Raw genomic sequence first — 65294 nt, 5'->3', positions numbered from 1 at the left:
TTGTCCGTAATCACGTCAGTATTGCACGTACCCCCCAGATTACCCGTAACGACCGCACGTTGCCTGTAACCCCCTCCAGATTGTCCATAATCCCCCAGATTGCCTGTAACCACCCCAAATTACATGTACCCACCCCAGATTACCTATAGCACTTCAGTCTATCCGTAACAATTCTAGATTGCCTGTAACCTCCCCCCCCCCAGTTTGCCCGTAACCACCGCAGGTTGCGCATAACCACCCCAGGTTGCCCGTATCATGCCAGATTACATATAACCCCTCAGATTGCACACAACCACCGCAGTTGCCTCTGACCACCGCACGTCGCCTCTGACCACCGCACCTTGGCTCTGACCACCGCACCTTGGCTCTGACCACCGCACCTTGCATCTGACCACCGCACCTTGCCTCTGACCACTGCACCTTGCCTCTAACCACCCCAAATTGCCAGTGACCCCCTCCAGATTGCCCGTAACCACGCCAGATTACAGGTACCCACCTCAGATTACCTATTAGCACTTCAGTTTATCCGTAACCACAGCAGGTTGCCTGTAACAACCCCAGATTGTCCGTACCACCCCCCAGATTGTCCGTAACCACCCCAGATTGTCCGTAACCACTAAGATTGTCCATAACCACCCCACGTTGCCCGTAACCACAGCAGGTTGCCTGTAACGACCCTAGATTGTCTGTAACCACAGCCGGATGTCCGTATTCAGCCCACGTTGCCCGTAAACCCCAGGTTGCCTGTAACCACCCCAGGTTGCCTTTAACCACCCCAGATTGTCTGTAACCACCCCAGATTGTCCGTAACCACCCCAGATTGTCCGTACCACCCCACGTTGCCTCTAACCACAGCAGGTTGCCTGTACCACACCAGATTGTCTGTAACCACAGCAGGTTGTCCGTATCCACCCCACGTTGCCCGTAACCACCCCAGGTTGCCTCTAACCACCCCAGGTTGCCGTAACCACAGCAGGTTGCCCGTGACCACCCCATGTTGACTGTATCACCCCAGATTACCCATAACCACCCCAGATTACCCGTAACCACCTCAGACTGCCCGTAACCACCTCTAGATTACCCGGAACCACCCCAGACTGTCCGTAACCACCCCACATTACCTGTAATCTAATTTTTTTATTTTATTTTAGTAACTGCACTATTCTAATAACTATTACTAGCTGCGGTTTGCTCATGGGTTCTTAAGAGGTTAATGTGGGCTCTGTAGGTTTCCTCCTACAGCGGATCAGAGGAGTGCTGCTGCTGCTGCTGAGTGGAGACTTGTGGCTGGCGGGAGCTGTGCTGTGGAGAAGGGCCGGCGTGGAGAAGGGCCTCGTGCGGGCCTCGTACTGCCTACTGCTTTCCTGCCAGGCCTAACATGGGCCTGCTCTGATATCGCCTCCGACACAGCTATGCCCTGCACTTGATTGTCACTGTCTCTTCCCCCACGTGCTCATTATATCATCAAAAAGCAGTTCGCTGCTCATAGACGCCAACAGTTCCCTTGCAGGCGGCGGGTCAAAAGTTAGCGGGATGTTGCTAAGGATGTCAGATGGAGGACGTGGGGGAATTGCTGCGTGCCCATGAAATGAAGCCAGAATAAGAGGACATATCAGTAATGCAACAGCTCACCGCAACAGCAAGATACAGACCCACCACAGACATGAAAATAGTTAAAAGCAGCCCCCCCAACTGCCAAAAAAAATTACCCACAAAATAATGAGTCTCTTGGTTACCATTGCAAACAGCGTAAACTGCCTCACCACGATAAGGTGACTCATATCGAGTCTGTGGTGGTTTGTATCTTGCTGTTGCGGTGAGCTTTTGCATTTTTTTGTGTGTTTGCAATTTCAGCCATGGCAACGTGCTCCTGCCTAGTGTGAACGGTGTTCTAGGAGAGCTGACCAATTTTTTCTTTTTTTCTGTGTTCCAGTTGGGGAGTGGCTGCCTCTATTTGGTCGTGCACTCCACCTGTCTCACCCAGGTGGTGCAAATATTTTTTCAGGTATTAGACGGATCTTGCATGCCCAGAGCATAGGCGTATAACACGCCATGGAGAGGCCATTACAGTGTAGGGTCTGCCTCGCATGAGTCCACCTTATTTTGGTGAGGCAGTTTACGCTGTTGCAAATAGTAACCAAGAGACTCATTATTTTTTGTGGGAATTTTTTTTGGCAGTTGGGGTGCTGCTTTTAACTATTTTCATGTCTGTGGTGGGTCTGTATCTTGCTGTTGCGGTGAGCTGTTGCATTTATATATATATATAGCACTTTTTTAAGATATAATGCTTACACCTGCACTAGGTATTTTATTCTCTCAGGATAAGACGGATGTGATATACACATCAGAAGTATAGGACTTGTATATCTGTATTGCACGTTTTGGTTCCGTGCACCCTTTGTTGTCCTATGCCTAATCTATCTATCTTTCACCCTCTATATTTCTCTCTCAATCACTAGATGTTTCTCCTCTCCGATTTCCTAATCTTTCCTTTCCTTTCCCACAATATCTTCTCAGTAGTCTGTAGTACATAACAGCAGCTTGCTTCCTCTCTCTCTCTCTCTCTCTTCCTTTTAAAGCAATACCGATGTCACACAGGGGTGGGCTAGTGCAAGATCCCTGCTGATTGGATGTGTTCCGGGCATCATGGGAAAGCGCTTTTTCCACCCGGAACACCTTCCTGCTTTCTAGAATGGCGGCTGCCATTTTAGAAAGCAAGAGAAAAAAAACGGAACGGATTTCCAAAAATCCGAATCCGATCTGACTCGGATTTTTGGGAAAATCCGAACCGGATCCCATACCGGCCGAATTGGTTCACTCATCTCTATTGAAAATGGTGTAAACTATCCCACCATGTTACGGGGGCTTCATACCGGGGCAGTGCATAGTGGATAGTGAGAAATCACAGAGTCTCTTTAACGGGGATAAGCTGAGTTTACTTGAAGTTGCAAATGTGCAGAAGGTCATACACAGTAGTATAAGGTTTCTTAAGATAAAGCACTTGAAAACACACTTGACAATAGTTCCAAATAAATACTTGACAATACAGCAACCAGATCTGTAGTAGAAGTGCAGTGTAGGATATAATCGTGCTGACTGAGAAGTGCTGAGTAATACGAAGTAGGAGAGTATATTGACCTTAAATTAGTCTTCACACCACCTTATGCCCACTAGACTCGGCTGAACCTTCCTAGAGGTTGACACAGGCCCCCAGACCTTGTTACCTGGGATGAGCAGAATCTGAGGGTTTCCTGCTGTTTCCCAGATAGACTTCCTAGGCTTATTGACACTTTGCTCTATCTGAATCAGTTCCTAGCTCTTTGGCTTTAGTTGTGGATAATTGTCATAGCGCTGGTCACACGCCATTTCCCTTCCAGCGTGAGTTTAGGTTGTCCTCTGGCTTGTCCTCTCCAAAGAGGGTTTAACAGTGCATAGTGCTGTGGTAGCGTTACTAGTAAGAAAAGTTGTTAGAGGTGTACTTGTCACTTCCTAGCGTAACTAAGTAGGCTGCGAGTGGCTGAAGAGTGCAAACAGAAGAAATAAAGAGAGAGCAGATAGGAGAGAAGAAGACAGCTTACTATCTTTCTCCTACTGGTCTACAGATTCTAGTGACACATAAGAAACATAATCCTTTACATCCTTCAGCTGTGTGGCTTCCGAATACATATATACAATTCAGTGACATCTAGTGGTGAAACTTTACTACTAATTCATCCCACACAGCGCCTTTCGAGACCGGTCCGGTCCTCTTTATCAAGTGTCTAATCGATTAGACACTTGATAAAGAGACCGGACCGGTCCTCGAAAGGCGCTGTGTCGCTGGCATAATTCTTTCATAAATTTTATGATATTTTAGATCACTATTACCCCTTGGACCTGCGCCTGTTTTACCCCGCCTTGGAAGTGGAGGAGGATACTGACTTAATGAGCTTTGTCACAGTCCAAAACTGTACACAATATTTCATGTGTGGTCTGACCAGTGATTTATAAGAGGCAAAAACTATGTTATAGCGTTATAAGTATGTGAATAGAGCAATTTTAAGGAACATTTTCGTTTTTTTAAAAGAGTTTTAACTTTTATAAGAGCCTTCAAATAAATTAAAAATTTATGCATATAATTTTCATCAGGTTTCGTAGCATATTTTATGCAAAAATTTTATCTTTCATTGCAAAGTGCATTAGTGTCACAAAAATAAGGGCTCATGTGGGTCTGTAGGTGAAAAAAATGCAAGCGCTTATTTTTTATATGAAAAAAAAAACGAAACGCAAAATTGAAAATTTGCCCGGGAGTGAATGGGTTAAAGCAAGGAATTTAATGACCAAGAATCAAGGACTGACTCTTTGGCTTGATTGTATACAGTACATGACCTTATTTGGCCCCTTAAGGTGGGACCTTACAGTTATCTTTGGTTCCCTATTCTCTCTGTGACCTGCTCCACTCTATTTACTTTTGCTTTCCATAATGTGTGGTCCCAGCTCTCCCTAAGGGTACAAACACCACCACCGTAGACGCAGCAGATACGCAGCAAATACGCAGCAGATCTGCAGCAGATTTGATGGGTGCAGATTTGATGCTGTGGTTCAAGTTATTTAGATCTAATCTGCTCGTATTTGTTGTGTATTTGCTGCGTATCGCAGCAGTAAATCCGCTGCGTATACAGTGTGTGTGTTTGTACCTAAGGGTACGTTCACACTTACCGGATCCGCAGCATATTTTCTGCTGCGGATCCGCTGCGCCATTAAATCTGCTGTGGATCTGCTGCGGATCCTGTAGGTGTGAACGCACCCTAAAGGGGTTATCCAATGGTACAAAAACATGACCACTTTCCTTCCAAGACAGCATCACTTTTGTCTCCAGTTCAGGTGTGGTTTGCAAATAAAGCGACTCTGTACTCACAAACACCCCCCCCCCCCAAAAAAAAAAAAAAAAAAACATTTGCACCTTCGTATAGCTGCTTTAATCCAAGATCTGTCCTGGGGTTCGCTCGGCAGGTCGTGCAGTTATTGTCTCAAAAAACAACTTTAGGGTGGCGTTCACACCTACAGGATCTGCAGCAGATCTGCAGCAGATTTGATGCTGTGTTCAGTTATTTAAATGAAATCTGCTGCAGAAAAATCAGCTGCAGATCCTGTAGGTGTGAACGCACCATAAAACTTAATTTGTATTTCATAGGTATAGAAAAACAAAATAAAATCTAGGCTCTCAAACAATTGAGAGGTAATAATTAAAAAGTATTACTTTATATATTTCATAGGTATGCTCCTGCTCACATCATTAACCCCATCACAGCAGGAACATATATATACATTCCTACTGCACGGGGTATGTGCAGTAGGAACGTATATATACAGATTGCAGACGTGAAGGGATTAATTTGAATTCAAAGGCCATTTTGATAAGTCAGGGATCTGGCGAAACATGTCAGTGAACATAGGGGAAATATGTGTAACTGTTGCAACATGCCTGTATGGAGAGATCTGCAAAGTTTGAGAAAGTTAAGTGCATTTTATGGGGAGCTACAACTGCTTATTTTTGTAAATAGTATCGGTGACTAGTTCGGCACTGAGAGCACCCCACATAGCTGGATGTAATTTGCATATGACACGAGGCGTCAATTACATGCTTGGTATTAGTCCTGGGGGCTTCTTTACAGAATACAAATAGCCTCATGGGCATTTTGGCAGTGAATGATTCCCTTAAAAAAAAGTCTTCTGTTTTTCTAGCAGGGGTGCCTCTGCCAAAAAAACTTCATAACAGAGGCTCCCCTGGCACTCCCCTCCACAGCCTGCTGGTGGTTGGTGCCGTGGGGGTAAGGATTTGGGGAATGCACTAGAAATGGTCCTTCATGCATCATCAATGCTGGAAGTAGCCTTCCTTAAGACTGCAGCTTCATTCAACTCTATAGGTCTGATAAAGATAGCTGAATGCTGTATTTCACAATTTTTATCAGTCCCATAGAGTATTATGGAGCAGTAGCACATGTGTTGGACCTTCATTTCCATTAAACCATGGAAACAAAGGACCCCGACTCTAATGATTGGCATGGTGTTCAGTGGTCCTCATTCCCTGAATTAACTCTCCATGTGATTTATGACTTTCTATTGCAGCATGCCAAGGCACGTGGAATAGAGTTAGAAGGTTAGTGGAAAGGATGATGATGGTAGAAGTATAAGCGTCAGGTAGCTAGGCCCCTCTTTCCAGTGTGCAGTGCTTAGCTCTGGAATGAAGGGAATGCACTGAGAGCTGCCGAGTGAGATAGGTGCTGTTACTTGGCAGGATGGCTGGACCCTTGTGGTGCACTATTGCCTTTCTCACAGACTTGTCACAGTTTCAGGTGGGCACAAGTGCTTCCACAGAAGCAGACTACTCTCTGACACTTTCCTATAATCTCTCTCTCTCTCTCTCTCTCTCTCTCTCTCGGGGGCTGCTGTAGAGGTTTTAGGGGGGGGGGGGGGGGGGGGGCTATACCAGTATGTAGGTTTGTTGGTGGTGTTGAACTTTAATTCCCACAGGGCCAACCCCTGATATTGCTTCCGGCAAGATTGCCCTTGATGGTAATGAAGTGCAGGTGGACCAGACAACAGATTGACATGGAGGGAGGCGGTGTAACAATAACTACTTACTGATAACGTAAAGGCACTAGTAAAGGCAAGTTGCTTATAGTTCTTAATACTAGTGACCTTGAATTGGTTACTGTGCTTTGAGAGTGGAGAGTAGTGATGTGTGGAGAAATTTTCTGCCTCAGACTTCAGTTTGTCAACTATGAGTGGGATTCTGGGTGGGCACTTTGATCCTTTGTGAAGGATCCTAGTGTAAAGGTACCCATAGCACCCAGGTAGGTCGTTTTTTCCCCCCTTGTTTTTTAAGGGGAGGTTAATAGATTTAAACCATGCCAACTGTTGCCTTGTAGCACTGTGGCTCTAAATTAAAATCCCACCAAGGGCTAACATCTGCAAGGAGTTTGTGGGGGTTTCCTTCCCTATGTTTGTGGGCACTCCAGTTCCTTTCACATACCAAAATATACAAGATAGGTAAATTTACATTGTGAGCCCTATGGAGACAGGGACCGATATGAGTGATAACAAACTATGTACAAGCGCTGCAAAATAATTTAGTGCTAAATAAAGTAAAAAAATATTATTATTAACAACATAGGGAAAGATTTATCAGAGTCTGTGAGGAATGAAAAGTGGAATCTGATTGGTTGCTAGGGGCAACTGAGACAGTTTCACTTTACACCATGTTTGATAAATCTCCCCCATAGTTCTTTGTCTACTCAAGGACAAGAAGGCTGAACTCGTCATTTGCTCTCATCTTGGTTATCTATGTTCATGTATCTGTTATCTGAGTTCATGTACGCGTGCAACCCTGATAGCGAACAGATTACAAAGAAAATAATGATAATAAAGCCTTGAATATATTTCATATATACATTCTGTGCAGGTAACTATCTTATTACAGTAAGGGGAGAAATATAAAGCATACTGTAAGGTTACATAACTTTTTTTTATTACATATTAATTCAATTTTATTCACATCCTTACAACTACTCAAACAGGCTCCAACACTGAATAACGCACACATACTTAAGAATAAACCTCTAAAATGAAAAGCCATGGCAGGTTTCCAAAGCTATGACAAGATTTCCTCAAAACAAGTGCTACTAGCATATTATCTTTTCTGAACAAACTAAAATGTTTAGTATGTTGTAAATGTTTTGTTACTAACACAAAGCGTCTTGAAGATGTCACTCTTTTCACTCTAAACATCATCATTTTGAAATGTAGGGTTGGAGTATTGTTTGGAATCTCCATTCGCCATCTTGTTATCTGCATAAATTGTAGTTCCAATAGGTGGCCACTGTTTGTCCTCTTCTAAAATTGCCCTTAACTTTTTATAGTTGCTACCAGGTTTTAGCTTGAGACATTTCTTCAAAGCCAGCCAAAGAGCTCTGTTGTCCCAGAATAAATTCCTACAGAAGACAATGAAAAGCAATCAAATAAATAACAATTTCCTATTTTATGGCGATACGCTATTAATTAACAAAAAGTACAATCATGCCAAACAACCCCCTGATTTTCTTGTCATAGGGTCATAGGTATTGTCCCATAGTCAATTTTCTTCCTTTCTATTTTTATTTTTACAACAAATGACTATAATTCATTTATCTCAATTACTACTTGCATTATTCAGAGTTGGGCACAACCTACTTAGTAGAGAAAGCAAAACAGGTCTGTCAATGATTAAAAAAAGGCCTAGATGCTTATCTAATAACAATTACTATCTGGGTGATCATGATTCTGAGAATTCAAACTATTATTTCTGCGAAAGGGTGAACCTGAACTGGACTGGTGCCTGTATAAACCTCTGTAATTTGGTACTATATATATTTTTTTAAACCATGTATTTATGGAATCATTGACAAGTATATTTGTTCAAAATCATTCTTTGAATATCCTGTTTCTTTAATATTATGTTCATTGATTTACATTTAAACCTAATGTCATTTTTTTCTATAGTAATCTCCCAACTGTCCATGTGGATTTATTTTTGAAGTTGAAAAATCTCTTCTAAATAACTTAATTGTTGACGTATGTGTATTACATATTGCCTGTCAAAATCATATGATAATTAGTTTAAAATTATCACTTTAGAACATTTCATATAATTTTATATTATGATACTAACCTCCACTATGAATGACACAACAAAGACATACAATCAGTATTACTAACATGTGGACCCTCCAGCTTGTGGGTGTGCAGACGAGCTGTAAAACAAAATCCAACCGACATTAACAATAATTCGGATGGTTGAAAAGTGCTAAAAAGCACATTTTAGGAAAATACTCTTTGGTTATATTGCTTTAAATAGGCTTACCTCCAAAACAACATACATGTTTCTTGAAATCAGCAAATATGAAGAACAAAGTTAGAGCAAACTCTAGTATTAGTGTGGCCACAAAAATATCTAAAGCAAAACAAAAGAAGTCATTTATTAGTTAGTTAAGCTTCTAGGACTAATTCTATACTGAATAAATATTAATAAACTACAATATAATAATAAACATATACAAATAAGTACAAGACATTGACTTACAATTAGTATACAGTGGTTTTTCGGAAGGGTTTCCCCTTAGAGAAGATAAAGGCCAAAATCACAAAGTGTACAGCAGTGAGTAGCCACAGTGTTGAATTCTCAAAACTTTCATAGTTCTTCTTTGTTCTTTCTGAGATAAGTTCATGAGTAAGGTTTATGTTCAAGCTTGTGTTTCCTGGATGACAGGCACTATTAGGAATATCAGTAAAAGTTAAGCATGGTATTATAAGGCACAGAATTAATAGAAAACATTTTTGCCATCTGGCATTCTATTAACCCCTTAGTGACCGCCGCACGTATTTTAACCGGCGGTCACTAATGGGCTTTGTTCCAATACGTACACCTTTTAAACGGCGGACGCATTGGAATAAATTACCGCCCGACGGCGGCAGCAGGGCAGGTCCTAATGAAGGTCCCCGGGGCTCACCATGGAGATGCCTCTGCTCGGCCATACAGAGGTATGGCCGAGCAGATGCCTGTCAGCAAGTAGCTGACACTAACACAATACACTGCATTACATCAGTAATGCAGTGTATTGTATCAGTGATCGATGATCACTGATTAGTATTACACTAGTGTACAGTAATGTACACTAGTGTAAAGTTAAAAAAAGTGCACCAAACACACAAAACACCCCCCCAGCCCCCCAATAATAAAATGCATTACATTCCCCATACATCATAAAAGTGATCAAAACCACAAATCCTATACATATTTTATATCGCCACGTCCGTAAGGACCCAATCTATAAAACGATATCAATAATTATACCGCACGACACACGCTGTAAAAAGATTTAAAAAAAAAAAAAAAAAACAGTACCAGAATAGCTGTATTTTATCAATCCACTTTAGAAAATACATCATAAAAGAGATCAAAAAGTCCTATACATATAAAACTTGGTATCAATAGAAACTACAGATCTTCCCGCAAAAAATAAGCCCAAAACAAGCTCTGTCGCACAAAAGATAAGAACGCTATGGATCTTGCAATGTGGCGACAGTTTTTGTGGGTTTTTGCTAGGAAGATAGTTAAAAAAAAAACTATACAAATGTGGTATTGCCGTAACCGTAGTGACCCAGACAATACATGTATTATGTTATTAGTGACCGCCAATACGGATTTTTATGGCGATCACTAATGGGGCTCTATTCTGCTGCTCATCAGCTCTTTATGGCAATGGGCGCAGAATAGGGCAGAATGTGGGGTCAGTCCTGACCAGTCCCCTCAGCGGCGATTGCCGTTATTAACAGTATAACGGCGGCCACCGGTAAACGTGCATTGCCAGCACAGCTGAACACTTTCATCTCTTCTCACAGTGAATCCACGGTGAGAGGAGATGAAAACCTGCCCCCCCCGTCCCCAGAATTAACTCTATTGACCTAGGTCACTGACCATCCCCTCCCTGGGCGGCCATCTGATCCAAGATGGCCACAGCCATCACTGTGAACAGACTCTGTTCACAGTGATGGATTCCTAAAATGATTAATGCTTCATTCTCTTCACCACCGTAGCTGGCAGAGAGCATGGGCAATGATCGAGGATCACCCGGCGTGGTCCCAGTACAAGCGAACAGTGGGTATATACTGATCGCTTGTTCCAAATGGTGCCAGCACTTTTTTTTACTTATGTCACCAAAGTCAAGTGCCTCGGATTACCCGTAACCACCTGGAGTACCTATAACCACCCCAGATTACTCATAACCACCCCAGATTACCTGTAACCACCCCAGTTTGCCCATCAGCACCCCAGACGGCCCATCGCCACCCCAAATTGCCTGTCACTACCCCAGATTGCCTGTAACCACCCCAGATTACCTGTAACCACCCCAGTTTACCCATCATCACCCCAGATTGCCCGTCAAACCTTAGATTGCCTGTCACTACCCCAGATTGCCCGTAATTGCCCGTAATCTCCCCAGATTACCCCGGATTGCCTGTAACCACCCCAGATTACCTGTAACCACCCCAGATTGCCTGTAACCACCCCAGACAGCCCGTAAACCACCCCAGATAGCCTGTAACCATCCCAGATTGCCACAGACTGCCTGTAACTACCCCAAATTGCCTGTAACCACCCCTGATTGCTCGCAACCACCTCAGATTGCTCGTTACCTATCCCCAGATTGCCTGTCGCCACCTCAAATAGCCAGTAAACACCCCAAGATTGTCCATTACCACCACAGATAGCCAGTAAACACCTCCAGATTGCCCGTAACCATGCCATATAGCCAGTAAACACCCCCAGATTGACCGTAACCACCCTAGATTGCCCGTAACCACCCCAGACTGAAAGTAACCATCCCAGATTGAAAGTAACCACCCCAGATTGGCACAGACTGCTCATAACTACCTCAGATTGCCCAAAACCACACCAAATTGCCTGTCGCCACCTCAGATAGCCAGTACACACCCCAAGATTGTCCATTACCACCCCAGATAGCCAGTAAACACCCACATATTGCCTGTAACTAAAATGACACTCCATCTTCTGAGGCCTGCTGTGTGCCCATACAGTGGTTTATGCCCACATATGGGGTACCATTGTACTCCGTTACAAATTTTGGGGTGCTTTTTCTCCCCTGTTTCTAGTGAAATTGAAAAATTTCAAACTAAACAAACATGATATTTTTTATTTTTTTCATTTCTATGGTCTAGTTTTGAATACTTTCCTCCAAAACCTGTGAGGTCAAAATGGTCACCACACCCAAAGATGAATTCTTTAAAGGGTTTACTTTCCTAAATGGGTGACTTTTGGGGGGGTTCTATTCTGCAGACATTACAGGAGCACTGCAAACGCACCTGGCGCTCAGAAACTTCTTCAGAAAAATCATGCACTGAAAATGCTAACTGGCGCTCCCTTCCTTCTGAGGCCAGCTGTGTGCCCATACAGGGATTTATGCCCACATATGGGGTACTGTTCTATTCAGAAAAACCGGTTACATATATTGGGGTGAGTTTCTCCCTTTTTCCTTGTGAAATTGAGAAATTTCAAACTAAACAAACATATTATGAAAAAATACTATTTTTTGAATTTTTACTGTCGTCTTTTGAATGCTTTCCTCTAATACCTGTAGGGTCAAAATGGTCACCACACCCCAAGATGAATTCTTTGAGGGGTGTACTTTCCAAAATGGGGTGACTTTTGGGGTGTTCTATTCTGCTGACACTACAGGGGTACTGCAAACGCACCTGGTGCTCAGAAACTTCTTTGGCAAAATCTGAACTGGAAATGCCAATAGGCACTCCTTCCCTTCTGAGCCCCACTGTGTGCCCATACAGTGGTTTATGCCCACATATGGGGTACCGTAGTACTCAGGATAACATGTGTTACAAAATTTGTGGTGTATTTTCTCTCATGTTTATTATGAAAATGAGATACTTTAATCTTAACAAATATATTATTGGAAAATTTCTATTTTCCATTTTTTTTACGGCCTAATTGTGAGTACTTTCCTCAAGCCCCTGTAGGGTCAAAATGCTCAGTAAACCCCTAGATTAATTCCCTATGGTGTGTAGTTTCCAAAATGGGATCAATTATGGGGGTTTCCAGTATACAAGCCTCCTAAATCAACTTAAAAAAATAACTGGTCCCTAAAAAAATTTGATAATTTGCTGATACATTTCTAAGCCCTGTTACACCCTCAAAAAGTGAAATAGGTTTACGAAATGAAATCAGAATAAATAGGACATATTGATAATGTGACTTACTAACTAATTTTTGTCATGTGACTTTCTTTTTTTAGAAGCAAAGAATTTCAAAGTTCGTAAAATGTTCGTAAGTTCGTAAAATTTTTCAGGATATTTTGATGTTTTTCACAAAAAACACACAAGACAGTGACCAAATTTTGCCACTAACATAAAGTACTATATGTTACGAAAAAACTATCTAAGAATCGCTAGCATACATTAAAGCATCACTGAGCTATAAAGCGCATAAAGTGAGACAGGTAAGATTTTGAAAAATGAGCCTGGTCATTAAGGCCCAAATAGGCTTGGTCCCTAAGGGGTTAAAAATAAAAAAATATATATATTTTAATGATATGCAGCAACTATGTACTGTCCCATGTTTCAACCCATAAGGCACCAAATAAGATACTGGATGCGACAGATCCAGCTTGGTTGTATCTGATGTTTCCATGCAGCAGAGGCATAGATGGAAACTTAGATTTTCTATATCTAAGAGAATTTTTCGATATTTAGCAACCATATTCTAAAAGACACACTTTATTGGGCTTCAACCCACTTCCAAATATTTACCTGTAAACATCAGTTCTGCTGTACCACGATTGCTCCTGGATTATGAGGAATGCATATGTCTGCATAGCTATTGTGAACAGAATATTGTACACCACAGACAACAGCATGGATGGAGAAATCAGTTGTCCTGGTGGTCTGTACGGTGCAAGTTTATGATATGCAGGTGTTGAACTCACTGAAGAAGGTAATAGATAAAATTTAGAAGAAGAAGGTCTACTTTTACATGTTCTAATTTAATAACATGATTGTCTTGAAGTAAATGATTAATACTTAATGGGTCACAAAATAGAGATGAGCAACGTGCTGTCAATTTACTTTAGCTCTGTGAAGTGAATTCCTGCCAATTCGTTAAGGAAATTAGCAAAAAAAAGAAAAAATGCTGGTTGCACATGCTGTCTGGAGGGTCACTGGGCAGGAGAAAGGGATTAACCATAATACCTAGTGCCTGTCCAATCAGCTGCAACCCCTCTGTGATGTCAGCACCTCCCCCTCTATATAAGGTGGGTTTGTTACGGAGGTGGCCAGTGTGCTGTGTGTGAAAGGAGAGAGCAGGATGGCAGCAGGCAGTTAGAACAGAGCAGAGAGATAAACAGAGTGAATTAGGGACAGAGAGGAAAGGAATGGCAGAAATTAGATGATTGGCTGATTGCTTTTTTTTTTTTCATTTGTGATTTTCTAATTTTTGACACTTTTACAACATGCTTTAACACATTCATCCGTCTTTAATAGTCCCAGGGCTGTAGCTACTATAGTTTTAGCTGTTTTAATGAAATTTTTTAAGATTCGATTTGCAAATCCTTACAAGTTTGAAAAAAAATTTGTGAAGCTTGTGAAAGGAATTTGAGGCTGCTTTGCTCATTTCTACTCAAAAAGGTTCAATTATATCAACGATAACACAAAATGAAAAGTGAAATTTATTCCAGTGGCACGCTGGGAGAAGTGTTTCCCTTTGCATTGAAATCATCTTCTTAGCAGTTTATAAAACAAAAAATTCCAGTTAAAGGCTGTAATTCTTTATGCCACTTCTAGAGGGAGCTCATTGTATATGCATTCATTATCATGCTCAATGACAGTAAATGAGTACAAGATTTTATCTTTTAACTTTATCTACTGATGAGTGCAGTAAATAAAGAGATATAGAACAATACATTAACCTTACATTAAAAAAATGCAACTTCTACAATATATCCTAATTTATTTATTGTATCTAATCATCTATTTACTAAACAGAATTGAATACACTTTCCTACCCAAGACCATCCTAAGGAATACAAATATCATTATAGCAATATAATTGCGAAAAGTTGTTAAAGGGATCACTACTTTACTGCTCTCACTGGTAAAGTAGCAGTGGAAGGAATTATAATGGACCCTAAGGAACTTCCAGTAATCAGGAAGTTCCTTAGGCTCCATTATAATTCTGTCCACTACTATTTTACCAGTAAAAGTGAGGATGAAAGGTGAGAGTGTGCACTGACTATGTCTGCCCTTTAATTCTAACAATCAGCGTGGTCTCAGCACCCAGACCTCCACAATACAAACTTCTGACATTTGGCTGCTTCTATAGGTTGCAGTGTAATTGGCCGCTGCAGTTAAACAAAGGCAGTTGTTGGAAACCTTGCAACAACAGCCGTGGTTTAATGAAAAAAAACAAACAGTGTGAACGAGGCCTTAGGCTTAGTTCCCACAATGGGATTTTGCAGCCATCATCAACAGACAGCCGTCTTTTGGCACTAAAATGATGTCTCCCCACAGAGACAGCCATTGTTTTCCCATTTAGGTAACATAGCCTGAATTAGCATTTTATGGACATATTTCCCTTAACGCATCCAGAGAAGTAAATCCTAGTAATGTTGCATCCAATCAAGTTTAGTATAGAAAGTTATGCCTGTATGAAATCAGAAACATATAGAGGTACTGTGCAATTGGCCTTATAGACCAATTATATATAATGGCCCAAATGGTGAACAGTATATCACACTGGCCAGGAGTCAAATATTGAATACATTTATGATAAGCCTAATTTTGAAGAAATCTTTTAATGTAATAAGTATAAGGCTATGTTCACTCAACATACTTTTTTGTTTTCAGTCTTGGATCTTTTCCATTACAGTGAATGCAAACAATGGCCGTTTATACACACAACGTAGTGAACGATGGCTTTTGTTCAATGGGGCTGTAAAAATAATGTCAATTATTTCCCAACGTTGTCCATAGACTTCAACGCAATTTTCAGCCTTTTTCTTTTTTTTTCATCTGTTTGCACATTTTTATTTTGACTAAAATTTACATATTTAGCTTTTATTTTACTGTGTATGAACCTAGCCTAAATATAAAAATGCCACTTACAACCTACAGTTTGGATATGTTAACACAAAGTATTTTTGTCAGTCTTTTGGTCAGGTCTTTTCCAACCAAAACCCTGACGACCACAATGTCCTTTTAAAGGCCATTTGTTCAGACGGCCATTATTTCCTAGCCAAATAACTTTCATTATTTCAAAAAAATGGATGTTATTTGGCCGCACAACAATAGCCGTCCAAAAACATTTTGTCAAACAGCCAAAAAAAGATGTGTGGTCATGAGCCAAACTGTGCAAATCTTTCTGTTCAATACCTCTGTATTGGCTGCAGGAACGTTCTCTTTTAACTATTGATTTGTTGGCACCGTCGGGTGTGCCTGCCAATCAAATAGCCATTCACTGCAATGTAATGTGCGAACAGCTATTATTTCCGGACGCTGTTCACTGGACAGCATCCGGAAATAATAGGCCGGTACATTATTTTAACGCCTGTTCTAAAGAACTGGCGTTAACATAACGCTGTGTGAATACAGCAGGCAGCATTGCATTGACTTTAATGCAATGCCACCCCTGCAGTAAAGAACGGATGCTGATTCCATTGCAATCAGCGTTTGTTCTTTACTCAAAAATTACATTGTGTGAACATAGCTTTGCCCTGTCAGTTGCACGCCTGATTATGGTTGAAAAAATACTGACCAAACGACTGACGGAAATACTATGTGTAAACATAGCCTAACATATTATCAGCTTCCTTTCTCACAAAGGCTATGTTGACAAAACGATTTTCCTCTCTGTTCTTGAAAAGAAAAAATTATGTCTGTCATTTTGTGTTTAAGGGTGCCTTCACACCTACCGTATCGCAGCAGAAAATCCACTGCGGATCCGCAGCAGATCCGCAGCAGATTTAACTAAATGAATGAACACAGCATCAAATCAGCACTTACAAATCTGCTGCGGATCCGCAGCGGATTTGACAGTGCATATTTAATGCTGTGTTCATTCATTTAGTTAAATCTGCTGCGGATCCGCAGCGGATTTTCTGCTGCGATACGGTAGGTGTGAAGGCACCCTAAAATTACGTACCTCCTGGGCAAAAGCAAATGCGAAACGTGCGTTGGAGGTTCAGGTATTATATCTCTTTAGTACTGTATCTCTCTGTGAGTCCTAGCTTTGTTTACTAGGCATTTGTGCAATACATGTAGGAACTCTATTTATAACCCGGGGAGAGTTGGCAATGGTGTGTAGTGTTTACAGACTTCTGTGTTACCTATGTAATTACCATTGCTGCATGTTATAACATATTGCATTCATCCTGAGTGTTGGTACTTCTGTGTGCATGGCTACAGATTTTTAACTGTTGATCATGTATTTTTATGTGATATAATAAAAAAGTTTATGGTTCTGATAAAATTTAATCAGGTTTATAGGAGTTGTTTGCGTTCTACAGCCTGGACTGGCTGTGAGTGGTCTTTATAGGAATATATTAAAAATTACGTGCATCATTTCGCCACCCGTGCAATGACGGCGGTTGGTAAATTATTCTAGTTTGGGTTACTAATAGAGATGAGCGAATAGTATTCAATCGAATAGCTATTTGATCAAATACTGGACTATTCGAAAGATTCGAGTTCGATCAAATATGTGATCGAATATTTAAATATAAATTAACTTTAGTAAAACAGCTAAACAATTTTTTTAGCTGTTTTAATAAAGTTTACTGCTCCCTGGGAAAGCAGGGAATCAGTATTACAGAGCACGGTATTACCGGCAATTGGCAATTGCTGGCAATAATGCCGATCCCTGTAATAGTTAATATTTAATTAATAAAACAAAGTATCGTTCTAAAAAAATTAGTTTCGTTGTTCAATAGCTTAATTAAAACTAATCCATGCTTTTGCAATTAAATATACTGTTAATAAAAAAATAAATATATAAATAAATGTGTGTATATATATATATATATATATATATTTACAGTATATTTAATTGCAAAAAGTATGTATTCGTTTTAATTAAGCTATTGAACAACGAAAATAACTTTATTAGATTGAAAATGTGTTTTATTAATTAAATATTAGCGTATTTTTTGCTTTATAAGACTCATTTTTTAGCAAGAAAATATCTTGCTAAAAAGTGCCTGCATCTTATATTCAGGAGACAGGGCAGCCCGACACAGGTATTATATCTCTTTAGTACTGTATCTCTCTGTGAGTCCTAGCTTTGTTTACTAGGCATTTGTGCAATACATGTAGGAACTCTATTTATAACCTGGGGAGAGTTGGCAATGGTGTGTAGTGTTTACAGACTTCTGTGTTACCTATGTAATTACCATTGCTGCATGTTATACCATATTGCACTCACCCTGAGTGTTGGTACTCCTGTGTGCATGGCTACAGATTTTTAACTGCTGATTATTTTAATTGCCGATGTATTTTTATGTGATATAATTAATAAAGTTTATGGTTCTGATTAGTGATGAGCGAGTACTAAAATGCTCGGGTGCTCGTTACTCGAAACAAATATCTCCCGATACTCAAGTGCTCGTTTCGAGTAACGAACCTCATTTTTTGAGGGGACTCAGGTTCGGTAGAGGGAAGGTTGTGTGAAAACCTGTCAACCTCAGAAATTGATGGAAACACAACGGAAATGGACAGGAAACAGCAGTGGCAGCATGTATGCATGCCTCTGAGGCTGCCTAATGGCTCCATTATGCCTAATTCTGTGAAACAGCATGGTTAAAACAGAGGTAGACACAGGGACCACCCAAAAACTCAGCCTGACACAGCATGGCAGTGAGAACACAGGGAACCACTAAAACAGAGGTAGCTTATCATGAACCACCCAAAAATTCAGCCTGACACAGCATAGCGGTGAGGATAGAGTCAACACGGTAGAAGCGGTAGCCAGTCAGCCTTCCAAAAATTAGACCAGACCTAGCATGGCATTGAGCTCACAGAGAACCATTAAAAGTGAGTGAGGAAGAAAGTGAGCCTCCCCAAAATTAGGCCAAACACTGCATGGCATTGAGCACACAGAGAACTGCCTGGATCAGCAGTAGCCAACATGGAGGCCAGGCAGGAGCAACAGTATCCAACATGGAGGCCAGGCAGGAGCAGCAGTAACCAACATGGAGGCCATGGAGGAGCAACATTAGTTAACATGGAGGCCAGGCAGGATCAGCAGTAGCCAACATGGAGGCAAGGGCAGGCACACCAGTAGTCCGCAGCAGTCAACATGGATGCCAGTTAAGGCCCAGCAGTAGTCAACATGGAGGCAAGGGCAGGCACACCAGTAGTCCGCAGCAGTCAACATGGATGCCAGTTAAGGCCCAGCAGTAGTCAACATGGAGGCAAGGGCAGGCACACCAGTAGTCAGTAGTCTACATGGATGCCAGTTAAGGCCCAGCAGTAGTCGACATGGATGCCAGTTAAAGCCCAGCAGTAGTCAACATGAATGCCACATAAGGCACAGCAGTAGCCAACATGGAGGCAAGGGCAGGCACAACAGTAGTCAACATGGAAGCCAGTTAAGCCCCAGCAGTAGTCAACATGGATGCCAGTTAAGCCCCAGCAGTAGTCAACATGGATGCCAGTAAAGGCCCAGCAGTAGTCAACATGGAAGCCAGTTAAGGCCCAGAAGTAGTCAACATGGATGCCAGTTAAGCCCCAGCAGTAGTCAACATGGATGCCAGTTAAGGCCCAGCAGTAGTCTACATGGATGCCAGTTAAGGCCCAGCAAAAAGGAGGCAAGGGCAAGCCCAGCCGTAGTCAGAGTAAACAGAGGTAGCATATCATAAACCACCCAAAAAATTCAGCCTCACACAGCATGGCGGTGAGAACACAGTGAACAAGGTGGTAGCCAGTTAGCCTTCCAAAAATTAAACCAGACCTAGCATGGCATTGAGCACACAAAGAATCCTTAAAAGTGAGTGAGCCTCCCAAAAATTAGGGCAAAAGCAGCATGGTTTTGAGCACCCAGAGAACCATTACAAGTGAGTGAGGCAGCAAGTGAGCCTCCCAAAAATTAGGCCAGACACAGCAGGGCATTGAATGCACAGATAACCATTACAAGTCAGTGAGGAAGCAAGTGAGCCTCCCAAAAATTGGAGTGAGTCCAGGGGCTGGGATATGTAGTGGACATGAACCCGGGTGCTGACAGCTAACTGGCTAGGCCAGTTGTCAGTTAGCACTCACCATCAAGGGTACACTTGATGCCTCTTGACGGCTACACAAAAAAAATAAAAAATAAAACAGCAGGCTGGTTGGCGGGAGCGTGATCAGCGGGCCCTCGTCAACCAGTCCCGCTCCTCCGCAGACGTAGTGTGACGTCAGAGCATGGCAGTGAGGACACAGAGAACCATTAGGAGTGAGGAAGCAATTGAGCCTCCCAATAATTATGCCAGACCCTGCATGGCGGAAGAAGACTTGAAAGTTGGCTGAGAATTGTAGGAAGAGGAATAGGAGGAGAGGAGATACCAAGAATCTTCATGTTCAGCTGCTTTCCCCGGGTGGACAGTTGATTTCAGGTGAAATCCAGGCTTTGTTCATTTTTAGAAACTTCAGCCTGTCAGCGCTGTCAGTGGACAGGCGGGTGAGCTTATCAGTGATGATGGCACCAGCTGCACTGAAGACCCGCTCTGACAACACGCTAGCGGCAGGGCAGGCCAGCACCTCCAAGGCGTAAAGTGCCAGTTGGGGCCACGTATCCAGCTTTGAAACCCAGTAGTTGTAGGTAGCAGAGTGATCATGAAGGACGGTGGTATGGTCAGCAAGGAACTCCCTCACCATCTTCCTGAAGGCTTCCCCCCTACTTTGTCTATACTGGGGACGGTTGACATAGTCTTGCTGGGGTGCCATGAAACTGTCAAAGGCTTTGGAGAGTGTTCCCCTGCCCCTTGACAAGCTGCCTGCTCTACCGCTCCTCTCCCCCGCTCTTTGGCCCACAGAACTACGTCCTCTGGCGCTAGTGGTGTCAGATGGGAAGTACGTTTTCAGCTTCTACACCAGGGCCTGTTGATATTGATTTACTCTCATACTGCGTTCCTTGGCAGGAATGAGAGTGGGAAAATTCTGTTTGTACCGAGGGTCCAGGAGGGTGAAAACCCAGTAATCTGTGTTGTAAAAAAATTTTTTAACCGTCAGGGAGATATTGTGTCCCTGCCCGCCAGCACTTGTCTACGTGCCCGTGGTTAGGTGGAACTTGTCGCTGACCGCGTTGGTCAGGGCACGGATGATGTTATCCAACATGTGCTGGTGTAGGGCTGGGAAGGCACACCGTGAAAAGTAGTGACGGCTGGGGACAGAGTACTGAGGGACAGCCACTGCCATGAGGTTCCTAAAAGCCTCTGTCTCTACCAGCCGATAGGGCAGCATCTCCAAGCTCAGCAGTTTGCCTATGTGCACATTTTGGGCTTGTGCATGCGGGTGAGTGGCAGTGTACTTGCGCTTCCGTGCAAAGGTCTGCTGCAGGGACAGTTGAACGCTGTGCTTGGACACCTTGCTGAAGGGTGTGGAGCATAGTGGAGGTGAAGGGGTGCATGTAGGGTGGGAGGCGCTCGTGCTGGGGCCTGGGCGGGGGGACTGACAGAGCCAGCACCTGACACAGGGGAAGAAGCAGGGGTGCGACTTGCAGTCACTGAATGGCCTTGGTTCCACTGAGTGGGGTGTTTAGCACTCATATGCCTGCGCATGCTGGTAGTGGTTAGGCTGGTTGCACACTACAGTCCGTCGGTCATCCGCAGTTTCTTTAAAAAACCTCCAGACTTCAGAACATCTAGCCCTGGCCACGGGAGTTTGACTCCGTGAAACAGTTGCTGATCTACTTGCTCTGCCCCTGCCTCTCCCTCTGCCCACCCCTCTTCCTCTTCCAACCGGTCCTGCGGGTGAACTTGCCTCCCCCTCAGAAGCACGGTCTTCACTAGGCTTATCCATCCAGCTCCGGTCAGTCACCTCGTCCTCTTCCACCAGCTCCTCACTCTCCTCCTCACTTTGAGTTACATCCATGACAACAACCTCACTGTCTGACAACCGGGTCTCATCATCATCATCAGACACCTCTTCCAACCCCGCTTGCAAGTCCCCACTCTCATCACCCACTGAATGCGCGAGCTGCATAGTTTGGGCATCAGGACAGATCGACTGCTCTGGTCGCTCTGACTCAGGGAAGGATCCAGAAAACAGTTCCTGGGAGCATGGTGGTGGATCTGGAGCAAGGGTTCCACTTCCTTGGGTAGCGTGGGCGGACGGCGTTGAAGACTGGGTGGTGGATAAGTTACTGGACACATTATCCGCTATCCACATGATCACCTGTTCACACTGCTGCGGTTTCAATAACGGTCTACCTTGAGACCCCATAAGTTGGTCAAAGAAGCTAGGGAGTGGACGTTTGCGGTGTGCCACTGCTACCTCCTCAACAGGTGCTGCTGTGTCACCCTGCCCTGAAACACAGCCTCCAGAAACCACATTGCACACTTGGAACCCCACGCCCTCGACCCTTACCCCTGGGGTTCACCATTTTATGGACACTGCACAGTATGGAACTGAGATAGGCCTTGCGTATGAAATACAGATCTTGAAAAATAGTTGTAGTAACCAATGGTTTGGTGGGGCTCTACGGTGCTATCTGGTATGGGCACCAACTGTAAACACTTTGGTATGGGCAACAATGAGCAGTGAAGTAAGTTCTATGCAGTATGCACTACAACTCCCAGCTATACAGTGCAGTACACACTAGTTTAGGGGGGGGGGGGCTTGATGGTGCCATCTGGTATGGGCACCAACTGTACACACTTCCTGTCACCCCAATACAATGAGCAGTGAAGTAAGTTCTATGCACTACAACTCCCAGCTATACAGTGCAGTACACACTAGTTTAGGTGGTGCTTTCTGGTATGGGCAACAACTGTACACACTTTGTCACCCCAATACAATAAGCAGTGAAGTAACTTCTATGCACTACAACTCCCAGCTATACAGTGCATTACACAGTAGTTTAGGTGGTGCTATCTGGTATGGGCAACAACTGTACACACTTTGTCACCTCAATACAATGAGCAGTGAAGTAAGTTCTATGCAGGATGCACTACATCTCCCAACTATACAGTGCAGTACACACAAGTTTAGGGGGGGGGGGCTTGATGGTGCTATCTGGTATGGGCAACAACTGTACACATTTTGTCACCCCAATACAATGAGCAGTGAAGTTCTATGCACTACAACTCCCAGTTATACAGTGCAATACACACTAGTTTAGGTGGTGCTCAGGCCCGGACTGGCCCTAGGGCAGTTCTGGCAAATGCCAGAGGGGCCGCCCCCTCCGTGGGCCGGTCTGGACCCCCTCCATACCCAGCTACTTCCTCCCCCAACTCCTGTAAACTCCTGATGCCGCCCAGCCAATCACACGGCCCTGCAGCATCAGGAGGTTACAGGCTGTCTTCTGACTCACAGTGCAGTGGGGTCTCCCGGGAAGCCCCACCCCCTGCTGCCCCTGCAGGCCCTGTCACTGACATGCAGAATGAGCAGACATCGGCTGTGCCTGCTCATTTACAAGTAAGTTCTGGGTCCTGCAGAGATAACATGACCTTCCCTGCAGAGATCACATGACCTCCCTTACTGAAGGCCCGGAGAACGGGGCAGCGTCTGTGTGTGACTCTCCTGCTCCCTGTCAGCAGCAGCAGCAGTCGGGACAGGGGAGGAACCATCATCATCATAAGCAGCAGCAGCAGCAGAGTGTGTGAGTAATGGAGGCACTGAGGGAGGTGTTATTTATGGGTTCTGACTAAATCACTACTGCACCCACAGACCACTACTACACCCACCATTATGCCCCCAGACCCCTACTACACCCACCATTATGCCCCCAGACCACTACTACACCCACCATTATGCCCCCAGACCACTACTATACCCACCATTATGTCCCCAGACCACTACTACACCCACCATTATGTCCCCAGACCACTATTACACCCACCATTATGCTCCGTAGACCACTACTACACCCACCATTATGTTCCTTAATCCACTACTACACCCACCATTATGTCCCCAGACCACTACTACACCCACCATTATGCCCCAGACCACTACTACACCCACCATTATGCCCCCAGACCACTACTACACCCATCATTATGCCCCAGACCACTACTACATCTATCATTATGGCCCCAGACAACTACTATACCCACCATTATTCACCCAGACCGCTACTACACTCACCATTATGTCCCCAGACCACTACTACACCCACGATTATGTCCCCAGACCACTACTATACCCACCATTATGCCCCCAGACCACTACTATACCCACCATTATGTCCCCAGACCACTACTATACCCATCATTATGCCCCCAGACCACTACTATACCCAGCATTATGCTTAATAAAACATCACCTGGAAGTGGCACAATTGCGCAGACAGAGGAAACCTTGTGGCAGCCGTGTAGCCCAGCAGACTAAACTGAACTGAATTAGCAGTGAGTGCACCGCCTGAAGCCGCACCTGCTGTACAGTCACGTGAACTGAGCACGACAGGAGGTCCTCTTGCGGTATGGGATTTAGACACTACCGTTCTGTATGGTTGTCAGCTCTGATCCAGCTCCTGTACAGGACTCTTATCAGGCCCATATATATATATATATATATATATATATATATATATATACAGGATCAGGGGCGTAGCTAGGATTTATGGGGCCCCATAGCAAAAAACTGTATGCCCCCCCCCTACACACTAATGTGTGTGTGTGTGTATATATTATATATGTGTGTGTGTATATATATTTTATATATATATATATATATATATATATATATATATATATATACACATACACACATACTGGGTGATGTGGCCAAAAAAAAAAATTCTCTTGTGGCCAGAGGCAGAATCCTATGGTTATATAATAGGTACAAGCAGCGCCGTATTTGCCACTAGGCACCCATGGTCCGGTGCCTAGGGCGGCACCCGCAGGGAACACTTTTTTTATTATTTAAAAAAAAAAAAACTCTGTAGGCACCGGCCCTCGGGTGCCTAGTCCGCGCCGGGAGGGGGGTTGACGGAGCGGCCGGGAGAAGGATGGGCAGGCAGGCTGGTTCCCTCCCCCCATGCAGCGCCGGGGTCCGGGGCAGGTGTTGAGCTTCCGGCACACACAGTGTGACAGAGGCCGGAAGCTCCCAGCTGCAGCCCCGCGGTCCCGGATCTTCTCTCCTGCTCGGCGGCGCTCACGTGATGTGACATCATCGCCGAACAGGAGAGAAGATCCGGGACCGCGGGGCTGCAGCTGGGAGCTTCCGGCCTCTGTCAGACTGTGTGTGCCGGAAGCTCAACACCTGCCCTGCACCCCGGACCTCGGACCCCGGCGCTGCATGGGGGAAGGGAACCAGCCTGCCTGCCCAGCCTCTCCCCTGCCCCCCAGCCTCAGCCTCTCCCCTGCCCCCCAGCCTCTCCCCTGCCCCCCAGCCTCAGCCTCTCCCCTGCCCCCCAGCCTCAGCCTCTCCCCTGCCCCCCAGCCTCTTCCCTTGCCCCCCAGCCTCAGCCTCTCCCCTGCCCCCAGCCTCAGCCTCTCCCCTGCCCCCCAGCCTCAGCCTCTCCCCCTACCCCCAGCCTCAGCCTCTCCCCTGCCCCCAGCCTCAGCCTCTCCCCCTACCCCCAGCCTCAGCCTCTCCCCTGCCCCCCAGCCTCAGCCTCTCCCCCTACCCCCAGCTTCTCCCCCTACCCCCAGCCTCAGCCTCTCCCCTGCCCCCCAGCCTCAGCCTCTCCCCCTACCCCCAGCCTCAGCCTCTCCCCTGCCCCCAGCCTCAGCCTCTCCCCTGCCCCCCAGCCTCAGCCTCTCCCCTGCCCCCCAGCCTCAGCCTCTCCCCCTAACCCCAGCCTCAGCCTCTCCCCCTACCCCCAGCCTCAGCCTCTCCCCCTACCCCCAGCCTCAGCCTCTCCCCTGCCCCCCAGCCTCAGCCTCTCCCCCTACCCCCAGCCTCTCCCCTGCCCCCAGCCTCAGCCTCTCCCCTGCCCCCCAGCCTCAGCCTCTCCCCCTACCCCCAGCCTCAGCCTCTCCCCTACCCCCAGCCTCAGCCTCTCCCCTGCCCCCCAGCCTCTCCCCTGCCCCCCAGCCTCAGCCTCTCCCCTGCCCCCCAGCCTCTCCCCCTACCCCCAGCCTCAGCCTCTCCCCCTGCCCCCCAGCCTCTCCCCTGCCCCCCAGCCTCAGCCTCTCCCCTGCCCCCCAGCCTCTCCCCTGCCCCCCAGCCTCTCCCTTGCCCCCCAGCCCCAGCCTCTCCCCCTACCCCCAGCTTCAGCCTCTCCCCTGTCCCCCAGCCTCAGCCTCTCCCCTAACCCCAGCCTCAGCCTCTCCCCTGCCCCCCCCAGCCTCAGCCTCTCCCCCTCCCCCAGCCTCAGCCTCTCCCCTGCCCCCCCAGCCTCAGCCTCTCCCCCTACCCCCAGCCTCTCCCCTGCCCCTAGCCTAAGCCTCTCCCCCTACCCCCAGCCTCAGCCTCTCCCCTGCCCCCCAGCCTCAGCCTCTCCCCCTACCCCCAGCCTCAGCCTCTCCCCTGCCTTCAGCCTCTCCCCCTGCCCCCCAGCCTCTCCCCTGCCACCCCAGCCTCTCCCCCTAACCCTCAGCCTCTCCCCTGCCCCACAGCCTCTCCCCCTAACCCTCAGCCTCTCCCCCTAACCCTCAGCCTCTCCCCTGCCCCCCCCAGCCTCTCCCCTGCCCCCCAGCCTCTCCCCTGCCCCCCAGCCTCTCCCCTGCCCCCCAGCATCTCCCCTGACCCCTCAGCCTCTCCACCTAACCCTCAGCCTCTCCCCCTGCCCCCCAGCCTCTCCCCCGGTCCCCAGCCTCTTCCCCCTGCATTCTCAGCCTCTCCCCTGACCCCCCCCCAGCCTCTCCCCTAACCCCCAGCCTCTCCCCCTAACCCCCAGCCTCTCCCCTGCCCCCCCAGCCTCTCCCCCTAACCCTCAGCCTCTCCCCTGCCCCCCAGCGTCTCCCCTGACCCCAGCGTCTCCCCTGACCCCTCAGCCTCTCCCCCCGGTCCTCAGCCTCTCCCCCCTGCATTCTCAGCCTCTCCCCTGACCCCCCAGCCTCTCCCCTAACCCTCAGCCTCTCCCCTGCCCCCCCAGCCTCTCCCCTGCCCCCTTAGCCTCTCCCCCTAACCCCCAGCCTCTCCCCTGCCCCCCAGCCTCTCCCCTGCCCCCCAGCCTCTCCCCCTAACCCTTAGCCTCTCCCCCTAACCCTCGGCCTCTCCCCTGCCCCACAGCCTCTCCACCTAACCTTCAGCCTCTCCCCTGCCCCCCAGCATCTCCCCTGACCCCAGACTCTCCCCCCTGCCCCCCAGACTCTCCCCCTGCCCCCCAGCCTCTCCACCTAACCCTCAGCCTCTCCCCTGCCCCCAGCGTCTCCCCTGCCCCCCCAACCCCTCCACCTAACCCTCAGCCTCTCCCCTGCCCCCCCAGCCTCTCCCCTGCCCCCAGCCTCTCCCCTGCCCCCCCCCCAGCTTTGCAGAGCCTGTGTACCATTGGGGTCTCAATGGGTCAGTGTATTGTTTGCGGTAGTGTACTGAAACAGCCCTGCGGTCACTACAGTACACTAACCCAAACTTTTAAACTAGGACCCAACTACAAGAGCTGCAGGCACTACAACTCCCAGCATATCCTGAGGGCTGTAGACTGTCAGTAAATGCTGGGAGTTGTAGTGCCTGCAGCTGTTGTAGTTGGGTCCTAGGTGCATTATACACTGGAGGCTTTGTGGGAGATCAGAATACAGAGATCTGTGGGGGCTCAGTGTAGGGAAGTGACCCCAGAACATCACTAATAGGGGATAGAACAAAAACATCTCCCCCTATCCCTATTAGTGCTGTTCTGGGGTCACGTCCCTACACTGAGCCCCCACAGATCTATGTATTCTGATCTCCCACAACGCCTCCAGGACCCAACTACAACAGCTGCAGGCACTACAACTCCCAGAACAGTCTGCAGCCCTCAGGATATGCTGGGAGTTGTAGTGCCTGCAGCTGCTGTAGTTGGGTCCTAGGTGCATCATACACTGGATGCTTTGTGGCATATCAGAATACATAGATCTGTGGGGGCTCAGTGCAGGGAAGTGACCCCAGAACATCACTAATAAGATATAGGGGGAGATGTTTTTGTTCTATCCCCTATTAGTGATGTTCTGGGGTCACTTCCCTACACTGAGCCCCCACAGATCTATGTATTCTTATGTGCCACAAAGCATCCAGTGTATGATGCACCTAGGATCCAACTACAACAGCTGCAGGCACTACAACTCCCAGCATGTACTGACAGTACAGAGCTGTGTGCAGTGTATATGTTGTATATGTCAGTGTACAGAGCTGTGTGGGGTGTATATGTTGTATATTACTGTGTACGGAGCTGTGTGCGGTGTATATGTTGTATACGTCTGTGTACAGAGCTGTGTGCAGTGTATATTGCTGTGTACAGAGCTTTGTGGGGCGTATATGTTGTGTATGTCAGTGTATATTGCTGTGTACAGAGCTGTGTGGGTTGTATATGTTGTATATTGCTGAGTACAGAGCTGTGTGCGGTGTATATGTCTGTATTTGTATAGTTTTGTACATTTCATATACTATGTATTTATGTGCTCTAGTATAGTTACTATCAATGTATCGTGAGAAGAAAAGCAGTGGAACGGCACTTCACCTTAAAAAGACTTCACCTTTATTTCATCGGACAATAAACAGTAGACAGCATCCGAGAGGCGCGCCCTCCCTGCCCACGCACGTTTCACTCCGTCAGGCGCTTTCTCAAGGCATGCAATGACCGCTGTTGGTACATTATTCTAGTTTGGGTTACTAATAGAGATGAGCGAATAATATTCAATCGAATAGCTATTTGATTGAATACTGCACTATTTGAAAGATTCGAGTTGGATCAAATATGTGATCGAATATTCAAATCTAAATTAACTTTACTAAAACAGCTGCATATGCTGTGCAGTCCTCACCCTTCTCCTGACCGTACTGATCAGTGAGATCAGAGCCCGGCAGAAGAGAAATCGGGAGGGGATATGCACGGCAACCTACTGAAAGACCTTCGGAAGCTGAAGTCACAGTCATGTGACTAATCACATTACTCTGATCCTACACTCCCGCAGGTCCTACAATGTATTATAACTAGGCAGCAGAGGTATGTGTGTTACAACATTGTGTGTGTGTCTGTGAATATGTTTGTACAGCTGAGTGTGTGTGTATGGGTGTGTATGATACAGCAGAGCTGAGAGTGTATGGGGCAGCAGAGCTGAGTGTGTATGATATAGTAGAGCTGAGTGTATGATACAGCAGAGCTGAGAGTGTATGGTGTAGCAGAGCTGAGTGTGTATGATACAGCAGAGCTGAGTGTGTATGGTACAGCAGAGCTGAGAGTGTATGGTGTAGCAGAGCTGAGTGTGTATGATACAGCAGAGCTGAGAGTGTATGGTGTAGCAGAGCTGAGTGTGTGTTGTGCATACAGCAGCTGTGCATGTGTAGATACAAGGCATTGTCATTTTAATAACCTTTGACCCCTTCAATGCATTATCCCCTTCATGACCTAAGACCACCAGGGAAGTTTAATTAGCATGAAATATTTTTTCCCCGTTTTCAGTGGTCCAAATCAGGGGTGCATCTTATAGACAGGTGCGTCTTATAAAGTGAAAAATACGGTAACTACTACAGGAAGCTTTATTATTGCCGGCAATACCTATTGCAGGTAATACAGCTGAATGTAATAATTAATACTTTGCTTTAATTAAAACAGCAAATGTTTCTTCTAATGATGCTATTTTTTATCACAATAGAAACATTAGAAGAAACATTTAGATTTATATGTCCGCTCAGCTGATTGCCTGAGCGGACATATAAAGAGCCGGTCCCTGTCACACTAAGCTCAGTGTGCCGAGGACCGGCGAAGAGAGAAGATAGAAGAAAGAAGAGAGAAGATAGAAGACATCGAAGGGTGAGTAGAAAGCTCTTCTCCCCCCTGCACTACACCCATCCCAGCAAGGAAGTGGAGTCACTTAACCCCTTCCTTGCTGGTATGGGTGCAGTCTGACATCAGTCTGGCCCCCAAGGGGTTAAGTGGGGACCCTTACTTAACCCCCTGGGGACTAGATTATTCAGTATGGCACACAAAGTGTTAAGGGGGATGCAATGCATCCTCCTTTAACCTCTTGGGTGCCAAACTGTAAGCACCGATCCGTAAAGATGCTGCATACTGTAAGGTGCACAACACCGCTCACAATGAAGGGTGTTGTGCTCCTGTTTGAGTGTTTTTTGTGTGTTTCTTCCTTTTTGTTTTTCAGATATCGGTATCCTGTGGATTACAGTGGATTCGATGGACTACGTCGATGACCAGCGGTTGTTGGGATTTTTTTTTTATAAAATGGTCAACAGGGGGTCTGGGGATATTTTTATTTGAATAAAAAATATTTTTCACTTGTGTAGTGTCTTTATTTCTTTACTTTATAGACTTAGTAGTGGAAGCCGTCTAATAGACGGAATCCATTACTAAGTCGGGGCCTAGTGTTAGCCGGTATAAAATGGCTAACACTAACCCCCCCATTATTACCCCAGTACCCAATGCCACCAGGGGTACTGGGAAGATCAGGGTGCCAGTGGTCCCGGAGCATCAAAATTGGCACTCCTAGACTTGGCGGCAGCAGACTGGTAATATTAAGGCTGGGGAGGGCCAAAAACAATGGCCTTTCCCACCCTGGTGTTACTAGGCTGCTGTTGCTTGGTTTTAAACCCGTCTGATTATGAAAATAGGGGGAACCCTACACGTTTTTTTTTTTTTAATTATTTATTTAAAAAAACATTTGCTGTTTTAATTAAAGTATTAATTATTACATTCAGCTGTATCACCGGCAATAGGTATTTCTGGCAATAATAGAGCTACCTGTAGTAGTTAGTATTTAATTAATAAAACACATTTTCATTCTAATAAAGTTATTTTCGTTCAATAGCTTAATTAAAACGAATACATATTTTTGCAATTAAATATACTGTGAATAAATAAATAAATATACATATTTATATATTTATTTTTTTTATTAACAGTATATTTAATTGCATGGATTCATTTTAATTAATCTATTGAACAACAAAAATAACTTTTTTTGGAGGAAACTTTGTTTTATTAATTAAATATTAACTATTACAGGGATCAGCATTATTGCCGGCAATTGCTAATTGTCGGTAATACCGTGCCCTGTTATACTGATTTCCTGCTTTCCCAGATGCATTCCAGAGGTGTTTGCATCACTTTCTAAAGATGTCTTGGACTTCGTGACCTCCAATTCGTCGAATCTTGATTTTCAGGTCCCAAGGATTTTTCTCCCATAGACTATACTAGGATTCGATATTCGAATATTGGGAGCTTTTCAAATCGATTCCAATCGAATCGAATATTTCACTATTTGCTTATCTCTAGTTACTAGTTGGCCTTTGACTGTGTTTTTAATTGAAAAGTCTTTTGAATTTAATAGTAAAAACGGAGAATGGTGTGAAAAAAGAAAAACTGTGTGTGAACAACTAAAAAATAATGTCCGCTGTTTGCAAAAGACCAAAAATAATTGTCATGATCATAATTTTGATGTCCGCACAGACCTCCGTCATTTTATTCACTGTGTGCATTGGACATTTGTCATTTTATTAACATCAATGCATTGCATTTAAGTCAGTTAAATTACAGCAATAGCTGACTTTTTTTAAATACAAAAAAAACGCCTTTTCTCTCTTTTTTTTTTTTTTGCTATTTTTATAGGATTGTGCGATTTATTGTGAGAATAAAAAAATATATTTACTTACTTGTTAAGAAAATAACAAACATGATGGCAAAGTCATGAACGAGAAACTGATTATTCCCAAAGATGTTTCGTTGCTGGAAGACACAAATGCATGATGATTTTATCCTTAAATATATTTGCATTACATAAATATTTATGAAAACAACATGATCAATGTAGAGATATTTAGTTCAAACTGTAAAAATAGTTACCCAGTATAAGAGTAAAGTGTTGATATATTCAATTAATCCAAACATGGACATGTATTTAAACATGCAGAAAGATGTAACAAGGGCTGCCCGTCCTTCCCTGGAGAACAGAAAGAATAAAGCTAGGGTCAAGCTTGTGATATGTCCACATGCCACAAATATACAACAGATGTACGAGGGTTATCCTAAGATTTCTGACACATATTTGACTTTCTATTTCAGCTGTTTTGGATATAGATTAACCCCATTAATGGAGCAGTGCAGAATGACTGATATGACACCTATGGAGATGGCTTTTATATACTATCCAAAATTCATCCAAATATTACTCTTTAATGAAATGTGTACAGTATATATAGAAAAATAGAAGATTGTCAGCAGAAAAACACCACTGGGTCCATCTAGTCTGCTCTTTTAGTATTTTCCTTCATATTATGTTAGGATAAATATATATTTTGATCCCAGGCGTGTTTAAATTCTGTTATTTTAGATTTACCAACTGCATCTGCTGGACGTTTGTTCCAAGCATCTACTACTTTCAGTAAAGTACATTTTGTTCTGATCTTTCTGCCAACTATCCTTCGATTGTGTCCTCTTGTTCTTGAGTTCAGTTTTTTCTTCTAAAAACACTTCCCTCAACCTTTTTTAGTCCTTTAACATACTTAAAGGTTTCGATCATGTCCCCCTTTCCCTTCTTTCCTCCAGACTTTACAAATTCAAATCCTTAGGTCTTTCCTGATATGTTTTATGCCTGCCTGCCTCCACCATGTATCAATATCCATTTTTAGGTGAGGTCTCCAGAACTGGACACAGTATTCCAGATGAGGTCTCACTAGAGCCCTATACAGCGGGATCACAATCTCCCTCTTCCTACTGGTTATACCTCTAACTACAGTATACAGCCAAGCATTCAATTTGCTTTCCCTACCGCCTGGTTGCACTGATAACTCATTTTAAGGCTGTCAGAAATCACTACCCCTAAATCCTTTTCCTCTGCAATGTTTGCCAACACAGAACTACCGATATAATACTCGAATAGAAGATTCCTCCCCCCCAAGTGCAATATTGTTCATTATTTGGTCATCCATTATGTTCTTTAGAATAGCTTCCATCATTTTTACTACCACAGATGTCAGTGAACTGGCCTGTAGTTACTGGGCCCTTCTTGTGGATGGGTATAACATTGGCCGTTCTCCAATCATTAGGAACACCTCCTGCTAGGAGGGATTTGTTACACAGATCCATCAGGGGGGCAGCAATCACAGATCCGAGTTCTTTATGAACCCTGGGGTGGAAACCATCTGGATTAGGGATGGTCCGAACCTGCCGAGGTTCGGGTTCGTACAAACCTGAACTCTCGGCAATGATTCCCGCTGTCTTTCACCTCCGTGGAGAGGGTGGATACAGCCGGAGGACCACCTGGAAAACTGGGATAAAGCCTATGGCTATGGCTGTATCCCAGTTTTCCAGGCGGTCCTCCAGCTGTATCCACCCGCTGCACAGAGCGGGCAGCGGGAATCATTGCCGAGAGTTCAGGTTCGTACAAACCCAAACCTCGGCAGGTTCGGACCATCCCTAATCTAAACCCATCGCCTTATTCAACTTTAAATGGGCAAGTTCCACTGCAACTTCAGCCTCTGAAAACACTGGAACTAAACACATACAAATGGAGCCAATGCTGTGTCCAACCATACTGTGATTGTGAAGGCCTCCTTTTGAAAACACCAAGCAGAAGTAGCGATTTAAATATTCAGCAACCGCCTTATCTATGTCAATAAACATATTCTCCCCATTACTTATTTTTTTTTTAATTCTTTATTTCTTTCATTTTCAATTATAAAACAGTAATAAAAAAATAATACATAATTCATTACTAAAGGACAAGGTGGTGGGGGAGGGAGTCAAGATAAATTAACATTCATAAATTCATTTTAACATAATCAGGCTCGCTCCCAACCCCCCAACCCCTGCCAGCTAGATCCTTATTACCACTTTCTCCATTTTTTAGTAAACTTTGCAATTCCTTCTTTTTTTGTTTGAAACCACACCATCTCATATGTCTTAATAGTATGTACATAATTTAGCCATTCAGATTTGGAGAGGACCTCAGCAGAAAACCAATGATTTAGAATTTTCAGACGTGCGTAAAACAATAGCTTAATTATCAGGTATCGGTTCTCCTTTATTGTTGTTGTGTCGCCCAAAATAGCTACAAAAGGGTTTCGGGGGATTAGGCAGTTAAGTTTTACGTCTATTTCATCAAAAATTTCACACCAATAATTATATATCGGGGTGCATAACCAGAACATATGGATCAGATCAGCTTTATCAGAACCACATCTAGGGCAGGTAGATTTGTCCCTAATCCCCATTTTGAACAGCTGCATGGGAGAATAATAACCCAGATGAATAATACGGAACTGGATTAATTTATGAGATTCATTAAGAGAAACTTTATCCATGTTCCCCAAAATATATTCCCACTGCTGTGCCTCTAACTGGCCCATTATTTTACCCCATCTAGATGATCTCATACCACTCCTCACCAGTGCTCCTATGTTAATCAGTGTTTTATACACAAACGACACCCTTTTCTTATTCATATCAAAATCTAACAGTGCTTGGAACAAAGGTGAACAAACAACCAAGAATAGCTTATCATTAAGGGATTTCTCCCTAGCATGCAATAGCTGATTATAAAAAAACAAGTGCTTATCCATCAAATCATAAGTATCTTTAAGCTCCTGGAAAGGGAGTAATCTACCGTCAGAAAACAGCTGCTCGACTCTAAAGACACCTCTATTCTTCCAGAAAGCCCTATTACAGATTATGCCAAATTCAGGGAAGTAGTGGTTGTGACAACATCGGAGTGAAATTTAAACTACCCTCTATCTCACACCAACATTTAATCGCATTCCAAACCTTGTGAATTAGTAAACACAGTGACGAGTTCTTGAAGTGGCCTAGACAGAGCGATCCCGACTCCAAAAACTCGTACCAATTCCCAAACATACTTCTATCTAATAGTAACTCATAAACAGTTATCTTCACCCCCTTCGTGATATTTGCAAAGTGAGAAGCAAGAAAATACAAACGCAAATTAGGAAGAGCAAACCCTCCTTTATTTTTAGGTGCGGCAAAAACTGAATATTTATTCGAACCCTCTTTCGTCCCCATATCAAATCCCCTAACATACACTCTATTTTTTTTTAACCACGTGGAGCTAATCTAGATGGGGGAGGCCATAAAGAAAAACAAGAGTTGGGGAAGAATAACAATTTTTACCACCAATGTTCTATCAGCCATAGAAATCGGGAGGCTTTTCCAGGTCTTGATTCTTTGCGCCAACTTACTAGCAAAAGGAATCAAGTTGCTACTCATAAAATCAGTGGCCTCTTTTGTGACCTAGATGCCAAGATACTTCATATGGTCAGAGGGCTTAAGAATTTTTAGCTGCCCAATGGGGAGAGCTATCTCCTTATCCAAGGGGAGGAGGCAGGATTTCTCCCAATTGATACTAAGACCCGATAAACAACCTATTTTTTCTAGATTCTCTATAATCCATGGAATCACCTTCTCAGGCTGTCTTATAAACATCAGGATATCGTCTGCGTATAGTAATATTTTGGAAAAAACACTTTCTTTACCGAAGCCCTCATAACCCTGATACTGTCTAGCCCAGGCTGCTAACGGCTCCACATATAAGGCAAACAGTAATGGGGATAGAGGACATCCCTGCCTCGTCCCCCTCGCAAGAGGAAAGGCAGAAGAAGATGATCCATTCAAAATAATTCTAGCTACAGGAGAATTATATAAAGTCTTTATCCATCCCAAAAACCGCCCACCTAGGCCCATTCTTTCAAGAGCAAACCCCAGGAATTCCCACTCCACCCTGTCAAAGGCCTTAGAGGCATCCAAGGACAGGATGGAGCGGGCTCCCGGGCTGCTGAGTTGAATATTGGCATACACTTTCCTTATATTGTCATGTCAGACCAGGCATAATGCCACACTGTTCCCTCCCCACGACCGACGCCACAACCTTCCCCAGACGCCCAGCCAAGACCTTGGCAAAAATCTTGACTTCGATGTTGAGGAGGAAAATGGGTCTGTAAGAGCCAAGATCTAGCCAAGATCCAAGTTCCTTACCCTTTTTCGGAATTAAAACAATGTATGCCTCCTTCATAGATTGCGGAAGGGTGCCCCTTTTACAGGATTCATTTAAGACTCGAAGTAATATAGGCAAGAGAGCACCCGCCACCTTCTTATAAAAGAGAAAGGGGAGACCATCAGCACCCGGTGCAGAATTCCCCTGGAAGGAACTTAAGGCTATCTCCAAGTCCTCTATAGTAATATCCTCGTTTAAAATATTAATCTGATCAGTGGAGAGTATCAGAAGGGAAATCCCTGAGAAAATTCCTGCAATCTCCCTCCCCCCCCCCCCCCCCGATAATAATCTATGTTGGCCCATAAAAAATAATTTGTGCTGAGCTTTCTGTCTTAACCAATCCCCCATTTCGTCCTGCGCATCTCTCAGATTCTCAGATTACATTACTTAATTTATTAATGCTGCAGCTATTCTTTTTCTTCTTTCTGTCACTTATATATCTAAAGAAGGTTTTATTTCCCTCCTTAACAGATTTTGCCAATTATAATCAAAGCATTTATAATCTGCTTTGCCTCCTTTTGTATAATGTTATATATCTCTCTGTCATCTACATTTCCAGTCTCTTTATACTTCCTATAGGCTGCCAGAATAGCCAGAATTCTGCTCCACACTGACGAAGGGCAAATACCCCAAAATAGCTGTCTGTGGATGGATGCCTGCCTTGGTAAACCCTTGTTATGTCGCAACACTCGCAGCAGAGTTAGACTTTGATACAAAAGGGGCCACCCTGGTATTTCCCTGGTATTTTATGCTCCAATACTCACAACCGAGATGACTTAAGGGCTATGTATTGGGGGGGGGGGGGGGGGGTTTGGTGATCTCCCCCCGGGAGGCACCCCTTGGCAATAAGTTTTCCTCCTTGGAGGGATATCTGGCTATTCCTGAGTTTTAAGACTCCCCACTGAGGCTGGAAGTTATTAGACATTTATTAAGACTGAATCCTTTATTAACCTCTATAACCCTTTATTACCTCTACCCTCTTCATCAGATTTGATACTTATCTGATGAAGAGGTTGTGCCTTAAATCGCATAATTCTTGCAATAAAGTTTCTGATTTTACATCCCACCACTACCTCCCATCATTTAAGGAGGAAGTTCATTGGATGCTGTCATGCGCCACCAAAGTCCCGTACCTTTTGCACGGCGTTACCTCTAGAGGTGATACCTGAAGCCGTGGGATTCCATGATATGTCCGAAGGCCAGAGGGATAGATTAGAAGAGAAGAGGCCTGAGTACAGAGCTTGGGGGACCAACACATATAAAACATAATGGGATGAGGAGAGGAGGTGGTGTGGGAGTGGGAGACACTAAAAGTGCGGTTGGAGAGGTAAGTGGAGATCCAGGAGAGGGCTGAGAAAGTGACGCCAGGAAAGAATTTGTAAGAGGAGAAAATGGTCAACTGTGTCGAAGACAGAAGATAGGTCAAGGAGAAGGAGCACAGAGTATTGGCCTATATATTACACTATTCTCTAATGTCAGATAAGAAATACTTTTCACTATTTCCCCAATTTACAGTTACATTCCAAATATTAGTAATTATAGTTACATCATTACTGTTATGTAATTAGTATAGCTGGATTAAAGACACATGTCCTGGCTGTACACCAGGAGTGTTATATTAAGACCAGGAAGAAGGGTAGGTGGAGGTGTCATTTGTCTTATCTCCCTAGGGCACAAAAATGCCTTGGCTCAATAGTGACTGAAGTAGGGGAAAGTAATGTGCCTTTGTTTATTATTAAATAATACAGTCATTAAAATACCAACATGAGTCATAGGATGACTTGTTAAAAATGGGTTGGCTTACTTGAGTAATTCTGGTACACACTGAATATTAGTGACATGAGAGTTAAAAGGTGCAGCCACTGAGGCTTCTTGTACAGACAAAGAAATTCCAGCATTGGCCATTTTAAGAGCCTAAAAGTAAAGAAAAATTTTTATTTTTCACATAAATGACTATTCCTGACTATCCCACCCCACTAAAATAAGTAATTACTTAAGTTCTAACTTAGTTATGGTGGTATATTAGAAATGTGTTTAACCTGCACAATCCTCTCCCATATGCATAAGTTTGCAAACATTCATTCATCAAGATTTACTGCGAATCGCGCTGTCAATTTGCCTCGTTCTGCAAAGCGAATACCGGTTGATTCGTTAAGGAATGGCGGCTGCACATGCTGTCTGGAGTGTCATGGGAAGTGGCCTGGTGATGTCACCATAAAGAGTGCACAGGACTGCCATAGCCAATTGCTGGTCATATGCAACAACAAGCAAGTACATGTAACTGCTGGGCCGGACCAATAAGTATGCTTATTTTTAAATTTTCCTCCCTAATCCCAAACATTGGAAATTGTTTACAAGCCAGGAATACCTGTTTAAAAACAAATATAGATTTTTGCATAGTACACTTACCGCACAGTCATTAGCTCCATCTCCACACATCCCCACATAGTAGCTACAAAATACAGATTATATATTAACCTTAAACTATATTAAGATTTACATTGCCATAGTCTAACATACACAAGTCACAGGCACAAAAGAGCTAACCAAGGTAAGTACATTATGACTATATTACATTGTCTTGTATCAATATTAATGAATCATGTAATTTTATTATAATAAATCTATAAATTAGAAAAAGCTATGTACTATCTATCTATCTATCTATTTCATATAGGCTATGTTCACACAACGTTTTTTCAGCCCAGTTTAAAATGACATTTTGAGTCTAAAATAACGGACGTCACTTAGCTGTCTGGCCTCCCCTTAGTGTAATCACGGCTGTTGGCACATTATTCTAGTTTGAGCTACTAATTGCCCTTTGGACGTGGCTTAAAGGGGTGCCCCAGTGTGGGGGCACTTTTTTGGGGGGACCGGGGAGGAGGTGGCTGAAATAAAAGACGTCCACTTACCTCCCCGGTTCCAGCGGCGAGTCCCACATCATGGCGCTCCGGTCCCCAGTTCCCGGCCGCTTCCGGTGTCTGACGCCGCCCGAGACTCTACGTCTCAGGGCCGCTCAGCCACTCAGTGAAGGAGGCGGGATCTGAGCGGACTTCAAACGGATCCCGCCTCCTTCCCTGAGTGGCTGAGCGGACCTGAGACGTCACGTCTCAGGCCCGCGTCAGACACCCGGAAGCGGCCGGGAACCGGGCACCGGAGCGCCGTGATGCGGGACCTGCCGCTGGAACTGGGGAGGTAAGGGGACGTCTTTTATTTCAGCCACCTCCTCCCCGGTCCCCCCCAAAAAAGTGCCCCCCCCGCCGGAGCACACCTTTAATTTAAAAGTTCATTGAATTTAATCGTAAAAACTGAGAAAGAATTGTGAAAAAAGAAAAACTGTGTGTGAACAACTAATAAAAAACGTCCGCTGTTTGCAAAAGACGACACACACCCCTCTCACTGGAGATGCCAGGGTTACACATCCATCAGGTGTCCGGGGTTACACATCCATCAGGTAAATCCACTTTAATATGACCCATGGATAGACCGACGCTTTCACGGGGTAGCTGGTGCTGTGGTCCGTATTTTGAACGAGTATCCACGGGTACCGGGCCAGGGCTGAAGTACTGGAGGTGGGCCAGCCTGCCCCCAGTGGGTGGAAACCCCTGCCCCTCTATGATGCAGCTACATTGATTCTAATGTAGCCGCATCATAGAGGGGAGGAAATTTACTCCCACTGGAGTCTCTGCTACACGGCTGCCTCAGCTTTGCTACGTAGTGCGGGCTTTGTCTCTGCTACATGGCTGCCTCAGCTCTGCTACATAGTGCGGGTGCCAGCTCTGCTACATGGCTGACTCAGTCGCTCTTAAAGGGTAGGTATCCACGTCGCTCTTAAAGGGACAGTACCCAAGTCGTCTTAAAGGGACGGTACCCAAGTTAACCTAATGGGATGGTACCCAAGTCACTCTTAAAGGGACAGTACCCAAGTCTCTCTTAAAGGGACGGTACCTAAGTCTCTCTTAAAGGGACGGTACCCAAGTCGCTCTTAAAGTGACGGTACCCAAGTCGCTCTTAAAGGGACGGTACCCAAGTCTCTCTTAAAGGGACGGAACCTAAGTCACTCTTAAAGGGACAGTACTCAAGTCACTCTTAAAGGGACAGAACCCAAGTCGCTCTTTAGGAACGGTACCCAAGTCGCTCTTAAATGGACGATACCTAAGTCGCTGTTAAAGGGACGGTACCCAAGTTGCTCTTAAAGGGACGGTATCCAAGTCGCTCTTAAAGTGACTGCACCAAAGTTGCTTTTAAAGGGACGGTACCCAAGTCGCTCTTAAAGGCGATCAAGGGTTAAAGTTTCTCTTAAAAGGAAGTCACTGTTTTCAAGCACTATGTATTTCCCTTGAAATGCAAATCTAGTTTACCTTTGTTAGTCATATCCTGGGCACATTCCTCTCTAAGACAACATAACTAAAACCACCCTTCTCCTTACTGTAAAATGGTGGTAAAATGTTTGTATGCACAAGAACACTTACTCAAGCTTTCGAAAATCATCTATAATTGCTGCTTTCTGGCCAGGGGACATTCTTGCAAAAACTGTGCCATTCATCAATAACTGGGGAAAAACAAAGGAAATATTAGTTGTTTTTTTTTTTTAGCTATCATTAAAACATGCTAAAATAATAGACAAACATTGTCAACATATAGAGGATAAATGGCGGGCATAGACTCTAAGGTACCTATTTTATCATATTCCTCTTTTATGTGAATATATGATATGTACTGTTGGGAGCAGTAAAGAGGTGCGCTTAGTATAACTTGTACATTATTTTGACCTATTTTGATCATAAACATGCAAATGAAACAACCGGTTTCCTTAATTATAGCCTTGTCCCATTATTCTGACATTTTGACAAGGGCAGGTATGTTTAAGCTGTTAGACTGGTGTAGCCAAAATTATGCCATAACACCACTGTAAACAAAGACAAGGGAGGCGATCAAGCAGGCAAAATCTTATATATATATATATATATAGCATTGTGTCTGATTTTTAAATTTCCCACTTACTTTTGGTAACAGATAAGTGAAGTGTTTTTCTAGATTTTCATAGGTCTTCCCACTCATTGAAAAATGATAATCATTATCAGCAATAGTTTGTGTTTTGCCATCAAAACCATCTTCAAAACTGATGGGCGTTTCCTAGTAACACAATTTGTGATTAGATAAATGTTTCTCTACTGCATAATATTTTATAAAAAATTATCTGCTAGTATTTTTATTTCCAGTTTAATTTACACAATTTGGGGGAGCTTTATCAAACACAGTGTAAAGTGAAACTGGCTCAGTTGCCCCTAGTGACCAACCAGATTCCAAAGAGCCTGTGAGGAATGAAGAGTGGAATCTGATTGGTTGCTAGGGGTTGCTAGGGTTTTACTTTACACCATGTTTGATTAATCTCCCCCTTTATCTCTTTATTTAAAATTACATAATGTATATTTTACTGTATAATTGTGCTGTAGAACTAGTTATACTGGACAATTTAAAGTGTACCTTTCAATTCACATCACTTTTCAGGATAAGCTGTATATATGTGTACATGGAGAGTAGTGCTATTTTCATTATATAACTTGTATATGGCATTTTCCTCAAATTTCTGCTTTGCAGGCTTAATTTCTCATTTTTAGTTGTATGAGCTAGTAGATAATGCCTAGTTTGCATGAAGGCGGCCATACGCTGCACTCACAGCATCATCAGCATGGAGGATATTATAGAGCGGAACCGAGCAGTATAAGCTACAGTATAAATGAAGCCCTGGGTTGAGAACCAATACTCACAGTAAACTTGTGTGGTATCCTTGTAGCCTGTGGTTGTCTTTGACTCTGTCAGGATTGTATCTTTGCGGAGCTCTGCGGCCGAGAAGCTGATTTTCTGGTATTATTCTGTTTCTGTGTTTTGTTTTGCAGTGTCTGAACACTGGTTTATCTGCTCTCTTGGTTTGGTGGACACACTCGACTTCACCTGCAGAATTCTTTCTGCCCATGTCATGGTTAATCTGTGTTTTGGTCCAGCTGTGACTGAGAGGTTTCCCTGCCAGTGGATGTGTTTGTTCTCAGGTGTTCTCAGGTGTCCTGGCCTCTTATATAACTAACCCCAGTCTGTGCACTTATTGCTGGTTATTGACTTTGTCTCTGCCTGCTCTTGTCTTCTGTCTATTTGCATCTCCTGATCTTTGCCTTTGTATCTTTGACCTCTATTGCTTGCCACCTGCTCCTGACCATATTGCCTGTACTTTGACTACTTTGACCTATTGGATTCTGATTTTGTACTTTCGCTGCCCGATTGTTATGACCCGAACTGTTTACTATTCTTTATTGTGTTTGTTTGTTTGCCTGTCTTGTCCTCTGTGTACCTATACTAGTCTAGGGAACGTCTTTGTGGTTGTCCGCGGCTGCCTAGGGCCATTTGAGGCAAGTAGGTAGGGACAGTTGGTGGATTCAGGGCTTACTGTCTTGTCTTGTCCCTGCCGCCCGGTTCCTGACAGACTCTTTCCAATCACTCCCCTTTCCACCTCCCTTCTCACCCCCTTCTCCTTCCATTGACATTTATGGGCATCATGCAACCTGATCATAAAGCTGCTAGACATTCTTGTAAAGTAAACATATAATTGACCTAATTTTCTGATTGATTGAAAGTTTAGGTGTGGGGAGTTGGCAATAAGGTAGCATGATAAGAGAAAGAAGCAGGAAAGCACATTTATTGAAATGAAAGTGCCTGGCTGCACTGAAGTGTTTAAAACATAGTAGGCAACATAAAAACATGGTAATACCTGTAATTTATTATTTTTTCCATTCTGTGGATATTCCAAAAGTTTCCAAGTGACAGAAGCTGGGGAACTGCTATTAGGTCCTTGAGCCTCCACCAAGATCACTTTGCTGCTCTCAGGAATCATTCCACAGTTCTTTGCAACTGTGGTTGCTGTTTGTATGTTGTCACCTATAAAGAAAATATCCAACATTAAAAGGGTAATTATTATTTTCCAAAATGTTGATGTATTGCTTGGAAATGCCATCATTTTATGATTGGTGGTGTCTTGCTCCTCAATCAGTCTGGAACATAAATATCAACAGCACAGATGTACCCTCATCCCCCCGTGTCCTCTACTGAGCCTGTGTATGCCTAGGGAGAAAATTGAGGGCAGGGTCATAGTCACATGATCCTCCATACTCTGCCATTTTATGGACAGAATCAACTAAGAGCAGGACAACACAGCCTGGGGGAGGGGAGTAGTTACACACCTGGGTTCCAACACTCCCTCTAATCAGCTATTTAGCACCTGCATTGCACAGTAAATGGAGCAGTTGCACTGTGTAGCTAAGATGCATTAACCAGTCCCAGCCGCATAGCTACCAGCAGCAATATGAATGTGCTAAATCCTAGTACATAAAACATAGCTAGCATCGTTTTCATAGCTCATTTTTTTCCTGGTAATTCCTGCACCTATGTTCTTATTTATATTTGAATTTCAATTAAATATTGAATTACTAATTTTTTTTTATTGTAGCTCCTTCCTTTCATTGGTCCACACCTGTGATCATGACAGTCCTAATGTTGGCAGCAATCAGTTCCTCTAGGATAGGCTTAGTCTCTGGTTTGAGACGATTTTCTAATATAAGCAAACCAAGGAAATCCATGTCACGTTCAACTTCTTCCCTGTAAAGAAACTAACTCACATTAGAAATTAACTCACATTATATTTCAGCTTTATAAATGTATTAAATTAAATGAAATTGCTGTAATGATGCATTTATGGGTTTCTTGTATCCTGTAAGGTGCAATGAATGTATAGTTTCTAGCTTCATTGCTAACAATTTAGTATAGTGCATAAATGGGATCTTAACCCCTTTCCTCTGCAGCCTGTCTTGGCCTTAAAGGAGAACTTCGTCGAAAATCTATTTTTTAATATGTTATTATATTAAAAAAGTTAGATAAATTCCTAATGTACACTAATTATGGGAAATGCACATATAGTTCAGTTTAAAAAAAAAAAAAAAAAAAAAAAAGTGATGTCATGACCCCATGGCTATACCTAAAGGGTCCAGCAGGGGGCACAGTAAATGTAAAATAATATGTAGAAGTATAGAAGTAGAAGTCTATGTAGAATTCTATGTAGAAAATGTATGTAGTGGAATCATCCCTGTCCCCCCTTCCCGTGCTGCCTAGTGCCCGTACATCTCTCTCTCTCCCTGTGCTGCCCAGTGCTCGTACCTTCCCCCTTTCACATGCTACCTGGTGCCAGTCTGCTCATCTCCCTCGCTCCCATTCCATGCTGCCCGGTGCCATGCAGCGGTTTGAGCACTCCTTATCTGCTGCTCACCCAGCTGCACGGCACTAGGCAGCATGGGACAAGGAGATGCACTGGCACTGGGCAGCACTTGGAGGGGGGGGTTGATTTCACTATATATACTTTCTACATAGACTTCTACTTCTACATATACTGCACCCCCTGCTGGACACTTCAGGTATATTGACGGGGTCGTGAGGTTGTGATGAGAAATTGAAACCTGTCTCATCTACTAAATTGAGGGAATAGCACTATATGTGCACTTCCAATAATTAGTGTACATTAGGAATATGTCTAACTTTATTATGTCTAACATATTAAAAAAAAAAATCAACTGAGTTCTCCTTTAATGCAGAGGACCTATTTTTCAAATCTGAACTGTCTTGCTTTATTTATTAATAACTCTATGATGCTTTTAACCTGGCCTGTGGAGTTGGAGTCGTGGAGTTGGAGCTAGTTTTGCCTGGAGTCGAAGTTGGAGTTGGAAAAAATGTACCGACTCAGACTCCAGCTTTGAAAAAATCTTCATTTAGTTTTTATTTAGTTTTGATATGCATTATATAAGTTTTCCTCATCAATATACAGTATATCATTGGGTGGTCAGGGAAAAGTTGTCAGTCACTATTTGGCTGTTTATTTCTGAGCTTGAAGAGTCCATTGTGTGGGGGGAGATCTGTGCTGGTTTCTTCCTGGATGTTGGATGATTGTATATGAGCAGCAGTGTAATATGAAGTAATGTGTAATATAGAGGAGGAGGAGGAGAAGCTATAAGTAGTGTAGCAGTAACCTCTTACCTCAGTGTGGTGTTTTCTTTCTGGGAGAAGATTGTGTGTTTTTCTTCAGTGTTCTATGGCTGCAGCTGTGTGTGTGTGTGTGTGTGTGTGTGTGTGTGTGCTATTGCTGCAGCAGGCTGTATGTGTATGTTATGGCTACAGCAGGCTGTGTGTGTGTATGCTATGGCTGCAGGAGACTGTGTGTATGAGTGTGTGTGTTATGGCTGCAGCAGGCTATGTGTGTGTGTGTGTGTGTGTTATTGCTGCAGCAGCAGGTTGTGTGTGCTATGGCTGCAGAAGACTGTTTGTGTGTGTGTGTGTATATACGCTATGGCTGCAGCAGGCTGTGTGTGTATGTGTTAGGACTCGGGCCGGGCGTTCGGCTCGGCGTCCATAGCAGCCATATGTTTTTCACTAACTCTGCTCTGCTGTTCTGTGTTGTAGCAGAGGCCAGGGTTTCACTCCCCTGGCTGATCAGCTTAGGTGTTGTGTGTGTTCACTAATTATTGACTGACAGCTGACTCACCAGTTAGATGTCTGTATCTGGGCAGGACCTGGAGCCTCAGCCCCAATCATGTCTGGGGCTGGGACTCCAGGCTCCATAAGTATCAGCCCTGAGCTCTCATTCCTCGCCTGCGATAGTACCTGGTTCACCCTAGAGTTACTTGACCTAGCCTTTAGTCTGTATTTGATTCCTGGTTACCTGACTTCTGCTATTAACCCTTTGACTACCCCTTTGGACACGATTTTGTACTGTGCTGCCCGTTTGGTATTTGACTTGGACTTCTGACTTCTCCTTATTGTGTTTTGTCTGTCTTGTATTGTTCTGTGTTTCACTCAGCCAGCCTAGGGACTGCCGTCCAGTTGTCCGTTTGCTATTTTAGAGCATCTGAGGCAAGAAGGTAGGGACAGCGGGGTGGGTGCCAGCTTCAGGGCTCACCTGTCCTTGTGTCTCCCTGTCCCAATCCTAACAGTATGTGTGCTATGGCTACAGCCGGCTGTGTATGTGTATGCTATGGCTGCAGCAGGCTGTGCGTGTATGTGTGCTATGGGTACAGCGGGCTGTGTATGTGTCTGCTATGGCTGCAGCAGGCTGTGTGTGTGCACTACAGCTGCAGAAGGCTGTGTGTGTGCACGCTATGGCTGCAGCAGGCTGTGTGTGTGCGCACTATAGCTGCATCAGGCTGTGTGTGTGCTATGGCTGCAGCAGGCTGTGTGTGCGCCCTATGGCTGCAGCAGGCTGTGTGTGTGTGTGCATTATAGCTGCATCAGGCTGTGTGTGTGCTATGGCTTCAGCAGGCTGTGCATATATGTTATGGCTGCAGTAGGCTGTTTGTGTATGTTATGGCTGCAAAAGGCTGTGTGTGTGTGTGCTATGGCTGCAGAAGACTGCAGCAGGCCGTGTGTGTATGTGTGCTATGGCTACAGCCGGCTGTGTATGTGTATGCTATTGCTGCAGCAGGCTGTGTGTGTATGTGTACTATGGCTACAGCAGGCTTTCTATGTGTCTGCTTTGGCTGCAACAGGCTGTGTGTGTGCGCTACGGCTGCAGAAGGCTGTGTGTGTGTGTGTGTGTGTGTGTGCTATGGCTGCAGCAGGCTGTGCATGTATGTTATGGCTGCAAAAGGCTGTGTGTGTATGCTTTGGCTGCAGCAGGCTTTGTGTCTGTGTGCTATGGCTGCAGCAGGCTGTGGTTGTATGTTATGGCTGCAATAGACAAAAGAAAAGTCCTATAGGCAAAAGAAGTCCTATTTACCTGTCCCCGTGCCCCTTCAGTGCAATGTACAATTCACTCCCAATCCTGTGATGTCATGGCCCCTCTCAGAAATGCCCCATTCAGTGAGTGAGGCTGGGCACAACTGCCGTCACTAAGTGGGTAGTTCCTGTGGGTCCACAATGATTCAGGAGCACGGACACTGACGGAAAGCTGATACATCTGGGCTTATGGCTGACCCCGCTATATCCCTATGTGTGAACCCTCTATATCACAGGTATCTGGCATTGTTTGCAGTGTATCTTTGTGTATGGTGAATATTAGAAACATAGAAGATTGTCAGGAGGAAAGACCACCTGCTCCATCTAGTCTAGTTGTTAGTAGTTCAGGACATGGAGGCTGGAGACTGGCTGCATCCACTGCACACACAGGAGAAGCTGCTTTATATCTTTCTTTATTCCCTCAGGAGTTGCCTTTAGGATCATGTAGGACAGTCATGTCAAACTCTGTCCCGTGGGCCAAATCTGGCACGCAGTGTTATTTTTGGCCCGCCAGGCAATTCAGAGTTTGAATTACATCTGGCCAGCAATCACATTACATTATAATATGGGTGGTCTGGACAGCCTATATTATAATTTGCAACAGGCAGTTTTTCGCCTATGGCCTAAGAGTATGTGAGCAGCATCCCAACGCATGCAGCGCAGTGACGTTATCCAACCTAATGGGACAATCTGTCACCCCTGGATGGTCCCCCGAACCCACCCTACCTCTGGGTACGGCCCCCCATACTTACATGATAAGATGAGTGGGCGGCCGTATCTCTGCGGCGGGACCGGCATCAGGAGTGGGAATGGCACGATGGGGTCTGTATCATGGGATAGGGTAGGTTCAGGGGGCAGTCCACAGGTGACAGGTTCCCTTTCACAACTGTTCTAGGGGCTGGCTAATATATAAGAGACTATGGGGGAGGGCTGGCTACTATATAAGAGACTATGGGGGAGGGCTGGCTACAATATGAGACTATAGGGCAGGGCTGGCTACTATAAGAGAGACTATGCGAGAGGGCTGGCTACTATATAAGAGAACATGGGGGAGGGCTTGCTACTATATGAGACTACTGGGGGAGGGCTGGCTACTATATGGGACACTTGGGGGCTGGGTACTATTTGGGCACTATTGGGAGGCCTTTCTAATATGTGGGGCAATTTTTGTTGGGTTGGCTACTACATGGGACAATTTTGGGGGGATTGGCTATTACATGGTTGGGGTTTAATCATGTCATAGCAATTTATCATGTCATTTATCATAGTGCACAGCGCTGGGAGACGCACACCACTGACAGTGCCAGGAACACTGCATGCTCCTCTGCCAATGCCAGGACCGCCGCATTTACGCTTCAATAATTATTAACGTTGGCCCGTGACTGTCCAACCTTTTTATTTTGGCCCACCATGTATTTCAGTTTGACACCCCTGATCAAGGACATTAGGGAGAAGCTGCTGAGCCAGTGTGATAAATAACTCCCCTGGTATATGACTGGCTGTTTATGAAGGAGCAGGAATCGGAGTCAGTCCTGATAAAATTCAGGAGTCGGAGTCAGAGCTGCGGCTTACTGACTCCACAGCCCTGCTTTTAACTATCGTACTTATTCTGAGATTGTTTTTTCGTTACATATTCCTCTTTATGTTCATGGTAAACTTGTGTTCATACACTCCATTTGCTCAAATTTTTTAAAAAAAAATACATTTCTGTTTATTCAAAATTCTCTTTTTCTAAGAAAGATAGTCATGCCACATAAACTAATCAACATGTGTGACATCATTTGGTGAATGTCCTTTTACTTTTTAGGATGTTAGAGGGCTGTGAATTTTGCAGTGTTTTTTTTTTATTTTTAAGAAATTTTCAAAATATGATTGGATTTTTGGGGCATGTATGTTAGTTACCCCCATAAACATCTCCATTGTATAAACTGTACCCCTCAAAGTTTATTAATAGAGATGAGCAAAACGGGTTCGGGTTCGAGTCGGTCCGAACCCAAACGTTTGGCATTTGATTAGCAGTGGCTGCTGAACTTGGATAAAGCTCTAAGGTTGTCTGGAAAACATGGATACAGCCAATGACTATATCCATGTTTTCCACATAGCCTTAGGGCTTTATCCAGGTTCAGCAGCCACCGCTAATCAAATGCCGAAAGTTCGGATTCGGGTCAACTCGAGCATGCTCGAGGTTTGCTCATATCTATTTATTAACCCTTTAGGTGTTTCTCAGAAATTTAAGAAAGTTGAAGGGGGAATTTAACAATTTCATTTTTCTTGGAGCTATTCCATTTTAATCCATTTTTTTCCTCTAACACAGCAAATACTGAGAAATGCAACTATTAATTCCTCATATTCCAATGTTTCCAGAAATACCCCATGTCCATTTTTCTTTGAGCTATTCCATTTTAATCCATTTTTTTCCTCTAACACAGCAAATACTGAGAAATGCAACTATTGATTCCTCATATTCCAATGTTTCCAGAAATACCCCATGTCTGGCTGTAGTGCATCAACTGACTCAACCACAGGTGAATTTTGGGGCCTTTTTTTTTAGGGTTCTTTTTTAGCCATTATATCAAATCATAGAGGCCTTAAGGTGCCAAAATATCTGTGCAAGACAAGCTAACATTTTCATCGGTACCATTCTGGGGAACATGTGGCACCCTGATAATTTTTTATTTAATTTATTATGAGGTGGTACGAATAAAAAACACAATTTAGCAGCTGTTTTTCATTATTCTTCTTTACGCCGTTTACTATACACTACATATGACGTTATTTTTATTTGTCAGGTCAGTATGATTACAGTGATATCCATTTTATATAGCTTTTGTTATAGTTTATGACTTTTATACTATGAAAGCTGTTTGTGTCTCACAATATTTTTTTGCCAATGGAGTTATGTGAGGGCTTTTTTTTTGCGGCATAAACTGACGGTTTTAATGATACACTTTTTGGCACATGTGACATTTTGATTGCTCTTAAAATATTTTTTTAGGTGGAGGAATTAACAAAAAATTTACATTTTAGTTAGTTCTTTATTTTTTCTATGGCGTTAATCAGGCGGGATATTTAATGTAACGGATTAATAGATGGGGTCATTATGGACGCGGCAATACCAAATATGTGTATTTTATTTATAAGGGATCATTTATTATGGGGGAATGGGGAATATGTATATTTATTTATTTAATTATTTGTTTATTTCTACTTGTAGGCTGGGTTCACACTATGTATATTTCAGTCAGTATTGTGGTCCTCATTAGGGATGGTCCGAACCGAGTTCGGTTCAGGTTCGTACGAACCCGAACTCTCAGTAGTGATTCCCGCTGTCTGCCCGCTCCATGCAGCAGGCGGATCCAGTGGAAGAACCGCCTGGAAAACTGGGATTTAGCCATAGCCATAGGCTGTATCCCAGTTTTTCAGGCGGTCCTCCCACTGTATCCACCCGCTCCACGGAGCGGGCAGACAGCGGGAATCTGGTGCCGAGCGTTCGGGTTCATACAAACCTGAACCTCGGAGGGTTCGGACCATCCCTAGTCCTCATATTGCAACCAAAACCAGGAGTGGATTGAAAACACAGAAAGGCTCTGTTCACACAATGTTGAAATTGAGTGGATGGCCACCATTTAACCCCTAGCCGCACCAGGGTGTTATTGTACGTTTTGGCAGGAGGTTACTTTCCGCACCAGGACGTACAATAACTTCCCGGCTTCCGGTGCTCACTATTACATAAACAGTGACCGGGAGATGATAGCTGATAGCTGACAGTTTAGTGTAGTTGCTGCTGGACCCCGTGAAGGGGTCCAGCACAGGCAATTACCGGCATCAGTGGATCGGTTAAGATCCACTGATGCCGGTGATAACATTAGTAAAACCGCCGATCCCGGGTCTCCACTGATCTCCGGGATCCGGGGGAAGCTGGGACGGAACTCCCTTCTCCCTGCTCTGCAGCCGCCCCCAACACCGCCCCAAACCCCCGTCACTGTCTCTTCCCTACCACCAGCCCCGCGATCGTCACCTACTCCCCAGTGTCAACCCCCCCCCCCGATCCCCCCCGAAGCCGTGTCCACCGATCCTCCGGTCCACGCTGCCGCCACCGCTGCTGCTGTGTACCGGAGGGCCACAGCAGAGGTTTCTCCTTCCCTCTTCTCCTGGCAACACTGGATCGCCGGATCCCAGAGCTCAGAGTGAGCTCCGAGACCAGAGAGCCAATGCTGCGAGGAGGAGGAGGAGGGAGTGACCTCTGCTGTGACCCCTTCCAGTGACCCCCTCCTGCTGCAGCATGAGCCCCCCATCCCCGCCCCCCCCCCCCCGGTTGCTGCCGCCGCCGATGTTGCCGCTATGACGATACTCACCGGAGGACAACAGCAGAGGTCTCTCCTTCCCCCGCCTCCTGGCAGCATTGGCTCCACGGATCCCGGAGCTCAGAGTGAGTTCCAGGACCGGGGAGCCAGTGCTGCGAGGAGGAGGGGTAAGGAGCGATCTCTGCTGTGACCCCCTCCTGCTGCAACAGCATGTACCAGCATCTGTGTAATGACGCTGGTACATGCTGCTATATACTGTGATTGGCAGCTCTGTGATCAGAGCTGTCAATCACAGTATCTGATCATGGATGCAGGCTCTGATCCCTCACTTTGTGAGGAAATCAGACCCTGCATCCATATACTGTAAAACACACACACACATATAATAAAAAATACCCCCTTCCCTGTGATGTCCCAGTAATAAGGGAGATCTTAGTTAGTGTCCGTCAGTCAGCATCCGTTAGTAAGCGTCAGTCAGCGTCCATTAGTAAGCGTCAGTCAGCGTCCATTAGTAAGCGTCAGTCAGCGTCCATTAGTAAGCGTCAGTCAGCATCCATTAGTAAGTGTCAGTCAGCGTCCGTTAGTAAGCGTCAGTCAGCGTCTGTTAGTAAGCTTCAGTCAGCATCCATTAGTAAGCGTCAGTCAGCGTCCATTAGTAAGTGTCAGTCAGCGTCCGTTAGTAAGCGCCAGTCAGCGTCCGTTAGTAAGCGTCAGTCAGCTTCCGTTAGTAAGCGTCAGTCAGCTTCCGTTAGTAAGCATCAGTGTCAGTCAGCATCAGTTAGTAAGCTCCAATCAGCGTCCTTTAGTAAGGGTCAGTCAGCGTCAGTAAGTGTCAGTGTCTGTCAGTACATATCAGTCAACATCCCATAGTAAGCGTCAGTCCGCGTCCATTAGCAGGTGTCAGTAAGCTTCAGTCAGCGTCCATTAGCAGGTGTCAATAAGCGTCAGTCAGTGTCCATTGGCAGGTGCCAGTAAGCGTCAGTCAGCGTCCATTAGCAGGTGTCAATAAGCGTCAGTCAGCGTCCATTAGCAGGTGTCAATAAGCGTCAGTCAGCGTCCATTAGCAGGTGTCAATAAGCGTCAGTCACTTTCCATAAGTGTCAGCTAGCATCAGTCAGCGTCCGTTAGTAAGAGTCAGTCAGTGTCCGTTACTGAGCATCAATCAGCGTCCGTTAGCAATCGTCAATCAGCGTCCGTAAGTAAGCATCAGTCAGTGTGCATTAGTAAGTGTGAGTAAGCGTCAGTCAGTGTCTGTTAATGTCAGTAAACGTCTGTGCACACACAGACATAGGTGCTCCTTCTCTTCTGAGCCCTGTTGTACGCCCATATAATACTTTACGTTCACAAATGGGGTATATCTGTGCTCAGGAGAATTTGCTTTACAAGTATTGGGGGGCTTTTCCTCCTCCAAGCTTTTTGAAATTTGAAAAATTTGGGGTTTTGCCAATGTATAAGTGTGAAAAATGTGATTTTTCATTTTCACGGCCCATTTTGCAATAAACTGTGAAAAACCTGTAGGGTCCAAATGCCCATTGTACCCCTTGTTACAATCTTTAAGGGGTGTAGTTTTCAAAATGGGGTCACTTGTGGGGGGTTTCCCCTGTCTCTGCACTAGGGGGGCTCTGTAACTGTAACATGGTCTCCTACATTTATTCCAGCCAAATCCACACTCCAAAATTTAAAGGGTGCTCCTTTTCTTCTGAGCCCTGCTGTGCGCCCGTACAACACTTTATGTCCACAAATGATGTATTTTTAAAAACTGCAGATTTAAGAGGAATAATGTTTATTGCATTTACCTTTTTTATAGCTGTGCGGTATGAAATAAATAGGCTTGAATTGGAATCTCTGCAAAGAAAATGGAAATTTTTACTTTTCACACTTACTTTGCAGTTATTCCTCTGAAATGCCTAAAGGGTTAAAAACAGTTTTAAATGTCAATTTGAATGATTCGAAGGGTGAAGAGTTCAAAATAGGGTGATTTATGGGGGTTTCTTGTATACAGGCCTCTAGAATATGCTCCAAAACTGAACTGGTCCCTAAAAAAATTCCCAAAATTTTTACAAAAATTTAGAAAATTGCTACTAAACTATTACAGCCTCTAAAATCCTAAAAAAGTTAAAGCATGTTCACCAAATGCTGCCAACATAAAGTAGACATGTTATAGATATGAATTAATCAATAATTTATGTGGTATAACTATCTTCCTTATTGGCAGAGACTTTCAAATTCAGAGAAATGCTATTTTTTTCAATTTTTCAAAACATTTGGAGTTTTTCACACAAAAAAAGTTAAAGGTATCGGCAAAAATGTACCACTAACATAAAGTGGAACATGTCATGAAAAAACAATCTTGGAACACAAGGATCGGTAAAATCATTCCAGAGTATTAGGATATAAAAAGACACAGGTCATATTTGAAAAATTTGGCTGTGTCATAAACACCAAAACTGGCTGTGTCCCCTAAGGGTTAATGGCAAATATTTGCTGTTATTTTAAAACAAACGCTGTTATATTGAAATAATGGCAGTTATTTACTGTTATATGGCGGCCATCCACTCAATTTCAACATTGTGTGGACAGACCCTTTCTGTGTTTTTAATCCACTCCTGGTATTGGTTGCAATATAAGGACCACAATACTGACTAAAATATACGTAGTGTGAACCCAGCCCCATGTTGTGTTTTTTTTTTTGTCATTAGGTAATCACTAGTGATGAGCGAGTACTAAAAATGCTCGGGTGCTCGTTACTCGAAACGAATATCTCCCGATACTTGAGTGCTCGTTTCAAGAATGAACCCCATTGAAGTCAATGGGAGACTCAAGCATTTTTAGAAGGGACTCAGGTTTGGTAGAGGGAAGGTCCTGTGAAAACCTGTCAACCTCAGAAATTGATGGAAACACAATGGAAATGGACAGGAAACAGCACTGGCAGCATGTATGCATGCCTATGAGGCTGCCTAATGGCACAATTTTGCCTAATTCTGTGCAACAGACTGGTTAAAACAGAGGTAGGCATATGGACCACCCAAAACTCAGCCTGACACAGCATGGCAGTGAGAACACAAGGAACTATTAAAACAGAGGTAGCATATCATGAACCACCCAAAAATTCAGCCTGACAAAGCATGGCAGTAAGGACAGAGTGAACAAGGTAGAAGCGGTAGCCAGTCAATCTTCCAAAAATTATACCAGACCTAGCATGGCAGTGAGCACACAGAGAACCATTACAAGTGAGTGAGGAAGCAAGTGAGCCTCCCAAAAATTAGGCCAGACACAACATGGCATTGAGCACACAGAGAACCATTACAAGTGAGTGAGGCAGCAAGTGAGCCTCCCCAAAATTAGGCCAGACACTGCAGGGCATTGAACACACTGAGAACCATTACAAGGAAGTGAGGCAGCAAGTGAGCCTCCCAAAAATTGGAGTTAGTCTAGGGGCTGGGATATGTAGTGGACATGAACCCGGGTGCTGACAGCTAACTGGCTAGGCCAGTTGTCAGTCAGCACTCACCATCAAGGTTACACTTGATGCCTCTCGACCGGGGGTGGTAAAGCCCCGGCCACGGCTACACAAAAAAAAAAAAAAAAACAGCTGGCTGGTTGGCGGGCCCCCGGCAACCAGTCCCGCTCCTCTGCAGACGTAGTTCGACGTCAGGCAGTGAGGACACATAGAACAATACAGTCTTCCTAAGAGGCCCTGGAATTTGAGAACACGGTGAACCAATGAAACAGAGGTAGCATATCATGAACCACCCAAAAATTCAGCCTGACACAGCATGGCGGTGAGAACAGAGGGAACAAGGTAGAAGCGGTAGCCAGTTAGCCTTCCAAAAATTATACCAGACCTAGCATGGCATTGAGCACACAGAGAATCCTTAAAAGTCAGTGAGGAAGCAAGTGAGCCTCCCAAAAATTAGGGCAGAAGCAGCATGGCATTGAGCACCCAGAGAACCATTACAAGTCAGTGAGGAAGCAAGTGAGCCTCCCAAAAATTAGGCCAGAAGCAGCATGGCATTGAGCACCCAGAGAACCATTACAAGTCAGGGAGGAAGCAAGTGAGCCTCCCAAAAATTAGGCCAGAAGCAGCATGGCATTGAGCACACATAGAACCATTACAAGTAAGTGAGGAAGCAAGTAAGCCTCCCAAAAATTAGGCCAGACACAGCAGGGCCTTGAACACACAGAGAACAATTACAAGTGAGTGAGGAAGCTAGTGAGGTGCCCCAAAACTAGGCCAGACAGTGCCGGGCCTTGAACACACAGAGAACCATTACAAGTGAGTGAGGAAGCAAGTGAGGCTCCCCAAAACTAGGCCAAACAGTGCAGGGCCTTGTATTCACAGAGAACCATTACAAGTGAGTGAGGAAGCAAGTGAGGCTCCCCTACAACTAGGCCAAACAGTGCAGGGCCTTGAACACACAGAGAACCATTACAAGTGAGTGAGGAAGCTAGTGAGGCTCCCCAAAACTAGGCCAGACAGTGCAGGGCCTTGTATTCACAGAGAACCATTACAAGTGAGTGAGGAAGCTAGTGAGGCTCCCCAAAACTAGGCCAGACACTGCAGGGCCTTGAACACACAGAGAACCATTACAAGTGAGTGAGGAAGCTAGTGAGGCTCCCAAAAACTAGGCCAGACACTACAGGGCCTTGAACACACAGAGAACCATTACTAATGAGTGGAGGAGCTAGTGAGGCTCCCCAAAACTAGGCCAGACACAGCATGGCACGTGAGGACATCAGAGACCCATTACAAGTGAGTGAGGAATCAAGTGAGCCCACCCATAATTGAGAAGAGGGAGACGGGGGCGCTTCCTTGTGTGATAAAGATAGCCCGGGGATGGTAGCAGGGGTCTTACAGGGATCCACTCACCTAGATAGGCTGTGGCAAAATTTAGGCCACAACTCTATATGCAGCATGAAACAGTGTACTCCGCAGCTGTACTGGGGGACGTCACCACCAACGGTGGGAAAAGCAAATGTAGATGTGTAATCAGCTGATTACAGGACCGAGAGTCGAAGCCACACCAGAATATAGTAGCGCAGGAGTACTATAAAATTGCACACAGCGGTGCAGCCAGGATTTATCCAGAGGTAGATGGCATAATATATTCTTATTACAACGCGTTTCGGCCCTATATCGTCTAACATGGGCCTTTATCAAGTATACAGAGCAGACACTACATGAGAAATATATAGGCACATCCTGATGACATCATGTTGGGCTTCCAGGTCAGCGACCTCAGGAAGTCCAAAAGACAGAGGTAAACCAAACAGGAGCACATGGTGGACAGTGATAGACAGATACACACACATGGCCGAAGTAAACAAATGTATACATATGGCGGAGATAAACAGATAAATAAATAAATATAAGCACATGGCAGGTACAACAAATGTGTAAACAATGGGCATCGGCCCATGAGTCCCATGGTATTCCAAGATTATAAGTCTTATAAATTTATAGCCAGTTCTTACCAAAAAGTCAATAAAGTGAATAAACGAATAAGCGACCATGTGTTTCCACATAAACAGCGGGATAAGGCTGCGCGCACAAATAATGATCGGGCCAGCCGACTCTAAAATGTACATAGTCACTAAATATCGTAGTTAGTTCAAATGAGCATGATTATGATCATGTGTAAATAAAATTCATTGCTTACCGTACCGGAGGACAATAACCCCCATCCTAAACTGATAGACAGGGCTCCTGAGATGTGGAGGAGCGGAGTAATCTTTCTGGCGTGTGACGTCATCACGTCAACGCACGCTACATTAGTGTAGAGGTACAGTATTCTTGAAAGCTGGAGTAGTGTAGTGATAAGTGAAAAAGTTACTAAGTTGCTTGGTAAAGGTTCTAATGCAATTTAAAAGAGATTTTGTTATAAACAAGAGGGCGTTAGCAAAGTTAGGGTGACTATATATATATATATATATATATATAAAAGCAGATTATATAAAACAAAAAGTTTTAATTGAAATTCAAGCTAAAAGCAAAAAGATCATCTACCAGAGCGCTAATGCCATCTAGTGGACAAAAGTAGTAGTACGTTCCTATATGTGTTCGATGCACTTATTTAAACCTTCAGGTATCAATGTCTGCAATTTGTATATCCAATACGACTCCCGTTTGCATAGGTTGGACCAACGATCTATATTTTCTTGCGGAATTTGTTCAATGGGGCAGATGGATACAACATCAAAGGAGCGGTTATGCACTTCTGTTAGGTGTTTTGATACGCTCTGTTTGAGGAAGCCCCTATGTGTGTTGGATCTATGGTCGTTTATCCTCTTGTGGAAAGCTTGTTTCGTTCTACCCACATATTGTATGCCATAAGGACAAGTTAATAAATAGATAACATATGTGGAAGAACAGGTCATATATTGTTTGATAGGGAATATTTGACCGGTACTATGGGATTTAAAAGAAGCGGTTCCATGTGCAATATTATTGCAACACAGGCAGTTGAACACAGTCCAACTGCCTGTGTTGCAAAAATATTGCACATGGAACAATATATGACCTGTTCTTCCACATATGTTATCTATTTATTAACTTGTACTTGTGGCATACAATATGTGGGTAGAACAAAACAAGCTTTCCACAAGAGGATAAACGGCCATAGATCCAATACACATAGGGGCTTCCTCAAACAGAGCGTATCAAAACACCTAATGGTGCGTTTACACAGGCAGATTTATCTGACAGATTTTGGAAGCCAAAACCAGGAATGACATTGGAAAGAGGAGAAATCTCAGTCTTTCCTTTATGACCCATTCCCTGTTAATGGTCAGTTCCTGGCTTTGGCTTCAAAAATCTGTTAGATAAATCTGCCTGTGTAAACCCACCATAACAGAAGTACATAAACGCTCCTTTGATGTTGTATCCATCTGCCCCATTGAACAAATTCCGCAAGAAAATATAGATCGTTGGTCAACCTATGCAAACGGGAGTCGTATTGGATATACAAATTGCAGACATTGATACCTGAAGGTTTAAATGAGTGCATCGAACACATATAGGAACGTATTACTACTTTTGTCCACTAGATGGCATTAGCGCTCTGGTACATGAATCTTTTTGCTTTTAGCTTGAATTTCAATTAAAACTTTTTGTTTTAACCCACACACCGTATATGCAGCATATTTACTGCTGCGATACGCAGCAAACTCGCAGCAAAACTCGCAGCAAAATCGCAGCAGATTAGATCTAAATAACTGAACACAGCATCAATCTGTACCAACAAATCTGCTGCGATATTGTTTGCATATCTGCTGCATATACGGTGTGTGGGTTATACCCTAACATAAATCTGCTTTGATATATATATATATATATATATATATATATATATATATATATATATAGTCGCCCTAACTTTGCTAACGCCCTCTTGTTTATAATAAAATCTCTTTTAAATTGCATTAGAACCTTTACCAGCAACTTAGTACCTTTTCACTTATCACTACACTACTCCAGCTTCAAGATACCGTACCTCTACACTAATGTAGCGTGCGTTGACGTGATGACGTCACACGCCAGAAAGATTACTCCGCTCCTCCACATCTCAGGAGCCCTGTCTATCAGTTTAGGATGGGGGTTATTGTCCTCCGGTACGGTAAGCAATGAACTTTATTTACACATGATCATAATCATGCTCATTTGAACTAACTACGATATTTAGTGACTATGTACATTTTAGAGTCGGCTGGCCCGATCATTATTTGTGCGCGCGGCCTAATCCCGCTGTTTATGTGGAAACACATGGTCGCTTATTCGTTTATTCACTTTATTGACTTTTTGGTAAGAACTGGCTATGAATTTATAAGACTTATAATCTTGGAATACCATGGGACTCATGGGCCGATGCCCATTGTTTACACATTTGTTGTACCTGCCATGTGCTTATATTTATTTCTCATGTAGTGTCTGCTCTGTAGTGTAGTGTCTGTATACTTGATAAAGGCCCATGTTAGACGATATAGGGCCGAAACGCGTTGTAATAAAGAATATATTATGCCATCTACCTCTGGATAATTCCTGGCTGCACCGCTGTGTGCAATTTTATATACTCCTGCGCTACTATATTCTGGTGTGGATTCGACTCTCGGTCCTGTAATCAGCTGATTACACATCTACACCCATAAATTGGAGTGAGTCCAGGGGCTGGGATATGTAGTGGACATGAACCGGGTGCTGACAGCTAACTGGATAGGCCTGCTGTCAGTCCATCAAGAGTACACTTGATGCCTCTCGACCGGGGGTGGTTAGGCCCCGGCCACGGCTAGACAAAAAAATAAATAAATAAAACAGCTGACAGGTTGGCGGGGGCGCGATCGGCGGGCCCCTGACAACCAGTCCCGCTCCTCCGCAGACGTAGTGTGACGTCAGAGCATGGCAGTGTGGACACAGACAACCATTTAAAGTGAGTGAGGAGGCAATTGAGCCTCCCAATAATTAGGCCAGACCCTGCATGGTGGAAGAAGACTTGGCAGTTGGCGGATAATTGTAGGAAGAGATGGAAGAGGAGGAGGAGGAGATACCAAGAATCTTCATGTTCAGCAGCTTTTCCCGGGTGGACAGTTGAGTTCAGGTGAAATCCAGGCTTTGTTAATTTTTATAAACGTCAGCCTGTCAGAGCTGTCAGTGGACAGGCAGGTGCGCTTATCAGTGATGATGGCACCAGCTGCACTGAAGACCCGCTCTGACAACACGCTAGTGGCAGGGAAGGCCAGCACCTCCAAGGCGTAAAGCGCCAGTTTGGACCACATATCTAGCTTTTAAACCCAGTAGTTGTAGGTAGCAGAGTGATCGTGAAGGACGGTGGTATGGTCAGCAAGGTACTTCCCTCACCATCTCCTTAAGGCTTCCCCCCTACTTTGTCTAGACTAGGGACGGTTGACATAGTCTTGCTGGGGTGCCATGAAACTGTCAAAGGCCTTGGATAGTCTTCCCCTGCCCCTTGACAAGCTGCCTGCTCCACCGCTCCTCTCCCCTGCTCTTTGGCCCACAGAACTACATCCTCTGTTGCTAGTGGTGTCAGATGGGAAGTACATGTTCAGCTTCTGCACCAGGGCCTGTTGATATTGATTCACTCTCATACTGCGTTCCTCGGCAGAAATGACAGTGGAAAAGTTCGGTTTCTACCAGGGGTCCAGGAGAGTGAACACCCTGTAATCTGTGTTGTCCAAAACCAGTAGTCAACATGGATGCCAGTTAAGGCCCAGCAGTAGTCAACATGGATGCCAGTTAAGGTCCAGCAACAAGGTTGCAAGGGAAGGCACACCAGTAGTCAACATGGATGCCAGTTAAGGCCAGCAGTAGTCAACATGGATGGCCAGTTAAGGCCCAGCAGTAGTAAACATGGATGCCAGTTAAGGCCCAGCAGTAGTCAACATGGATGTCAGTTAAGGGCCAGCAGTAGTCAACATGGATGCCAGTTAAGGCCCAGCAGTAGTCAACATGGATGCCAGTTAAGGCCCAGCAGCAAGGATGCAAGGGCAGGCACACCAGTAGTCAACATTGATGCCAGTTAAGGCCCAGCAGTAGTCAACATGGATGCCAGTTAAGGCCCAGCAGTAGTCACATGGATGCCAGTTAAGGCCCAGCAACAAGGATGCAAGGGCAGGCACACCAGTAGTCAACATGGATGCCAGTTAAGGCCCAGCAGTAGTCAACATGGATGCCAGTTAAGGCCCAGCAGTAGTCAACATGGATGCCAGTTAAGGCCCAGAGTAGTCAACATGGATGCCAGTTAAGCCCCAGCAGTAGCCAACATGGATGTCAGTTAAGGCCCAGCAGTAGTAAACATGGATGCCAGTTAAGGCCCAGCAGTAGTCAATATGGATGTTAGTTAAGGGCCAGCAGTAGTCAACATGGATGCCAGTTAAGGCCCAGCAACAAGGATGCAAGGGCAGGCCCAGCAGTAGTCAACATGGATGCCAGTTAAGGCCCAGCAGTAGGCAACATGGATGCCAGTTAAGGCCCAGCAGTAGTCAACATAAATGCCAGTTAAGGCCCAGCAACAAGGATGCAAGGGCAGGCCCAGCAGTAGTTCACATGGATGCCAGTTAAGGCCCAGCAGTAGTCAACATGGATGCCAGTTAAGGCCCAGCAGTAGCCAACATGGATGCCAGTTAAGGCCCAGCAGTATTCAACATGGATGTCAGTTAAGGCCCAGCAACAAGGATGCAAGGGCAGGTACACCAGTAGTCAACATGGATGCCAGTTAAGGCCCAGCAGTAATCAACATCGATGTCAGTTAAGGCCCAGCAGTAGTCAACATCGATGTCAGTTAAGGCCCAGCAGTAGTCAACATGGATGCCAGTTAAGGTCCAGCAGTAGTCAACATGGATGTCAGTTACGGCCCATCAGTAGTCAACATGGATGCCAGTTAAGTCCCAGCAGTAGTCAACATGGATGCCAGTTAAGGCCCAGCAACAAGGATGCAAGGCAGGCCCAGCAGTAGTCAACTTGGATGCCAGTTAAGGCCCAGCAGTAGCCAACATGGAGGCAAGGGCAGGCACACCATTAGTCAACATGGATGCCAGTTAAGGCCAAGCAGTGGCTAACATGGAGGCAAGGGCAGGCAAGCACCAGTAGTCAGCAGTAGTCAACATGGATGCCAGTTGACTTGCAGAAATGCGCACAGATGCGGTGCACCTTGTTTAGCAAGTCAGCCACATTTGGTGAAGTTTTAAGGAACCGCAGCAACATTAGGTTGAAGACGTGGGCCAGGCATGGTACATGTGTGAGGCTGCCGAGTTGCAGAGCCGCCAACTAGGTTCCGCCCCTTGTCACATGCAACCAAGCTCACTGCTAATTTACACACGAACCCGGGTGCTGACAGCTAACTAGTTAGGCCAGCTGTCAGTCACCATCAACGGTACACCTGATGACTCTCGACCGGGGGTGGTGAGGCCCCGGCCACGGCTAGACCAAAAAAACCTAAAATAAAACAGCTGGCTGATCGTCGGGCCCCCGGCAACCAGTCCCGCTCCTCGCAGACATAGTGTGACGTTCAGAGCATGGCAGTGAGTAGAACTATTAAAAGTAAGTGAGGAAGCAAGTAAGCTTACTTTAAAGGACAAGTGCCATGAAAAACTTTTTCTCAGTAATTGAAGCACATTACAAAGTTATATTACTGTGTAATTATGCTTCAATCACCTATCTGCCTCCCTTCCCTGTCTTTTACCCCCTCAACCCCCCAGGAAGTGTAAGAAACTCACACAGACCTAATTACTGTCGTCACCAAGCTCTTCTCTCTGACTCAGCTTGCTCAGCTCCGATTGGCTGAACAACTGCAAGCCATCTGAGTCATGTTTACTTGCTTATCTTTCCCTCGTTACAGACTACCAGCACATAGGCAGCCTCTCCCTTCCCCTCATACTCTCTCCTGCTGCTGAGTGGACTCTGAGTGAGTGAAGAGTCCTGTCACTAGGGAAGATATCAGTGACATGGACTCAGATGGCTTGCAGTTGTTAGCCAATCGGACTGAGCAAGCTTAAGTCACCTGACAAGGCAGGGGAGGGGAGGCTGGTGTAACAGACTAGAGCAGCCTTCCTGCTGATGACTTATCGTCACAATCAGAATCTGAGAGAAGAGCTTGGTGACGACAGTAATTGGTCTGTGTGAGTTTCTTACACTTCCTGCTGGATGGTTGAGGGGGGAAAAGAAGGGAAGGGAGGCAGATAGTGATTAAGCATATTACAGTTATAAACTTTGTAATGTGTTTCAATTACTGGGAAAAATGTTTTTATGGCACTTGTCCTTTAAACTTACAAATTACTGACACAATATCCGCTATCCACGTGATCACCTGTTCACACTGCTGGCTGTTTCAATAACGGTCTACCTTGAGACCCTGTTGGTCGCAAGGAAAGTTTGTCAAAGAGCTAGGGAGTCCGGGTGTGCCACTGCTACCTCCTCCAGGTGCTGCTGTGTCACCCTGCCCTGAAACACGGCCTCCAGCAACCACATCACTTGGAACCCCACACGCCCTCGACCCTTACCCTGGGGTTCACCATTTTATGGACACTGCACAGTATGGAACTGAGATAGGCCTTGCGCATGAAATACAGAATGTCTGGAAAAATAGTTGTAGTAACCAATGGTTTGGTGGGGCTGTACGGTGCAATCTGGTATGGGCACAACTGTACACACTTTCTGTCACCCCAATACAATGAGCAGTGAAGTTCTATGCAGGATGCACTACAATCCCAGCACTCGAGTGTAGTACACACTAGTTTAGTGGGTGCTTGACGTTGCTATCCGTAGGGCACCAACTGTACACACTTTCTGTCACCTCCTATACAATGAGCAGTGAAGTTCCTATGCAGGATGCACTACAAATCCGCAATACAGTGTAGTACACACTAGTTTTGAGGCTGCTATCTGGTATGGGCACCAACTGTACTCACTTTCTGTCACCCAATACAATGAGCAGTGAAGTTCTATGCAGATGCACTACAAATCCCAGCCACGTACTTGTACGTACACACTAGTTTAGGGGGTCCTATCTGTATGGGGCACCAACTGTACACACTTTCTGTCACCCAATACAATGAACAGTTGAAGTTCTATGCAGGATGCACTACAATCCCAGCAATACAGTGTAGTACACACTAGTTTAGGGGTGCTATCTTTATGTGCCCCAACTGTACACACTTTCGGTCACCCAATACAATGAGCAGTGAAAGTTCTATGCAGGATGCACTACAAATCCCAGCAATACAGTGTAGTACACACTAGTTTTCGGGGGTGCTATCTTGTATGTGCCCCAACGTACACACTTTCTGTCACCCCAATACAATGAGCAGTGAAGTTCTTATGTAGGATGCACTAAAAATCCCAGCAATACAGTGTAATACACATAGTATAGGGAGTGCTATCCGGTATGGGCACCAACTGTACACACTTCTGTCACCCCAATCAATGAGCAGTGAAGTTCTAGGCGGGATGCACTACAAATCCCAGCAATACAGTGGTAAGTACACCAGGACCACCAGCCCCCAATCAAGAGGACTACACTGAGCACTTCTAGGGGTGTGTATGTATGCCAACAACTAAGTCCCCTTTCTGCAGCAGCCGATCACCACAGTGTGCTGGTAAAATCGCGGTATGCAGCACTGCAACTCCCAGCCAGCGTCTGTAGTAATAGTATTAGAAAAGCTTTTAAGCCTGAAAAGGGCTGTTTGTTTTATTTGCTAGTATATACCCTGCCTACGGACCTAAATCTACACTGGACACTCTCCCTGACCAGCAGCAGCTCTGTCCTCTAATCTCTTACAGCATGCGTCTAAAGCGAGCATTGCGGGCGCCGAGCTTTATATGGCATGGTCCTCTGATCTGCCAACCAATCGCTGCTATCGACATGTATGGGTCCACATGTCCCATCGCAGATTTAGCCAAAGAGTTCTCCTGCATGTTTTATTGGCTGAGAAATAGTGGCCAAACTTACTAGAAAAGGATGATGAGATTTCTAGACTATCGAGAGTACACCTAAATACTCGATCGAGTACCAAGCTCGAAGAGCATGTTAGCTTATCACTAGTGATCACAATATATATATTGCTTCACAGCAAATGATTTGGACTGTAATGCATTAATATACAGTGAATGAGCTGTCAGTTACACACTGAAACTCATACAATCAGGCCCCTGCCTCAATGCATCCGTACTATACCCAGCATACCCAGAAGCACCAGCTGGGGAGTTGTGGGTGAAGGAAGTAGTGTGTGATCAAACTGTTCAAGAAAAGTTAAGTTCAGTCAAATATTGATTTTCTCGAACTTGACCAAACCAAACTTTTTACTGTTAATAATTCCAGTTAGTGTTCGAGTTCAAGTTTGAGCGCCTTTCTGACGGCCAATCAGCTCAGAGCACATAGAGTAGTGTCAGAACGTCATTGCTGAGGTGTCGGTCTCATAGGCTGCTAAAATCACATGAACCATCCAGGTGCGTAACTAGAATGGCTGGCCCCATAGCAAACTTTTGATTGGGCCCCCACCTGAGTGACGACAAACCCATCAAGAGTAGTCATAACCTTTAAAGGGGTTCATCCTGCGCTACAAAACCCATGGCCACTTTTCCCCCTACTGTTTCTCCAGTTCATGTGCAATTTGCAATTAAGCTCCATTTACTTTAATGGAACTGAGTTTTTTCAACCCCAAACTAGAGACAACATTAGGGGGAAAGTGCCATGTTTTTTGTAGCGCTGACTAACCCCTTTACTCTACTACTCATGCTCATCAGGAGCGCTTGCAGTTAAAGGGATTATGCAGAAACCTGAACCCGCTTAGCCACCCGGTGCTGCAAATGAGGATGGCTTAAGAGCGCCCAGTGTTTTTCAGGAGT

The 65294-nt window shown here is 44.7% G+C and overlaps 1 protein-coding gene across 1 annotated transcript; it reads right to left on the bottom strand.

Annotated features, from left to right (window-relative positions):
* Positions 1-9102: 9102 nt before the first annotated feature.
* LOC138781140 (probable cation-transporting ATPase 13A4) lies at positions 9103-43479 on the bottom strand. The gene is made up of 10 exons (XM_069956768.1): positions 43354-43479; positions 42595-42761; positions 40836-40967; positions 40304-40383; positions 38241-38283; positions 37636-37745; positions 31670-31766; positions 31480-31552; positions 13360-13534; positions 9103-9289 (listed from the first exon to the last, which is right to left on the bottom strand). Exons 1-10 carry the CDS (start codon positions 43457-43459, stop codon positions 9103-9105), a joined length of 1170 nt encoding a protein of 389 aa, XP_069812869.1. The 5' UTR covers positions 43460-43479.
* Positions 43480-65294: the final 21815 nt, after the last annotated feature.

Source organism: Dendropsophus ebraccatus, unplaced genomic scaffold (genome assembly GCF_027789765.1).
Source record: "Dendropsophus ebraccatus isolate aDenEbr1 unplaced genomic scaffold, aDenEbr1.pat pat_scaffold_940_ctg1, whole genome shotgun sequence".
Lineage (NCBI taxonomy): Eukaryota > Metazoa > Chordata > Amphibia > Anura > Hylidae > Dendropsophus > Dendropsophus ebraccatus.
This window is presented reverse-complemented; position numbering and strand designations above follow the sequence as displayed.

What these genes read in the sequence shown, in the direction of transcription:
- LOC138781140 (XM_069956768.1), bottom strand. Translation starts at nt 43,459, where the DNA reads ATGGATTTCCTTGGTTTGCTTATATTAGAAAATCGTCTCAAACCAGAG. An exon ending in GAAAAAATAATAAATTACAG is followed by an intron (nt 40,968 to 42,594) that starts GTATTACCATGT and finishes TTGTGTTACTAG; the next exon opens with GAAACGCCCATCAGTTTTGA. An exon ending in ATGGAGCTAATGACTGTGCG is followed by an intron (nt 37,746 to 38,240) that starts GTAAGTGTACTA and finishes CTTTACTTTTAG; the next exon opens with GCTCTTAAAATGGCCAATGC.